Below are 60,948 nucleotides of genomic sequence, written 5' to 3' on the forward strand. Positions count from 1 at the left end.
TTGTTAATGTGATGTTAGTTACGTTGTTATTGTAAAAGTAAAGCCTGAATGTTAAGGATCCTTTCATTTTTCAATGTACTACACTTGCAGTAGGCAGATCTCATACCATCAGCTTCACACTGCAGCTGACGAGCAGAGGGTTCAGCTTTTTTCCTTCTGCGGTCTGTGCAAGGGATGCTTCCTTTTGTTTGTTGGTTTTTCAGATAAATTATTGAGCATTTGCTCATTCTGCTTATGTAGTTTGTGGGACTTGCTGGCCAGCTTCTCCGCATACTATCTCCAGAAATTTAGCTTGTGAAACAGATATTTTGAGCTTGGAAGCTACAGCTACAGTCAAAATCAGGTAGTCTCCTTTGTCCAGTTGGGACAAAATTATAATAATAAATATTATTTCTAATTTATTATTATTACTATTATTGTTACCATCATCACCATTATCCTAAATAAAACACAACTTCAAACATGAAGGCTTAAAAGTCAAGTAATGTTCAGTTTTGATTAGTTAATGGTTAATATTCTTCATATATTATGCGGAATGTACTGACTGTTTGCTCACTGCTGGAGGCAGAACGCGGAATAAAAGCACAAGAGGTACAACTGTAATTAGGAGGCTGTGATTAAATGGCCAGTGTTATCAGCACCCTTTCCTTTATTTCCCAATAGAACGGAACTTTGCCTTCACTGCTTCCTGAGGCTACCCTGCGCCTTAATTCAGGAGCAGCCTGAATCAACACTAAACACAGATCTCCATACCTCAGCACCGTGGCGTCCTTTTCCCTCGGGACTGTCGCACGCTCTGTCTTCCCTGTAGCTGAAAGCATGCAGAGGAGCCTGTGTTCTGAAACAAAACTCCCACACCTGCAGGAGAACTCCTTACTGTCATTAAACAGATCGAGAGCAGCCAAGCGCATCTAATGATAGGGGGCAGAGTGGATCACTTTACCCTGCCCAGAGAAAAGCTCTGATGGAGAGGAAAAAGTCTGATGAAATTAAGAAACGGTGAAAAGGGGAGCCGTCACTTCAACCTGCCACAGTGGTGACAGTGGTGATAAGAGTGTTGAGGTGCCTGGTCAGATCGTGCCAAAACGTGCAATTACTAGCCCACCTGATTCAAAGAATTCATTTAGGGGTCATGGCCAAAGGGTTTCATTCAGCAAATTTCTGAAGTTTGTTTAGCCTGACAAAAAAATTAAAAAAAAAAAACATGAAATTGACCTGTAAATCGCAGTCCATTTCTTTTTTACTTAACCTTCCTCAAATGACCTTCAAAGTAAACCCAGGGACATGTTAGAAAGGCTTTCAGAAAAAAAGGAAATGCTGATAATTTAGAAAGAGCACCCTCTAGTGGAAAAACAGGGAAAAACATCTTCAAAATTTACCATCTTATTTCAATGTGATTATTACGTTATATATATTTGTGACAGTAAATAAAGTAAATACTATCCTGACCAGTCCTACTCTCATTTTACATTACTGCATACTGATTTTCTGTTCCCTTAATCCATTTTTACTTTTGAGGGGCAACATCAGAATGAGACGGAGGGAGTATAAACACAATAAACCCATTTTATCACCCTTCCGACTTCGCTGCCATCACAGCGGTAATAATGATAAACATCTGTACACATCTGTGCATGTTTTTCCTCCTCCCAACGAATGAAAGCCCTCAAGCAAACAAAATCCTGTTTCTATGGATTAGCATCCGCATATGCGAAGACAGGCGTGCACAAAACAAACAAAGCATTAAGGGCCAATTTTCGAACATGACAAAATCTGCTGCGCACATTTGATTTTCACTGAGGCTCAAAAGCTGTGCAGATAAGGCTTCAGTATGTGGAGCTCCTCTGGCGACATGCCTCTTCATATATGTACGTCTCCACATTGTCTTGTATGAAATCAGCATCATTAATATTTAACAGAACCATCCTTCGCAGAGACCAAATTAACAGAGATGTATCCACTTTCCAAAATTATATTATGCTCATTTTATACTTTTTTTTCCAAGTGTACTTTCAAAACCATACCTCACACAGCTCCTCCTTCGCAGTTATGCACAGTGCTATCTCCCTGTCCAGTCCCTAACCTTTGGGAGTGGTTGTGACACACCTGGATAGTACAGCGTAAATTCTTTCCAATTCTTTAACTCTTAACTTAAAGAAAAAAAGAGACAACATATTTTCAATTTCATTATTTTATTAGTACTTTATATCAGTTGAAATTTGCATGTTTCAAGAGCAGACATAATTTTTTTTTTTGTACTTTCTGCCACACAATTTCAATGGATGCAAAAGCACTAAACCTCTAAGTGTTTTAGAAAAATAAAACAATTTAATGTAATAGTACTGACTCAACATCAATTAGTTTTATGCTGCGATAATATTCAAACATATCAATCTCCTAAAGACTAAAAGGTTTCCAGAACGGTGTGCTCCTTTTTCAGTCCACCTCACGCTGGAGGTCTCCCCCATGTGACCACGTCTGCTCCAATCATGGCAGACCGCGAAACAAGTCCCCTGGATATATATACCATCACAATGCAAGTACCACACAGAAGAATGAATTAAATGTATGTGACTGTTAAGGGTGAAAATGAGGGACTCTCAAGAACAGGTTCATGCAAATGTTTTAAAGTCACTTAGACCCCTTACCGATAATCACCCACGCACACAAATAGATGATGAAATAAGCTCTGCTCAGAACCCAGGCTAAGAATACGTGTATATATAGCGCGTTCGTATTTAAGCAGAGCCGAGCTACAAAGGGAGAAGTTAATTACTGTGAAAGGCTGGAGCCACACTCCCCTGCTTTCCGCACATTAAAATACTGAGGAATAAGAAGTATAGTTTCTGGGATTCCGCAAGTGCTTCATCTTTGGCTTTACAGTTAATACAACTATAAATACATCTGGTGTTCTCGAATTAATCACCTTATCAGTTGAAGGCAATGGGGAAGTCTTCACTCGCGCCACTGCATTTGATCCCAATACTCTGCCAGTACGGTTTAGATTAAAATGACAGGATTAGTACCCAATTATGGTAGTGCATGTATGGTAGAGCCTGAGCCCTACCAACAGTCAAACCAATACTATTCATCTGCAGAGAGTGGTCTTGTAAACCCCAATACCTACCCTGGGACAAGTGAGGTTTCCACTCCAAAAAACATGCTCTGGACTAATCCTGCAGGAATGAGGAGTGTCACATCCCGCAATATGTATTTTCTGGCTCCTGTGGTAAACCCTTTTACTGGGGGGTGAAGAACAGGTTAAATGAACTTAGCATGAAATAGAATGCAGAGGTTGTTGCCTGGATCGTTTCTACAGAGTAGCAGAGGTGGTTATTTAAAAAAAGGAAAATAAAAAAAGATTGACAGTATTATAGCAGTGTGAGCTACACACAAAGTGGGGTGGGGGTGAGGGTGGGGGCTGTGAACATATACCATTCCGGATTCCGGTCAACACACCACAGATCACCACAGAGAAGTACTGTTAACATACAACTCAAGTGAAATGTTCGCCTGGTTCAGGCAAGTTTCCTTGGATAATGACTAATGAGCCCTTAGACTTTGAGCTACCGGTATGTTTCTGGCCTCTTGTCACCCTGAATGAATCTACGAAGATTTTTTTTCCCCATTGTTATTAATTCATGTTAATTAAACAAATCAAAACAACAAAAAAGTAACACTCAGCAACTCTGGTACAGTCTCTCAAAGATCACAAGGCGGAAGGTGGGGGCCAGGCAGTAGCCAATGGCGTCCTCTGTCTCCTGCACGCGGCGAAGGAACCGGCAGCGGTCGCGGGCAAACTCCTCCCACGGGCCCCGCCGGTCTTCGTCACTGCTGGCATAGAACTCCTCTACCTCCTCCACAAACCTCACCTGTCGGAGGAACAGAAAACACAGAACAACAGGTCACTTACGAGCTTCAAAGCCCAGTTTAAGTTTCAGTTCCACACGCCCATGCATCACACACTACAGCTACAATCGCACACATCTGAAAAGTGAGGAATGGCACATGCTTTGGTACTGGATAGCATAATTCAGCTTGTGACGTGAGGATGACTTATGCACCTTTCTTCAGGTAAACACAGTGGCTAATTAACTGCTTCTGTTATAATCGAGGTTATTTGGCAGCATTACAGGGACTGGGCCACTAGGTGTCCATCCTGCTTGCAGTGCCAAATGCCTCCCACCCTTCCTGTCATCTGGGGACACATGCAGAACAGCGTGAACTTAATGCGATGTCACATTCTGACTGGAATGCCGTTCGCGCAAAAAACAGGGTTTGATTTCCTCAATTTCCGAAAGATACAATTACAGCTTTACATCCAGATTTATTAGAGAACAGGGAAAAGGGACATATATCCCCGTGTAACAAAGCAAAAGAATTTATCGTCGGGTATTAATACTGGATGTGGGGTTACACAAACCTCTAAAAAGTCTTTGAAATAAATATCCATTCCCTGAAGCATATTTTCAATAACCTTACTTAGAATTGGGGGAAAAAAGCATTAAAATAGGTAGCGTAAAGGGACAGTCTAATTGATTGGAATAGCTGATGTGGAACGGCTTAAATTGGAGCAAATTGAAACGTACAGCGGGGACTGATGCTCGGATGTTCTTATTGAAGATGAAAGCGAAGCTGAGCTCCAGATAACTGCGGATGCAGGGGGAGGGCATAATGACCTAGTGCTGTGAGCAAAAAGGACAGCGGAGCACAAGATTGGAATTCTTCCAGTTTCTCCCGCTGTTGCCAAGTAACATCTTAGATCTCCGCTAATAATCCGTGAATAATGCAATGGGGGGGGCAAAAAAAAAAAAAAAAAGAACTAGACGGAACTGTTAAAATAAGTCGTGGGCATACGGATGGCTTCTCTCAGTTCCTGGAATGTGAACAGCCAGTCACGTTCGCAGCCAGACTAATGACTAACCAAGGAGGCATTAGGAAACGGAGCGATACTTCCACGTAGCCCCTGAACGTGATAATTAGTGGTTAGGAGTGCACGCATCTCCCTGGAGACCCTGGGGATGGAACCATTGCATCAGCTGATAACAAGTGATGGGAAATCATGTTGCATGGTTTTACATCACTTCTATAGTCTGCAGTTGCACTGAGTTACGAGTACTGGCATTGAGCGCATGCTCCCTGCCACACACACACGCACTAAAGCAAATCCTTTAAGTGCATCTCTGGGAACTTGGTGTCTGCGTTTTACAACAGGTGAAAGAACAGTGGCTCAATCCCCCGTCTTGGACCTATTTACAGCTGCCCTGTGGTTCAACCGTTCAACCATTTAACCATGTACTATCCGGAACAAAGAACTATGTTCCTTCAAAATGTATCACAAGCTGCTTGTTACATCACTGTAAATACATTTTTACTTCAGCACAGACAGAAATAACACTCAAAGGCTACCAAATGACATTACTAAGGTCTGTGTACTTGAGAGAACTATGGTAATTCTATTTCAACAAATAACCCCAGGAAATTAGTTGGATGTACCAAGTATGTACAAACCAGCCACATCAAGGCCTTCGACTTGTCATGTTCAACTACCAATTCCAGTGAACCTAAAACTAATGTCAAATGCCAGTGACATAAACCTCAAATACACAAGATTAAAAAGAATGTATTTTAAGCCATGTAGGGCATGGTCAATTCAGTGAAACTGAGTGAGAAGGCATATGACTGCACATTCAGTATCTGTAATACAGTACATCTTGACTCATAAAACTTTGAAACAGTGAAATACCATTTTTGCTTCAGACCATTTCTGACAATCTAGTGATCCAATGGTAATAATGTGATGGTTCCAAGACTGTTCAAATCACTATTTTCCACTAGGATTACACATGCTGTGCCCCTATCCATAGGAGGTAAAACCCGACTGACCTTTCTCAGCTTGGCACAGCTGGCGCCGATCTGGTCTGAGGTGGGGGCGGCCTCGGAGAAGCCGCTGTCGAGCCGCTCTTCTGCCTCCAGCCTCACGCGGCGGGACGAGGGGGGCGGCCTCCGACCGCAGCCTCTCGCTGCCTCTCGAGTCCTGAGGGGGGCCTGGAAGTTGAGGAGGCTGTAGGGGTCCGACGCGGAGCTGAAGGAGTTCCACAGCCTCAGGCTCTCTGCCTCGTCCGCTTCGCTGGCCTCCTCCCAGGACTCCTCTTCCAGCACGAGGGGCCTGGGGGAGGAGGACGGGGAGCTGAGGGGGGTGGAGGCGGGGGTGGAGGGGGTCTCCGCCCGGGCCCCGTCGCCCCGCTGCGGCTCCACGGCGGGAGCGCTCGGGCGGGGCGCCGTCTGGAGGGGGGCGGTGAAGTTGCGGGGGTTGTAGGGGTCCCTGCTTTGGCACAGCGAGTTCCACAGCCGCTCGACTTCGGCGTCTGCCTCCTCCGTGTCTGACTCCTTCCCCTCTTCTCCCTCCTCCTCCTCCTCCTCCTCCTCGTTCAGGTCCTCCGAGTCGGAGAAGTCGGACGAGCCCTCGCTGTCGAAGCCGTCGTCGTCCTCGCTGCCCCAGTCGCTGTCTTCCCCGGGCTCTGACTCGCTGTCTTCACTGCAGGGGCTGCCCATGATGTAGGCGATGACCTTGTTCTGGCACATGGGCGTCTGCAGGAAGGGCTGGGACGGGGTCTCCGGCTCCGCGTCCTCCTCAGAGTCCGAGAGGTCCGAGCTCTCCGATCCCTCTTCTTCTCCCACTTCTCTCCCGACGGAGCCGGTCTCCAGATCTGGGAGCTCCGCACCTGCCTCCTCGCTCTCGCTACCCTCTCCGGAACGCACTGGCTCCTCAGTCCCTTCTCTGGCCTCCGAACAGCCCGGCTCAGGACAGGGAGGCTCCACTATGTGCATCCTGGAGTTTGAGTGCTCTTCCTCCAAACTAGAGTAGCCATTGTCCTGGTCTGGGGTAAGAACCGCCACCTCACTGCAGGCGGTGGCAGCTCTTGCGCTGACAAGGTGGTGACAAATAGGCTGATAATCTAACAGAGGCTTTTCTGTGCTCGGAAGAGATTCTGGCCTGGCCCTTTGAGAGCTACTGCTATCTGGCTGTCCTTTGTGACAGGAGGGTCCAGCGTTTTCGACGTGCATTGACTGTCCATAGTCGCGCTGTTCAAACAGTTCGGTTGGCTTGGCAACGCCGGCCGCAGCACCAGTCTCTGCGTGCTGACAGTGGCTACCGCTGTCATTTTGTCCACAATGCTGAGCTGATGCCCCCGAACATGCTCTCCATGACAAATTTGACAGCCATCCTTGGGAACTGTCATCAGATCCCCAAATGCCACCCCACCACCAGTTGCTCTTTACTCGCGCAGCTACTGAGTCTGACGGCCAACCGTCCCTGCCTAAGCCTTGCCCGTGTTCTGCACTTCTTACATCCTGCACTGAAACTGCGTTCACCAAAACTTGACTAAGGAAATTTTTCACTGCTGCGAGATATCCCACTGGAGATGTTTGCTGTCTCATATTTACTTCCAAGTCGGCATTACTGTGAATTCCTAACTCTCGGAGAGAGTCAGCGCTCAGCCAACTGAGAGGCTCCGACGTCGAAGCGCCAAAACCAGCAGCAGCTTCATGCTGGTAGTGTAGGTAGGTAAGATGGTGTTCGGCAGCAGGCATAAAATCAAGCTGTTGTAAAAACGCATTTTCCCCGTTGAAGTTTCTTTTAATGTCTCCATTTACCCAGCCAGATACACCATCTGACGGAGGAGACGTCCGAGATCTTCCCGGTAAATACTTTTGCAAGAAAGAGATCGCAGGCCTAGAAACCACGGAGAGAATACCAATCCACGAGCTCTCCTGGTTACTATGTCTGAGGGAGGTCACGCTAAGGCCGGCTCGCGTAGCCGGCGAAGCGTCCTCTTTTGAATACAGTCCCTCTGAATTGATACCCCTAAACATCCTGACTTTTTAGATTCAACCCTAAGGAAACTGACAAAAGACCCAAGCAGTGGCTACAGTTGGTTTTAAAAAAATAGACCACATATGTTTCGCTGGCACGTGCATTCGGGATAAAAATGAGAAAATCAAGTTAGCTAGCTAGCTATCCCGCTAATCTTACTGGGGATAGCTAGCGTTACGAGTGCAAAAATAAAAAATATACAGATATCTAAATATGATATACTCCTTCTGAATTAGTTAAATAAAATAAATATTTCTTCCGTAGCTCCCTCGCTAACTTGATAGCTAACTAGCCCCCCACCTATCGAGATTTCACAACCTTGTGAAAATAATACTATGACAGCTCGCTAGCTAGCTACCTAAACATGCAGTTACAGCTAACCTGGTCCTCGGTTGCAGTTCAGACCATTGTCCGTAATTTGCACCCCACTCCTCGGTTTTTCAGCCACCAGAATGTCCATTTTCGTTTAGCAATCACCCAGGGTGACATACCGGCTAGCTCTCTTCGTAACCCAGTGCACATCATCATCCATGTTGTTCCCGGCGATCGCGGCGTTCATATTGGTGTCATTTCGCTGAGGGTGACCAGGCTTATTTTGAGTAGTATGCTTCGTTACGACGGATGCCACAGGGAGAGAAAGAAAGCAGAAACTAGACGAGGAGGACAAGCAGAAATAAGAAGTGGAATCCAGGTCAAACGATGAAATACAAGCCATTTTTCCTGTTTAACTCAAGATGTTCTGTGTAATTATTTTCGATCGGCTCCACAAGCGAAACGTAGGCGAGAAAACCCTGCGGAAGAAAGCCAGTGAGCAAGCTAACGTCAGCTAAGTTTGCTATAAAAGACCTTCGAGCTTCCCTCTAAGATAAACAATAAACCTCGATGTTCTTTGCGAGACGTGTAACATTAACGTAATTAGCTATCTACCTCTCATCGATTGTAACAATCGCTTAAGACTCTGCTTTTTGCTTGCCGCTTTATTTCCTTCTTTTCACGTTCGCCAGTTCCCTACCGAACTGCCTCGTTTTTCATAAGAAGATTTCATCAGAAATTTAAGGGCGCGTCGCAAAAGAGCTGACACTTTCATAAATGGTACGGGTTAGGGATAGTGGTACAATTACTAACTTACTCAGAGAGCTATGGCGTTTGCAGGGTCTTTTACATTATATAACGTGAAAAATGAGAATATTATTGACACGCTCGGAATGCCTTCAGCATATGTGAGATGTGTGTCCGTGTTTGATGAGGTATAAAGTAAACCTTTTAAGGCAAAGATAGAGATTACACCAAGTGCACTGTGAAAGCCTACAGCAAAACCAAGAAATTTTACAAGCAAGCCCAATTTTAGAGAAGTTATTTTCTGCTGCTTATGTATCATGATGATGATAATGTTGATGATGGTGCAGATGCAATGGATCACAAGTAAACTGTGAAATTTCTTTGTGAAATCTGGATCGAAAAAAAACAGCTTTGCTAGAGCAGTACAGTGCATTTCTTTCTTTATATTGCAGTGACACACATATGATTTATTATTGTTATTGTTATTATTATCAGCTTACATTCTACAATCTATTTAATTAGTGGTTACAACTGGATTTAGAACCAGAACATTGCCCTTTCATATCTTATTTGATGTACTGCAGCCCTGCTTTTGAGATACATACCTAATCTGAGCTGCTTCCATAAATAGCCGCCTTTACAGACTGATGATTTGCACATGCAAATCACCTGTATAAAGCCATTTGCTATGTAAATAATGTAAACTTGTGACATAGGAAGCCACTGCCCTCTTTCAATGCATTGCCGAATTCTAGCTAATCAGTGTGTTGCATTTGACATGGAAGGATGTTTCATTCATGCTGCAGCGTTCACCACCCCTTGTGCACTGTGGTGGAAGGTAATTGTTCTTCTCTTGAATTTTTAATGGTGCCATGCCTTCTATAGAAGACCCTCAAGAAGGCTTTATAAAGAATGCATTGTGCTCTCTTTTTCACAGAGCTTCTCTCCCATTAATGATGTATGTAAGCGTGATATACCTTCAGACTCAAGTTCATTTTGGCCTAAAATCCACGATCACCCTCATTCATTATCATTTGTTCAGCAGCTGTATAGCATATGCTTGCCTGTACTCTTCAAAGCAAAAGTCAGTGTAAGACGGTGACGTCTGATTTTCAAATTCCTTAACAGGTGAGCAATAACAATAACTACTACCCTGCAACACACACCAGTCTCACAACATGTAATCTGTCTGTCTGGTTTTACTTGTATATGAATAACAAACACATCTCCAGAAAGGCATGAGGTCCATTCCAGTCATATTTAAAATTCACTGCAAAGAGAGTGAAAGTGAAAGGAATGGTTAGTAAATGTAGACAAAACAACTCCCCTGTTTCAGTCTCTCTCATCACTGTATGCTCCCCTCACTGTACAGTCTGAACAACAATCACACATGGTTGTGAGGATAGACATGAATCAGAATAGGCCAAACAGCCCTCATGAAGGTGTAGGTAGAGTAAGAGGCTTAATTGTCTGGAGTTCAAGACACACTTATGGATGAAAGTGTTTTTTTTTTTCCCTCACACCTTTACAATCTTGTCTATTTCTTATGGAGTTAAAAACAAGACACGGGTAGCAAAGGATACACCTATGGTTTTCAGCTCCATCATATCAATGAACCATCATACTATGGCTAACTGGTAACCTATGTAGAGCAAGTCAACTTCAGCAGCACACATCAATGCCCTGATGAAGGCTCACCCTGCCAAAATGTGTAGGTGTTCTTATCTAGGCATGCAAATCTTATTTTTAGCCTTCCTCTAAAAATGTGAGCATAATAAAACTGTGTGAGAACAATAAAGGTATACAAAACTAATTTATTACGGGAGGGTTGGAGCTGCTTTTAATTTCCTTTCCCAGTTAACCAAACAGTGTTCAATGATGGACTTGTTTTTTTATCTCCCCAATAAACCTTTATTACTGGTGACAGCACCCCTTGACTTTTCTCACTTCCAGCCACGCAATGGCTTTCTTTCCCAGTGTCTCAGACTGGGGATGATATACAGCCCATCCTGATGTAATTGTTACCTCAGACTGGTTAGAAACAGTGGGTGTGGTGCACAGATCGCAATGGCCCAATCCTCACCACAGCACAGGAAAGAGGATTTGGTCATATAGAGATTATCAGATAAATATTTGCAATAACAGCTTGTCCTCACCGGATGCCACTGGTCTGGGCATCTTCTTTGTGTTCTTTTTAAGTTTTGCTGAGTCAATGTCTATGAAGACAGCTCTTTGTAAGCCAATGAGTTTTAAGACCATAAGCAAGCAATATGGTGCAATGTTCACAGTTAAGATGACATATATTGGGTGAGCACAAGCCTTACAAGTCTCTTAGAGCTTTAATCATAAGGAAACACACAATGCCAGCTGTCTTTGAAATTCAAGTTTATTTTGTCATCATTATTTAGTGCAAATAATACAAAACATGATCAAATAGAATCAAATAATAATGAACACAATACACTTTAAATCCATGGAATCTAAAATATAAAAAAACAGTGGGATGAAACTAATATGAATTTTAATAATAATAATCACAATCATGATATTCTCAGTATTTACAACACGCAAAGTCCTGTTCATTTTGAACTTACATTCTGTCCCATTCTCTCATCGTGTAGCAGAGTCTGAGCCACAGTGAACAGACCACACCCTTAGGACTGCTTCAGGAAGGCCATTGCCCAGAATTATTTCTTTTACCCAGAATTCCCCTCACTGATGTGGGCCTGTTAAATATTCCCAACACACTCCACTGCCCTCAACAGGGCACACGGCATACACAAACAATCTTGCCACTTGTGAAAACACACTGGAACTGCCATAACCTCCACTCACAACATACACTAAGGCCTCCATTAAATCTACCCCCGATGCCCTTTGACTTCTAAGGACAAGGAAATTTGCAATTATTAGACTTAATAGAGACAGAAGAAAGATGTGCCTGAAGATGCAGCCACCTGAACCCCCAGAATCACTCATTTTCCCATGAAAAAGGCAAAAAGTTAAAAATGACACTTCCCCATTAGAGCACTGCCTCTGGGTGTTAACATATTCAGCGTTTGACTCAAAGCAGCTGAACGTGTTAGGTTGGTTGTGAATCCAAGACTTCAAATGCTACATTTTTTTAACCTCTTACTGGGTTCACATCAGAACAACATACCAGCTTAATCACTTATGTCACACTCAGTGAGCATATTCCCAGAAACAGAGGCAGCAGTCCCCAGATTTAAAAATCCTAAGTGAAAAGACACAAGTCAGTCAGAATCAGCAGTAACTCATGTCTAAATGAGTTATGCTTTGGATGAGGCCTTAGGGAAGAGAAAATAACATAATACAAGCTTTACAAACACTAATGCTTCATCAGGAAACCATCTGTTTAAAATACCTTCATTTAAAACAACTATGAATTGTGCATTTCATTAACTACACTTCCATCTCCTGTAGGAGGACTAGTACTTCTTGCCATAATTAATATGGCCTTTTCAAAACTAGATTTCAGCTACTGTAGGGTCTAACAGAAGTAGCCACACACAGCTCATTTCATTTTCTGAACAAAACCTGGTTACAAAAACATAGCACCTTGAGAAATTAAGTCACTGAAACCTTGGCACCCAAGAGCCTTAAAATGTGGTCCAAACATTTTTGAACCCAGTAATCCTTCTACCTAATGGAAACTGAACAAATTGGAGTTTTAACCATTTAATTCCTCTGCAGATTCACGGCGAATCTAATTTCCCTCACTGAGCAACACATTAAACATTGATTCGGTGCAGATGTGCGTACGCATTGAAAGATAGATGATCCCTGTCACAGGAGAACAGAGGACTCTAGAGCTTTATAAGGATATAATGCCGTCTTGAGCTGTATGAGGCAAAGGGAACACAATCACTGCCAGGAGTTCCTCACATACTAAACCCGTGCATCATCAACTCCAAGTAATAATACAGAGTTATTACTAACTTGTGCTAGAGTTTATTTAGGACTTTAAGAATATACAACCCCGCTCATCCCAACTAAAATCCCACTTCTCTGTACCCACCGTTAGTGAAAGAATCAAAGCTAAAAGCAAGGAGGTGTTGCTCCATTTGTTTTCCTTACTTTATAGTTAATGTTATAAAATATTTCCCATCTATCTCTTAGAGAGGCATACGCAAATCAAATGTAAGTTCAAAACACTCAACAAGTAAGACAAAAAAGTGCAATAGTCAACCAGTAGTAAATTCCACTGCATGCAATTGAACTGTTATCTGAATAGTACTCTGGACATATGGACACTTGTGTGGGCAAGTGGGCACTTGTTTATAATCAGACATCACAGTTATGTTACTTGTGGCATTGACGACTTGTGGCTGCTTTTTTTCCCATTTTTAGTCATACACTTATTCAACATATAAACTACAAATAAGAGACAGCTGACGAGGAGGGAGGTCTACATAAAGTACAGTATAAACACACCAAAAAGTGAGCTGTGAGAGTCACTGACAGCCAGTTGGCCCGCAAAATGATGTCCATTGGTCGCCCAATCCATATTCTTCTGACCAGGCATTCCCAAATCATGGGCTTTTTTAAATTACAGTACAAAAGCATTCATTCCATCTCACTCTCTACTCTGAATGACTTGGACCATACAATATTCACATACAACAATCTATGTATAAATCTGGTACATATGCAAATCATACATACCGTATAACAACACACAGCTCAAATTGAGCTGCAATTACAGAAATGGTAGCATTTAAGAAGAAATAACTTAAGGTTCCCTTTGTGCTCCTCTCGTCCTTGTGGGGTTGGCCACGTTGAGTCAACCGGTGGCAGCTTGCGGCAGACTGCTCTGCGCTCTGAGGCATCGGTCCATCCTGGATTTGTGGAGCTCTGCCAGATACTTCTCTTCAGGGCTTAAATCTTCAGAGTGGACGGCAGCCGGCCTCGCATTATCCTCAGCGACTCATGTTTTGTCCGTGGGCCCCTGCCAGAAACCAGCGCCCCCACACAGGTCCAGCTCTGCTGCCCATGGTGAGCCTGCCAGTGAACCCCCACCTCTACAGTATCCAGTGACGACCCTCCGTCACTGAGTCTCAGCGTCTCCTGGGAAGAAGACTCCTCACAACACCCCCACTGGGGGGAATAACCCAGCTCCGAGCAGCTAGACCTCTCCGTCACTGACACACGCACACACATACACACACATACACACACACACACGCGCACGCACGCACACGCACACGCACGTGCACACACACACACACACACACACACACACACACACACACACACACACACACACACACACACACACACACTGTCCTCGCACTCCTCTCCGCCCCATCCCCCATCTTCTCCTAGCGTGCAGCATCCTGACCACCAGTGCCCAGCTGGTGCCAGTCGACCCAGCGGTGGCCGGGCGTCAGGGTCTTGAGCGGGATGAAGGCCTCTCCCAGCAGGGTGTTCTCCCAGAAGGACCCCTCGCTCAACACCCTCAGGTGGATCACCCTCTGCTGCAGGTCTCCCCGAGGGATGCCGTCGTACACCAGCTGCAGGGGGTGACAGGAGACAGCAGTAAGCCCACGACCACTCCAGCGCTATGCAAACCTGCGGACGGTGTCATCTCCATGTGCTCACAGTGGACAACGATGAAACACTGAGTCTGACGTGTGTCCTTCATACACAGCAAATCCAGACATTACATTAAATTACGTCATTTAGCAGATGCTCTTACCCAGAGCCACTTCCAAATAAGTGCATCACAATGCTAAGAGTAGTTATCGAAAAGTACTACAAGAGGTCAGTAAAATACTGACTTAAGTGCTAAACTAGTTTAGAGTGCTTTTTTTGAATAGAAAATAGGTATAGACAGGATAGACAGAGTGGAAGGTAGAGTAGAGATAAAGCTTGAAGAGATGGAGTTTTCAGCTTTCTCTTGAAGGCACCCAGGGAGTCCATTCTATGAATCTCAGCAGTCAGCTCATTCCACCAGTGTGCAGCAGACAATGTAGAAGTACAAATTGAAGTGGCATGTACAATGAAAGTTCTGCCTCTGCATTGTTGACAATTTCAGTCCTGAACTCTGGGTTTAACAATACAGACAGAAAACGTGGGTTCAATAACCTAGAAAATTTCTTGAGTTGAGAAATGGTAATGTTGACTCGGAATCTTTAACCAAGCCAGGAAAGAATGTCCCAGACTCCCCTGTGATAATTGTGAAACCGTTTCTCTGTTGACTTAATCCTCTAAAACCAAACTGTTTCTTACCATCTCGTTGTAGGTAGGGTTGCACGTGCGCCTTGCTGCCTTGGTCTTCCTCTTGCTGGTCTTTTGCGGATCTGGGAGGAGGTACAGTTTGACGTAGGGATCCGGGTCTGTTCCATCCTGCAGGGGTTGCTGGGAGAGAGTGGCAACAGGCAAGTTTGACAAGGCTCCTACATCACAGACACACATGTTAACATCACGACTATCAGAAACGAACTGTCACAGGCAAACCTGGGTTTTGGAGGCATGTAAACTGGCTGCTTTTCACCACAGCAGGCAGCAATAAGCCCCAAAAATGCGAACAGGGCTCTGGTGCCACATTTCTAAATGCTAGTTCTGGCCGGAGAACCACTGTTTATGCTGGTGTTCAGTCCAGCTGGGGTCTTAAATAATTAGGCTTAAAAAGCTGTTAATGGAAAAAGCTGTTAATACTGATCTGGATTTGAGACTTTGACAGTTGTCTCTTGAACCCTCTGTGAAATAAATGTTTAAGCTAATAAAAAGGAAAGGCCTTATTCCTGCTAATTTGAACCACTTGCGCAGGTCGATTCACTTCAATTTTATTTGCTGAGCACGTTTTACAAAGGGAACAAAACAGCGATGCCAATTAGTACCTTGCTTAATGAAGACCAATTGGCCGTTCAGCAGTTTAAATAGTTCGATCTTCAATGGCACTTTTGTTGGGAGTAATGAAAAGATGCCACCAGCTCAGCCTCTAGCCTGTCTCCCGCCTCTATGAGTGGGTGAGTGAGAGGCCAACACCAGCCATCAGTGCTCCTCAGTACTCTGCGTCCCCCTCGTCCTCATGACTCACCAGCCCTCGGATGTGCATGACCATGATGAACAGCTTATCGCTCTTGTAGGAGATGGAGAGCTTGACCTCGCCCACAACTCTTCCGGTGACGGGCACCCAGGACACCTCTGCCGGAGGGGGAAAGCGGGGGTTAAAGAGGAAAATGGGCATTCGGGCATTACAGATAATGATTCACTGCCATGCGCCGGGGAACACACAAATAATTTCAGCATCCAGGTAATCCAAGCGGCACAGGAATTCAAACAACTTTTGGGCCTTCAGTGTAGTGTCAATGCTTAACTGAATCCACGCACTTTGGGTAAAACACTTTAATCTTTGATGAACAGGGTGTGCCGCTTACAGGGAACTCGATACAGGAAGCAACCTTTCTTCCCCGCTGGCTGCCCCCATGGACTGTGACGTGCGTCATTGGAGAGTCAATCATGAGGCCTCACTGTATTATCCTTTTTACAGTATTATCTTTTTTTTGTTGACCATGTGACACGAGGTTCCCTTGTACTGCAACGCAGCTGTCATCAGGGACATTCTGTGTGATTTAGAACACACTGCACATGGCAGCGGATAAGGCCCCGGCCCCTGGTTGGCTTGGTTTATCAGGCTTGATTGTTGCCAAGGACACCGCCGGGCTGTTCTGCTGGCAGTGCAGATACAAGCTCATGCTGGACTCTGCCTCCGCCTCCGCTCATGTCTGTTTGCACGCGGAAAGCACTTTAGTCTCCGTGTTTGCGCTGGGCAAACAGGTTCAGCTTCCACAGGGACTGCTCATTAAGTAACTGGATCTCGCAAGGCAGACATCTGATCACCCGCCTTCAGTCATTACTCCGGTGTCCACCGCCGTCACTCAAACACCGGCCCTTTTTTTTGAAATACGGCCTGCTCTAAGCCTGCACTGTTATCAGCAGAGGGAATACGCTGCAAGCCTATGCTGCTGTCAGCCAGAACAACAGGATTTCATCATGGAGTTGATGGGGGGGTGGGGGGTGGGGGGTGGGTGCAGATATTCAGACTAAGTGAGGAAGCAGGGATGGGGGAGCGATGCACACATGCGCTCGTACCTGCTGTTTTGTTCTGGAGGGTGTTGACAACAGTCCCCGGCCTCTCGTCTCTCGGCAGGGGGTGGAAAAAGGTGTAAATCAGATCGCACTGGAAGAGAAGGGAGTGACAGCAGTCAATGATAGAGGCACACAAAGGGGATGCAGCCACTCCCTCCATTACACATTGACTGTCACTGTTAACAATACGCCTGAGTCACACTGCAGCGCTAAGGTCGGTGTGATGGTTTGCATGCAATTCCTCCAGTCAAAAGAGCAACTGTCCTTTGGGTTTTCGTTGTGAGCCCTTCAGAACAAAAGGCCTGCTTAGGGCTAACCTGCTGTGCTTCCTGTGCTGCACGTCACTGATAAAAATGGGAAGGGGCTGGAAGTGAAAGTAGCGTGTAGCGTGCCAGGACTGAAGGCACCCGTCTCTCCCCGCCTCCAGCCCAGCTCTGCCACAGACAGCTGATAGAGGCCTGCAGCGTACTGCAAACGCACAGGGCAGGGTTGCCACTCCCCTGCACATGTCTGCTTCGCGGAAACAAGCGACTGAATTCCAAGAAAGCGTCTGTGTCAAACTGAAACCGCTCGTGATCACACCCCTTTATTTCTCCTACTTTATGCCTCCTTTTATAGCAGGAAAGGAGTTATATTTACTGCTGATGCTTGTGGCTAAAATGAGGGGTATAAACAGATCATAAAACACTGAGTGGACACAATTCAAACCATAAAAAAAGATGACATAACACAGACGGGTTACTGCATCTCTTTCTGCATAGCAGATACAACTTTCAGTTCTTACATTTTAACACAGAAGTCACCTGGTTAGACACTGAAAAAACGCAGTTAACTACGTTTCTCTGCAATGGAAGCAGTATACCTCCTGAAAATGAAAAATGAAAATGAAACCTGCAGCCTTCAAGTCGAGTTTCACATCCATTTTTCTACCACCACCATTGGTGGTACAATGTTACCTTGGTAGAGTTCATAAAGTATAATGAGCACTAGAAACAGTCCATCAATACACTGTAAGAGCGCACCGTCTCCTTGATAGCATATCTTGCGCAAATATTTGCCTTGGTGCTGAGCTTGAAATAGTTTAGTTCTGGCTGTAAAAAGAGCGCCAGGGGGGTGCATGTTATGCCAAAGGTCAAAGTTCGGAGGTTACCTGTGCAACCTCGGGTGCGGCGTGGACCAGATGCCACACGTATCCATTCAGCTCGTCCTTCCTCCGGTCTGCCATGGCCTCCCCTCGCGACCGGCCAATCACAAATCGGCTGGGGAAGCTGGTGCAGGGGCAGATTAGAGTTGTTTCAGTGCTACAACTGCTCCTGTCGTGTTTCTCTAAATAACACGTCTCACCACCCTGAGTCTGTCAGCAGCTTGAGCCAGTGTCACCATTTGTGAAACCGTCAATCTATTCATCAGGTGTTTTTAAGTCACAGCTACAATAATGGGAAATATTGATGAAAGCAGTTTTAATCTTATGTATGTAAATATGGGTAACATGGACCTCTTGGAAAAGGTGAAAAGGGATGACCTGTAAAACTAAACAGACTCAGAGCTGACAGAATAAAGGGACTCTCATACAGGGAATGACGGAGAGCGGCAGTCACCTGGGAAGTTTGGAAGAGGGGAAGATGAGGCGCAGTTTGCTGTGCAGCTCGTGGAACTCCTCAAAGCTCCTTTGGACCAGCGTCGCCCCCTGCTGGCCATCACGCTCCACCTTCACCACATAGGTCTGAGAAAAACAAGACGGAATCGCTTGGGTCTTGTCGTGTGGTGTTGACAGCAAGCTCCAGTTGCCCTTCTCCGCAGATTACATAACTATCCTATCTATTTAGGGACTGTATTCGTTTCATCCATAGCTATGAGTCTAAATTAGTTGCCTGTTTAAAGCTACAGTATCCCTGGAACCAAACCCATTCTGGGCTTTGAGAGACCGCACTGTCAACCCCAGTTTTAAGAGCTGTTCACACTCCAGTAGTTTCCTGACATTTCAAGCTCAGTGTCTTTTAACACCTAGATTCACTTTTACCAACACTGCTTTAGCTAAAGGATGGATTTCAATATAACACTTTCATCAAATGACACTTATCTAAGTGACAAGCAATTTTTGAGTGTATTTTTGATTTTTTGAGTAGCAAATTAACTACACCCCATGACTGTCAGGTTCTTTGTCATCACCAGCACTTCCAGATTTGACTTGACTTGTAATCATGATAGTATTAATTCCATTACCAAAGGAATATACTTGTGACCTTTTTTGGTAAACTGCCTTGGTTGTTAACTTTTTCAAAACCCACTCTTCTTTTTCCATTTGACAAATCTGAGTCTATTCTGAACACTCCTGAACACTTTCAGAAACTTTCAGTTGATGTGCAGTGAATCATAACAGATGTACGGAAGTAAACAAAAACCCTAGGGGGTTTCCCCAAGATGCACTGAAAAACAGCAGGTAAAAAGCTCTGGTGAAAAAATGGAGGTAACCTCAGGTAAATTTCCTGACTGGCCGATTCACACCAATTGCTTCTACCAACACGGACAAAAACTTTCACCATGCCGCCATACCCCAGGAAAAAAGTCCCATGGGGAGAAAAACTAAATGAAACTCAGACGCAGGAACCAGCCTGTTGGAGCTTTTAATACTGACAAGCTGACTTCTCACAGCAGGTTAGCACGTATGAACTAATCATGTTTCTCGCTGCACTGCATTACAATGCATTATTTATATGTCTGCAAAATGCTCCTATCCAGGGTGACAGTTTTGCATGTTATCCATTTATACGGCTGAATATTTACTGAGGCAATTCAGGCTAAGTGCCCTGCTCAAGAGTGCAAAAAGCAGTGCCCTAACCTTGCTGTTCCAAACCATCTGATGACACCACGGCGCAACACTGCAAGCGCACAGATGTCAATATTGTAATGGTCAACACAAACTAATATGGACGAATGACAAATCAGCTGCACTTTGACTCTCCAACCTTCATCCATACTATTGACTGGAGACACTCAGGAAAAGAACGGCCTGCTCTCTGACTGTTCGATGACCGTACGCGGGTCTGACTCACATATCCCTTATTGGGGCTGTAGGTCTTGATGTGGCGCAACACGAAGAGGCTACGGATGGGCCCGTCGCTCTTGAGGGTGTGGATGCGCGGGGCGAAGGACAGCACGGGGCGCTCCTCCGAGGAGGCGAACTTCATCTGCGCCAGGTTGTGGATGAAGAAGTTGAGCTTGGTGGCCACGCTGCCGAGACTCGACTCAATGAGCCTGTGGGAGGGGCAGCCATGTTAGAAGGTGGGGTTTGCTTACTACAGAGCGGACATGACATTACCAACGGACGCTAACGACTTCGATTCAGACGAGGCTACGAAAGCCCAGAGGAAACTTCCCACAAAGGACCTTATAACCAGCAGTGGGAGGTGGGTCGAAGTGACAGAAGAACACAGGAAATATTCGGCTGTGTTAAAACCTTACTAAACATCAGCTGCAGACTGCTGAGCTTTAGAGCGTTAGCCACTCTCCTCTTCTTCCTCACCTGGTGAAGTACATGGTGGCGTCCGCCTCAGACTCGTGTGGTCGTAGGGCGTCGTAGACGTACTTCAGGTCCTGCAGGTCAGAGAGCTCCGGAATGCCACAGGACAGCATCTGCACGTCGAAGCATCAAATTACACCCAGAAACACCTTACTGCATGGAAAAAGACAGCTGTCCTGACCAGTAATACTAAATTACCAAACCGGCTGAAAGGTCTGTTAGATCTGAATGTGTCTGTGTCTGTGTGTGCAGGTGAGGGTCGTACCAGCCCCAGCAGGTTGAGGAAGAGGTGGGCGTGTTTGCGGATGAGGTTGTAGGCCTCACAGCACAGGTCCACAAAGTCATGAAAGCGACTGGATGGCTTGTCACCCCCATTGATGACGTACGCCATGTCTGAGGTGAAGACGAAGGGCGCCCGGTCCCTGTAAAGCAATTCCCCCAACAACACATAAACTTTAACATTTCTTTAAGCCAATTACATGTATGGGGTGGCAGTCAGACTCCTTTTCAATCATTTTAGTTCTGCTATATGCAAGGGGGTACACTTAACTCAACAGAAAGTGGTTGTATTCCATGGTTGGTACCATAGTTTCTACCTTGCCCTTTTTGCAAACATGTTTATTTCCATAGAGCGGTGATACACATGTAGATGGCAATGCTGGTTCATGTTCAGGGTAAACGCTTGTGAAGCATAAGGCAAAATGAATATTTCACTCAACATGAAGATAATTACTTCAATTCATGCCATCGGCATCAAATCAAGGTAATTTCACAATAATGTAATTGGTTTGACAAAAATTCACACCCGTTTAACATGAAATAGCCCAAAGCTAAACACATACTGTAACACACATCCTCTTTTCTCTGCGTGCAAATAGGCGTTAAGTGGGCCGTGCTTCAGCGAAGAATAGATTAAAAGAGCCACCTTTTTTCTCTGACACAATACAAGTTACCATGAATAAATTACATGCACATGAATATATTACTGTACAAAGTCTGTTGATGGACAAGGAGAAAAACAGCCTAACCACAAAGTTAAAAGTTAAACAGGGCACATCAAAAAACACACATACACACACAACAGTTCACTGGTTCACTGAACTGTTAGCACAGCCTCAAATCTTTCTGCACGTGACCATCAAAGTTTAAACGTAGTGTTCCACAGTGAATTGTACTGTTACCCTGACCCCTCCCCAGCTTACCGTTTGATGTTGCCAAACATTTGTGCGTGGCCCAGGAACTTGCCGAAGTCGATGTGGAACATGTGGCCGCTGGTCTTGAGCATGATGTTGTCATTGTGCCGGTCGCAGATGCCCAGGATGTAGGTGGCCACGCAGCATCCTGCGCACGAGTAGATGAAGTTCTCCACGGCCTGGGAACAATGGGCAGAGGGGGATGGGGTCACAAACACACGTACATGCAACCCCACTGCATTCTGGGAGTGACATAAATAAGCTAAATGGGCACTCTATAAAACTATAATCACTGTGTGTCATGACAGATAACTGTTACCTTGGTGGATACCTGCCAAGCACATTTACACTCATGTTTTTAAAGTTTATAATGTTACCTAATATTTTTCAAACAAAGGACCCGCTCATCAGATGAACTCTAAAGGACAGGAAGGGGAACACAAAGACCTGCAGGTTCAGCACACTCCTGTAACTCCCACCTTTTCGTACTCGTCCTCGGTGGGGTTGTGTTTCTGCAGCCAGTCAGCGAGTGGGCGGTCCTTGAAGGAACCCGTGACCCCATGCTCCACCTGTATCTTCCGCAGGGTCTCTGCATTGGGGATCATCTCCACCATGCCTGTAAAGGGGGGGGGGGGGTGTAGCGTCCATAAAGTAGCTCAGTCAGGACTCCCTCGACCCCACCCCTGTGTCTCACATTCACAAGGGGAATCTGGTGTTGTTTTTAGTCCCCTCAAGAGCACATCAGTTTATATATAACTATACTTAAAAATAGCATGTATATGGTGTTCAGGCATTTTGCTCCTTTTGGGCTATGTCCACTATTACTTCTTTGGCTAAAATGAAATGCGATCTGACCCTTGGACAGCCACTCTCACCTCGCCCCCGGCCCGTGGAGAAGCAGCGGAAGATGACCATCCGCATGTCCAGCCCCTCCTGGATCCAGATCTTGTTCATGATGCGGATGATCTGCAGGGTCAGCATGTCCTGCCGCAGGTCGTCCCCTGACTGGATGCAAGCAGTGATGGGAGAGTGAGCGAGGCTTTGCAAAGCCCTTAACGGCTGCAGCTACTGTGTCTGCTTGATGTTTTAAATGAATCAAAATCCTGTGCTCTCCACAGCAAGCAAACATCCTGATTAGCTCAAATCAATCAACTCGCTGAAGAAATATGATAGCTACACCAATTTTTTTCCATTCTTTTTTCCTCAGCACAGCGATCAGCCTGCAGTCAGAGCTAATGAGCTCTTTGACTTTATTAGCATCAAACACGCGGCATCACTGCAGGAGGGTCTGGAATGAGACCGCTGTGAAGACTGTACTGGTGAGCTTGTGGCATTACCTTGAAGATGACGTTGATGTTGTCCCCCAAGGGGTCCAGGTTCTGGAAGGAGAGCTTGAGTGGGACGGCATTTGAATTGAAGTAGGAGCAGGACTGCAGGGAGCACAGAGAGAGGGTGGTGATGGTGCTGCCCTTCCTCATGCCTCGCTTGGGAGGAGAGGGACAGCAAGCTCACACTGCACAACTGACAACTAATGTAAAGGACTGCTGCCTACACTGAGGGCCAGCAGAAGGACTGCAGAGAGGTTTTATAGTGCAGTCACACTCAGACACAACACACACACAGGCAACAACACACACGGTGAGAGAAACACCAAGTCTCTCTCTCTCACTCACTCACTCACTCACTCACACAATCCCACACAAACACTCACACACACACTCACACACAGACACAGACACAGGCAACAACACACACGGTGAGAGAAATACCAAGTCTCTCTCACTCACTCACTCACTCACACAATCCCACACAAACACTCACACACACACTCACACACAGACACAGACACAGGCAACAACACACACGGTGAGAGAAATACCAAGTCTCTCTCTCTCTCTCACTCACTCACTCACTCACTCACTCACTCACTCACTCACACAAACACTCACACAGACCTGGATGTTGATGCCTTGCACCAGCAGGCCCGGGTTCAGGGGGAGTCGGCAGCTGCTGCTGATGGAGAAAAACTGATGCACCTCCTCCAGCCCCTCCCGCAAGATGGCCTGGGAACGCAGCACCAGGGAGACGCAGTGAGTAACGCACTAACACATACCACAGCTCAATACTCATACACTACGCCCAGCTACACCCAGCCCAAAAAAACCCACACTGTAAGCACTGTCTGTATTCAGCCACAATGCTGTCATAACCACTGATGCTGGACAGTCAGACTCACCCTTTACAATTTGTCTGACAAGAGCAATCACATTTCACACAGACACAAAACATGACAACAGGAATGACCCCAACCAATAATCATGAGACAACAATCCAAAAAATCCAGAAAACAGAACATGCATTGTGCAATGTGCTAATCCTGAGGCCTATTTTGCTGGTTTCAGTTTTCATTTTTAACCAGGGAAATTGTATGCAGGTCCACAGAAACCTTTCTGGTAGCACTGCACATTTAATACCCCTGCACTAATGCATGTGCCATCTATATTTATAGACCCATTTCAGTGGTTTTGCACCTATAAAATATGCATACGCATCCACTGCCGCAGTGGCAATCTCTGCCGGTGAGTGCAAGTGCACTGCAGGAGGTAAAGAAGCTCAGAAAGAGCGACAGAAGCCAGGGGAGCAGCACGGGGGGCTTGTGTGAGGGCTTCCTGGGGGGCGGGGTCCCAGACCCTGACCTGTCTGGAAGAGGGGGAGGCGTCCCGCACACGCTGGGCCACCTTGGCCAGAATGGTGACCAGCCAGCACTGCCGGTCGAACTCCTCCCGCAGCCCGCGGCCCGAGCAGCACAGCAGCGCCGCCAGCAGGTACTGATAGCGCACGCTGAACTGGGAGTCCTGGAGGGCGTCCTTCAGCAGCCTGAGGGAGAGACACAGGGCGGTCAGGCACTGCGCACCCAGGGAGAGGAGGGGGTTAAGTACTGTACACACATGCAGAGGGAGGACGGGTGAGGTACTGTACACACGTACAGAGACAGGAGCGGGCAGATACTGTACACACGCACAGAGACAGGAGCGGGCAGATACTGTACACACGCACAGAGACAGGAGCGGGCAGATACTGTACACACGCACAGAGACAGGAGCGGGCAGATACTGTACACACGCATACATCTGCGCATACAGACAGAATGTGTGTCAGATGATGTGCATACAGAAAAAGTCAAGTACTGTATACATAAAGAGAGAGAGATACTGTAAACACAGATGGAGAGGGAGAGAGAGAGGGTAAGGGCACTGTTTAGAGAGAATGCAAGAGAAAGAGAAAGAGAAAGAGAGCAAGAGAATCGAAAGCTGAATGCCAAACGACAGAAACCTGAAACCCTGAGTGTTCTTCAAAGAGAGAGAGAGATGTAGAGAGATATACACTGTACAGAGCAGAGAGAGGACACACATTTACTGTACTGATAGGAGAGAAATGGAGAGAGTCACAGAGAGATACATGCACTGTGTAATGTGTCCTGTTCACTGTACTTCATAATAATTCAGAGCACCTTAAGAAGAGATCTATTTTTTAAACTTGGCTTACACCATTAAACAACGTTGAGCGTACAAGCATCAACTCAGAGCAGAGAAAAGAGAGAAAGGTAGGGAAAGAGTGGAGTAGGAACAGCACTGATGTTGGAAGAACAAGGTAGACAAGGTGCTGTAATCAGTATACCAGCCAGTGTCACTGACACTCAAAGCCCCCACATCCTGTGTGTTTCATTGAGTGTTCACTGGGGTCAGTGTGCGTGTGGGAGGGTAAAGGTGCGCACCAGAAAAGGTAGTGTGCGATTCGCAGGTCTCCCATGGCTCTCCGCAGCAGGAAGCGCACCAGGGGGCTGTCCAGGTAGCACTCGTACTTCAGGGCCTGGTCGCGGAAAACAAGACGCCCGTTAGACCCCGTCCAACCATCGCAACACGCTGCACCGTCCGGGAGGAGCCACTAGGGGGCGCCCCAGCATACCTGCACCAGCTGAGGCAGGAAGTCCAGCAGCTCGGGATCCGAGATGGAGTCCATCCACTGGACAGCTGTGCGTCTCAGCTCCTGATCTGGGAACCTGAGTAATGCAGATAAGTGCGAGGGAGGGTGAGGGCCATGTGAACAGTGCATGTCTTTCCACGACAACACCCTGCAAGGCGTGGCTCCCTTTTCGCGGTTTGCCGAGACACCTCTAAATGATCTCCTTTGTTGAGCTCCATGAACACAAACTTTGTCAGCTCAACCTGCTGCCCATTACGACCCACCGCCTTCCCAATACATGTGATGTCATGCTCTAGAGCACTGGATGTGGGTGATGCAATGGAGGTGAAAGCCGTGCAAGTGCGCGTCTGGGCATTTGGCTGTCAGCTCGAAACACTACAGATGAATTTGTCACACTGTGTTGTCAGGCCTGTCCACATCGCTGGAATCGACATCAATGCCCCGCTTACATAACAGGCACCTGGTGCAATAAGAAAACTGGCTGGACAAACCAAATCAACATCACATCACGTAAAGACTGCAGTGTTGACTTGGCTTGTGCTCAGTGCTTTCAACTATACACTTTCCCCGGGGTCTGCATACAAATATTTATTGACTTAAAATATTTATCATGCTTTTTATATTCTTGTTAAGAGATTGTGTCAAAGTAAACTACTCCAACCGTTATACCCCAAAGGAAGGCCTCAGTTGCCCTTTAAAATGTCAGACATGTCAATTGTATTCGCTAATCCCCGGTGCTCACAAACAACTTAGCTAATGTTTCCACACGACAATCTGAGCGTGTGAATGGACAGAGCGCAGCCATGGTAACGGTTGCCGTGGACACAACCGTGGGCCACCGTTTTGACCCAAAAACATCCGGAGCGAGGGAGGGGAGGAGAGGGGAGGGGAGGGGGGGCAGCTCTTACGTGGAGTGCAGCAGGCCCAGTGCATCCAGGTGGTTCATGCAGGCCCACTGCCGCAGCAGGGCGTAGATGTCGGGCAGGCAGGCCCACTCCCAGCTGGGGGCGCTGGCGAGCACCAGGGGCAGCCCGCTGCTCTCCGAGTGGCAGAAGTAGCGCTTCTCCCATAGCAGCCGCTTGTCCTCCTGGGTCAGCCTGGAGCGTGCGAGAGGTGGAGATATCACTGACACAAAGACCTGCAGGGTCATGGCAGAGATGCTATGGTTTTATTCATAAGCTACACACAAACCACTGTCGGAGGCGTGTTTTAGCTGTTGTTTGCGTTGTTGTTTTTAGCTTCCGATCAGATCTCATCAGCCCAGTCCTTTTAGAGCCCTAATCTGGGCATAATGCTGCTGTCCTGCGAAGCCTGAACTCTCAGAACTTTCAAAACCAGAGCACTGGAATTTTCTGTTTTTGGAATACGGAATCACCAATTCATTCGATGCTGCCATTCAGCTCCACACTGAAGGTTCTCGAGGTCCGCATTCAGACAGCGAGGTTTCAGCCACAAGGGGGCAGTGTGGTCTCTATTTAGAGCACACCAGGCAGCAGAAGGCCAAAGGAAAAGGGTGGCTCACTGCCCTGAATTCTATCACTAATGGAGATTAGGGACTCCCAGAGCACCAATAACCTTTGAATCGCTCGCAGCAACGCAGCTATTAATACACTGCTCAGCTGCAAGCGACAGTGTACCAGAGCGTGGCCGTGACGAAGACATTCAGCCGAGATCGACGCCTACGAGGGACGCAGTTTACGGCAAAGTTTGCTTAAGCACCGACAGTCAGAAATTAGGAGTCGCCTCGGGCAGGGTCCCTGATTTAATCATCTGGGCTGTGGCTGGTTTTGCACTTAAACGCTCCGCTGGAGCGATGCTGTTTGGGTTGGCAGTGCGGCTCCTATCTCCTTCCTGCTCTGCCTCTGGTTCGCCTCCGTCACTCCGGCTTCCACATCCTCCGATACGGGTTCCGCAGCGCGCCCAGGGAGGCTCTGCCTGAGCTGGACCTTCGCCATAGCAGAACAGCCAAATGCCAGCACCGTAACATAGCTTCAACAGCACCTTGACTCAACAGCGGCTTACCGTTAGCATTTAGCATGCACGTTTGTAGCTTGATTCGCTGTAAGCTTTAAGAATTACCATGTCAGCGTGTATTTTAAAATGAATCCTAGGGGAAAGAGGTCAAACACACCCATCGTCAGCAGCCTTCAAAAAGGTAGGTTTTGTAGAAAATACTTATTACTTTAATACATCCAGCAAAACACTTTTCTTGGATTTTATTCCTCAAAGAACATCTGTGGGTTCTATTTAAGCATGTTGTGCATGTTATGAGAAATCCTGACACTCCACTGACTCTCTGAGATTAAAAAAGTTATATTAACTGTCATCTCAAGAGGCTTGTAGTAGCACAGACATTTGTCATATACATTTTCAGCTCTTCGTCATAAAGTATTCAATTCCACAACCAGTGAATAGTCCAAAAGTTCTGGTGAAAAGCACACAGCATCTCAGAACTACAGTTCTCAAGCACACTTCCTCTCTCTTTAATGCAGAGTCCAGCTGCACTGGAAGGAGCCTCTGCCTTGGAGGTACAAACCAAAATAGACCCCCTGCGAGAGGGTTCATTTTCAGAACATCTCTATTTAGGAACAAGATGTCAAAACAAACATGCAGAACATATAAATGATTGCAGTGCCACACCATTGAGAAATGTAAAATTCCAAAGAGTATCCCATGAAAACTCCTCAAACCACCTACCGACACACGTACACACGCGCACGCACGCGCGCGCGCACACACAGACACACACATACACACAAACAGACCGAGCTGCCCCCTTATCTTCTTCCTGAGTGTGTCTGGGAGGGTCCATGGCAGGCTGCTGCTCCCTGATTGGCCGGCCGATCCACCACAGGTACGACAGGGGCACCGTCTGTGTCAGAACGGGGGGGAGGATACAGGAGTCGGCCTTTGGAGCCAGTCCCTGTTGTCACGACTCCCACCGTGGCGTCATGGGCCCCAAGTCCCCCGGACCGGGTCGTGTGTCCGACAGCTTGGCAGTTTCAGGACGTTGGGGACAGAATCTGATCCAGCCAACGGACGCTCTGCCGACCCCTCTCCCCCTCCCTTTCTTTTACCCTCTCTCTCTTTCTCCCTCTCTCGATTCCTCTCTCTAAGCACACGTGTTTCGGTGCCCCTGGGGACGACAGCCGCACGACCCAGCCCTGGATCAAATAACCCCCTCGCGCCGGGGGCTGTTTGCGAAAGTAAGACCCTCAGCCCTGACGACACAGAGGAAGAGGACTGAATCTCCACACAAACCGGCCCCAACGTTTCCCTTTCCTTAATGACAGTCGAAATCAATGACTTGATATGATTTTGGAAATATATGGCCATGTATGAGGTCATTTCTTGTGTGGCGGAAAAACAACCCGGGCTGTGGGTCTGCGGTCGGCACGCATCCCCTGCCGAGGTCAATGGACCGCTGGCGCCCAGCACGCTGCTGGATGTCGATTTTTTTCTTCTGTCCGACAGAGAATGTGATAGTGATCTGTCCCATTACCGCACTCACTGCATATTCAAACAATCAAAGGCCTTCATGGAACGCAAAGGAATGACTTCGTACAAATCCATGCATTTTCCAACCAAGAAAAAATCATATTAAGCTCTGGATTAATAGACCAGAGACCAGAGCTCTTCTTTGAAGCTGCGTGTTGAAGGTAATGAGGATGATGCACATCTCACATAACTGTAAAATTCACACGTTCATCTAGGTTAACTGACGCAGCTTACACTGCATGAGCTACCCACTTAAACAGCTGAACTTTTTTTTTCCACTGAAACCCTGAAGCAGTTAGGTTAGACATTCTGCCAGGGTACAACAGTAGTGTCCAATCTGCACATGCCTTCCAGGTTACAGCCCCCACACTCCACACTGCTGCAGACATCCTCACGGCACAGGTCTGGGGCGGCTGATGAAGTCGGCCTGGCAGCACTGCCACTTAAAAGGCGAATGAGAGCAATGGAAACTAAAGTGATCAGCTGACTGCACTCAATCCACAAACTCAACATGCAGCCAGCTCCACCACCAAGCCAATTACTTTTAACAAACGTGCCAGTTACAGTGGGGAACCGTAATAAGATAATCAATGGCCATTTCGCCCGCCCCAAAAAACGCATCAGTCAGTTCCGTGGCCCTCCCCCACCCTGTTACAACTTCCCATGCATTGCAAAATCCAAGGAGGAGTGTGTTACTGTGGCTTTACACACTGTCATGTCTCAGATAAAGAAAGTGTACACACAGCACGCTCAGGGCCAACCTTTGATCCCATATGGGAGTGGATTTATAATGCGAGTGGCTTGCATATTTCCACCATGACACTTTCTCCACCCTGTATATTGTGCTGCTATAAACGTTTCAGCGCTCTGATAGATTTGACTGAAACCAGAGGAAAATCTGGGCTTGCGAGCCCAACTGCCGACAGCTGCAGAGATACTGGCACATATGGGATGCAGAAATAAGTAATAAAGCATGTATTGTACGGCGTCCATCTGGACAACGGTGTCTACTAAGTGTATAAATGTTAGTAATCCTTTATAATCAATAATCATGATTAATATCTTGGCGATGCAATCTATGAGCGGACGCCTAAATCTTAAACATAGTGTGTGAAGTCCGCTTGCTCCATTCTCAGTCAATTTTCATTCTCTGCCTTCTCAGATTTCAAGAGTGACACTCTCTCTCTCTCTCTCTCTCTCTCTCTCTCTCTCTCTCTCTCTCTCTCTCTCTCCCTCTCTCTCCCTCTCTCTCTCTCTCTCTCTCTCTCTCTCTCCATAAACTCCCCCACCTGCCCCCTCACTCCATTTCTGCTCCTCTAATTTTATTTAGCGCTCCCCAGCTGGGCGCGTCGTCCGTTTCGGCGGGGCCTGCGGTGCCCACGGAGCCGGATTTTTCAGCGGATTCCGCCGCCAGCGGAGGCGACCCACAATCCTCCACTCCTCTCACATCAAGAATTCACAGGGACGGGAAAAAAAAGGGCCCTCTCTGAATGGGCGATTGTTCCGGGGCCCTGGGTTGCACTCCATCCCTGCGCTCCCGGGCCCCGCGTGCTCTCATTTGCATTCTGACCCCTTCGCCACGCCTCCGAATGTGACTTTTGGCTGGCGCTGGCATGAAAGAAAGGAGGCCGGCAGACAGCGGAAAAACGCATGGAGCCGTGCATGGGGGGGGACAAAAGATGAGGCGGGGGGTGGGGCGGGGGGGTCCTCTCGCTATGAGACGCAAAGTATCCGTCTGCCGTGTGACGATTCACCACCAGCTGCCACGGAGGCCTCGCCCACTGCTTTCACTTCCTATTTTTGGACCCCACAGGGGATGAAAATAACCCCCGCATCATCACCATCAGGTCGCGGAGAGTTGTTCTTGAGTGCACTGTATCTCTTGCAAGGACACAGGTCATAGCTTCATCCGAAGCCTCTGAGCTCGCTGTCCCATGTGTGCAATGGTGAGGCCCGGTGTAAGGCCCTTTGACTGTACTACTGACTTTAGACAGTGCCACATGTAGTTCAGGCATACCGGCTGGTAGGCAGAAATAATTGCTGATCTCAGTACAGTCCTCTAGTCTAATGAACTCCTCCTGTTCTTCGTGAAAGTTCATTCTGTCAGTCACGGAAAATATGACCCATTTGAATTTGGTTCACAGATCCTTTGGTAATAAGAAGCAGAGCAGGACCCAGCATTAGACTCACATTTTAGCATGGCAGAGCGAACCTATATAATCACTCAGGAAGCTCCTCAGTTTGTCCTTAGTTCTGACTTACATTTTAAAGCAAGCTTTACTATTTTTTTATTTGGTACTTGCACAACATTTTTGCTTCAGCACTCAGAGGGATTCAAGAAAATCCTTGTGCAAATCACAAGAAAAATAATACTCGCTGAAATATGTTCGGCAAAGCTGAGTACCAACTGCAAACAGGGAGGGTCTGAATACCCAGCCACTTTTCAGGCTGCTGGGAGGATTTGTGTGTCAGCCTGATGAATATGTGCGCTCCAGAAGGATCTGAAGGCACAGCATTCCAGCAGGGTAGCCTACAGCAAAGCTAACTTCCAGGAGCGCTGCGGGCTCCGCATTCCATCTCTGCCCCCTTCCTGATGAAAGCGCTGTGCGTTTTCACGGAAAGCGGCGCGGCGACACGGCGTCTCACCAGAAGAGGGACTTCTTGTGCAGGACGTCCTGCAGCTGTCGCTGGCTGCTCTGGTCCAGGCGGGAGAACTCGTACTGGGGGCTGAATTCGGCAGGCGGGGGTGTGGTGAAGCGTACCTCGAAGGAGGAAGTGGGGAAGTCCACCTGCGGGCAAGAAGGACGCAGATCAAAATTGTCCTCCAGCTTCACCGCCGAAGCCAAGAAACCAGCCAGAAACCACACAAAACTCAATTGCTCAAGGAACGCGCTTACCTGGTTACAGACAACCACACATTCAAACTATTATTTCCCACCAATCAGCACAAGTTAAGAAGTGTGAGACCTGTACCAGCAGAGTGGGGAAGGGGAAAGTCTTTAACCCAGATGTCAAGGGCAACATTTCACAGGTGTGTAAATAAAGGGTGTTTGGCTTGTGACTGTTGCCCTTACAGGGTTAAAGCACCAAGCAATGGAGCGGCTCCATCTCTGCTTACATTTCCATCCCTGCCAAAGCAAACACACCAACATGGGGCCCCGATGCCTGAGAGAAATGTTATTAAAAATAAAGAGGGATTCTCTGAGGGGTTAGCGAGAAAGAGAGAGAGAGAAGAGGGAGAGACGGAGAGGCACACAAAGACAGTAGCCGACAGTAAGAGACAAGGAGAGAGGGAGGGAGAGGGAGAGAGGGAAAGAAAGAGAGAATTGAGAGAAAAGCCACATCATCAAATGGCAAGAATAAAGAGCAATGGTGAAAAAAACATAGAAGATCAAGGGAATAAAATGCATGGGGTACACCGAAGAATAGAAAAATAGTTTTGAAAGTAAGAAAGAAATTAGATAAGGGAACAAAAGTAAGGAATATGGAAAAAAATGGGTCAAAAAAGAGAAAGAGAAGAGCCCAAATGGAGCGAAGGTGCTGCAGGGGCAGTAACAAGCACCAGATGTGCGAATGGCCCCAGATGTGCGCCTACTGTAGGGAGGGGGCGGGGGTGAGACTTGGAGACGTCTCACAAAGAGGGGGGGGGGGGGAATACGCGCAGATCACAGAAGTAAGTAATCGCAGCTAGTTGTCCACAAAGGCAGATGAAAGAGTTGCTCATGAAGTGAGTGCAGTAGGATAACCGCACAATCAATTTAAATGACACAGGCCGCTGCCCGTACACAAAGGTATGCTGTACGCAAACAGAAAGGGATCTGGTGCGGCAGCGGCCTGGCCCAGCAGCCTCTGCAGCGGTGTGCTGGAGGAGGTTCAGAGGACACACTGCCAGCTTCTGCCGCTTCGAAAGGAAGTGGCTTGCTTTGTGCGTTAGCATGCGTGTGTTCAATGGTACCAGGCACTTCTAGAGGGAGCCGATTGGCGGGAGTTGGGGGAAGAGTGCGACAAGCTCAGTGAGTTTCTACCCTCCTCTCATTAGAGGTGGAGTATGAGTTCTGTTAAAGTGTGTGACTCTGCCAGGCAGCTGGAAGGGAACAGTGTCATCTGGGGAGAGCTGGAAAACTGTAATTTCCAGTGTATTACATATTTCTGTGTGTGTGCGTGTGTGTGTTTGTCAGAGGAAGGAGGAGCAGAGGGCAAGTGAGGGAAAGAGAGAACAGGAAAAGGAGACAGCAAGAGTGAGAAATAGAGAGACAGAGAAGTGTTGCACTGTGTGAAACTGAGGGCAAGTTTAAAATGATGTGATATATTTTTTTTTTTGCTGTTTTTCCCCTGTCAGCCAGTGCAGCCCATCTGACCTACTTTTGGGTCTCTTCTGCAGCAGCCCTGACAATCCGCTCCCAGCCAATCACCCGGCGGCTCAGCTGCTGAACACTCAGGAAATGAGTTTGACCGGACTCTGCCGCTACTGTAGTGAAATAAACGTGCAGGCCCGCGGTGCGAGAACACACCCATCCACCGGGAGTCTTCAGGACCGCTCTGAGCTTATCGCTAACACCATCCCAGGTTGAGGGCACACTGAGAAAGCTTAAGCTGGCAGCGGACAGATGAATCTTTCATGCGGAGTCCATCCGGAGCCGAGAGCTTTGAGTGTGTATTATTTACCATGCCTTTTAAAAGCATTTTTTTCCCTGTTTGACACAGGGGGAGCTTTAATTGAACGGGACAACTGATCAACAAGGCGCCAAGATTGGCAATAACATCCACTACCATATTCAGTATATGCAACTGCCACTAAACATACACAGACAAACCGGGGGAGGAGGGAGTGGAGACGGAGGCTGATGAGGGTGTGATAGAGGTGGAGGAGGGGAGGTGGGAGAGAGAGGGAACACACTAATGCAGGGGAATGCAGAGGGAGTCCACAGTCTGAACATGATGCAGTCAGAGAGAGACTGACCAACAACGGAGGAGGTGGTGGAGGAGGGACGTCTGGGTGTGTGGAATTGGTGCAAATGCGTGTGTAAAGGGGGATGGGGGGGGCGGTGTTAATTACCTGCAGGATGACACTGTCTGGCTGGCTGAAGTTGGGGGTGCTGGAACGTGCATTTCCACTTCCTGGGGTCGAAGGCCACAGCCCAAGCAACTTCCTGCCACATGTAAGGACGCTACAGGGACAACAGAGCAGACAGAAGGGCGGAGAGGTCACGCGGGGTCATTGCCCAACAATCTTTGCTCTGAAACCTGCAGAAACTGAACACGTTATCAGCAACAAAAAGCACACAATGCCAATTTTGACAGCAGGGTGGTGTGGCTGTTACAGCATTGGACTCTGAACCCTTCTCAGTTGCTATGCTATAAAATACAGCTCCTGAAATGGGTTATAGGCTATTAAGTATGTAAATCCGACAGCACTGCAGGTCTCCCCAGACAAGGGAAAAAGATCCTTACACTAAAAAAAAAATGAGTAGGATTGACTGGCTCAAACAACGCTCTGTGTTTCTAAATGCTTCTAAATGAATGGACTTCAGACTCGCTCCTGCTATGATCCTACCAGCCAGCTGAAGGGAATTACAGCCGATCAAGCTGCAAAACAACAGGGCCATGCAGCAGTAAGCCAGGCCCTCCCGGACTCCCCCGCTCGGCCCGGAGGATCCCTGTCAGGATGGAGAGCGCGCATCCCTCCTGCTTAATCCCTGACAGCTGTTTGGCTGCTGACTCAGCACATCTGCGCTTTGTTCGGCTTCCCCTTATCGCTCTGCCCCGGCCCAGCTCCCCTCCTCTCCTCTCCGCGGGCCACGTCTCTCGCTGCGAGACGGCCCAATTCGCCGGGAAGGGGAAAAGGAGGCCCCTGAGGAGCCGGAGGGACGAAACGGAGGGCGCCCTGCAGCAGCACACCGGCCCTGACACGTGCGACCCCCCCCCCCCCGGCCAGCCAGAACACCCCCCCCCCCCTCCAGAGGCCGGGCCTGACGACTCTGACGACTGCTGGTGAAGCAGAGGGATGGAATAAATATCAGCGTGTAGCTGTGGGGCTGCAGCCTCTTCATGTTTCCAGCCTCTGTGGAGGGACGCACTGACAACTCCAGCTCCATGCAGACAATCGAAATAATTTACTGGCTGCGGGGAGCAGATGCCACAGAAAGGAAAACAGCAATCTCCTTTCCTCGCGGGGAAGTGCGGACTCTTCGACTGTTCTGCAAACTTGGGTTGTTTTTGGAAATAAATAAACCCCAGGAAAGGCTTTGGTTAGACACACAGAGGAATCATCAGTCAGTTTGTTAGGGCGATCCATCTGCTGTGTGTTTCATGCGTGCCGCTAAAAACTCTACCCGAGGCTTTGTCAAACAGTGATGGAAGTCTCTATTAAATACAGGTGTTAAATGAGGAGGGCTAATTTCAAAGAACTCCCGGAGTTCTTGAATGCATCAACAGCATGTCCTCGGCAGGGCACAATGGTACGGCGTCAGTTGCGGCTGAGAGCGGTCCGAAAGAAAGCGAGTCGGTTGGTAGTGTGTCATGTGACTATGTCTTTGACCCCCCCCCCCAAAACTCACTGTCTGAAGTTGAAGAGGGGCATGGTGACCCAGCCCAGCGGCTCCATGCTGCGCCGCTGCTTGCTCTTATCCTCGGCACCTCCTGGTGGCGGCAACAACGTGGCGTAGAGGGTCACCGTCAGCTGCGTCTCTCGCGGCAATTGGTTGATCTGCACCGGGAAACAGATCCTGTGCAGAGAGGGGTAGAGACAGAGACAGGGAAATGGGGAGGGGGGAGAGGTAGAGTTTTAGAGATGGAAACTCCAGCTGTGATAAACCCTCCAGCCCTCCCTCTGCAGTTAAAACTGACCAGATGGCACTGGATTAATGCCCAGGTGACACATTGCTCTTGCACCCTTACACATACACTTTAACTGTTTCAGTTAAAACGGATAACCTTAGCATAAGCCAACAGGGTATCAGTTAAGCACACGATCAAAGTAGCAATGTATTGTACCAATCCACTACGTTCACCAAGGTCTGATTCCAAAGTGACCTGGGTATGGATCTATAAAACCGACAGCGCCAATTCGAGCCAGGGCTTGGCACAGGCCTGCAGCGCCGGGCATCTTCCACATCCTGTGTGCCCACGTCCCCCCCGCGCTCACAGGAAACGGCCCTGGTGCTACACTCCGGGGCAGAGGAACTAGGATGTCACACCGGGTGACAGTCAGGCAGGGCGGACGGGGCACATGCTCAGCACTTCCCAGCTCGACTCCCCGCGCCCCGTCTCTCTTCGCGTGCCTCTCTGTCGGAGAGAGAGGGAAGCTCTTTTTCCGACAGGCGCATCCTGGAGGCCGCCACTCCATCCCGGGGACTCAGGTGTTATGGGTGGAGTGTCACTCTCTGTTCCTGTCCCATGCTTCCCCAATGCCTGCCATTCAGATTCTTCTCATGATGCTAACCAAAACAACCACATAAACACACAACTATATCCATAAACCACACCTCAGGTCTGAAGCGTTTAGTGCTCCTCATGGGAGAGAGAAAGATTACAAAACCGGGGAATGGGGGGAGCTCATAATCTATTCACCCTCATTATATACTGCCCCCTCTCACAAGCCCTCTGTGATATCAACCAATTTTGCTTGGTTAGATGAAAGCGTACATATCAAAACGCTTCTCTTTGAAAAGACTTCAAAGGACCTTTACTGCAATTGAAATGCGTTGCCTAAAAATAGCACCCTAAGTTGCATACCATCAGATCCAGACCCCTCTGGTTTATCTATTTACTTTATGCTCGTGTAAAATGAAAATGCGTTTACTTAAGATGTTGGGAGGGATGCTCGAGCAGAACCATGAAAGGACGCGCAGCAACAGGCAGGCAAGACAGGTAGCTAACTCAGCATACACTAACATACTAAAATTAAACAGAACACTTTATTTAGGAATCCACAGTACAGCAGCCAAGTTATTCTGACAAAAATACTGGTATGCGTGCAGCAGCGCTCGTTCTGAGTTGGAAATAACAGCATCGAGTGGCATAGCTGGAACTTTAACATAAACATCCGAAGCTCAAGTGATAAATCAACGTTTCTAAGATGGCTATTTTTGTTGCTAATGGAACAGTCCCCTCACTTAACAGCCATAAAGCTGGAAGAAATGAAAACAGTGAATGGTAAGCTATAGAAGCCATTTGCTGACATATAGCTACCAACCCCTCCCCCAAAACATATTAATGCTCCAGGATACAGGACTAAAAATATCATAAACAATGGGTCTTCAAAAATATCTACAGACAATACATCACATGCAGCAGGCAGCAAACAGCAACACAAAGTAAAGGGACCATTAATACAGCAACAGGATGTTATCTGGTTGCTTCAAGACTTGTTTCAAAGACTGCACTCCTAACAATAGGTCCTTCACAATCTCTGACCACAACAATAACCTGACAAACAACCAAGGGCATCAGCTGAGCTCATACAAACAGGAAGACAGATACTAGGGATGGAGGGATGGGAATGAATGACATGGAATGAACAAATACCCAGCACCACTGCGATAAATGCAACTGCCTGTATTTCCTGCAAGCAAACCACGCCAAACTGTAGTCAATGCAGCCATTAAGCACTGTCGTCTTCACTTTGAGTAGTGACACTCATATCTTTGATATAGGCTTCTCAAGCAACATTTTTCATTACAAAACAACATATCTCAACTTAAACATTCCTCACTCAAAGGACAAACCGCACTGCATCCAGTGCCACTGGCGACACAAACGACCCACTTCACGTGTTCTATCTATGTCCCTAAGGTGCGCCAAAGGAAAACTACAAGCCTGAAGAACTACTGTTGTCACCTGTGTGAACATTCCTTTCCTACTCCAGCCCTATCAGCTCGTCCTGTATGACACGGCGTTTTATCAACCACATGGTCAAAGAGGTTTCTGTAGACAAATGTTATGTAGACAACTCTGTGCAAAGCGCTTTGTGAGAATCTGAATCAAGATGGCTGCTTTACAAAATCCGACTTTGCTGACAAGACGAATCGACTGATCAGCAGACTTACTCACCTCTGGTCCCACACCACCAGGTGGAAGAGGTACTTGCTGACAGACTGCTTGCTGGTGTGCTGGGGGGCGCAGAGCTCTGCACCTCCATGGGTCAAGGAACAGGACAGGAAGAAGCCCTCATAGCTGCAGGAGAGAGAGGGAAAACTCAACGTTGGACACCCCTTCCCAAAAAACGTCCCTCTAACATCACTCCTGCGGAGCCGGCATCTTTCTCAGACGAACATATTCCAGGATTGACTCGGGTGACTCGGGCTCGGTTCTCTGATCGCAATGGGATGTGTACACACAGAGCTGGAGAGAATCCAGGAGAACGAAGGAAGTCAAATGAAGGAAGGAACTGAGTTCAGCAGCAGTTACCACTATAGGGCACTGACAAATAAATCCATCGTTTTTTCTTCCTTTGAAATAATCGGTGTTTCTGACTAAGGATCTTTACCCATAGGGGGGAAAAATGAATGTGAGTCAGGGTGTTCATGAATGGATACAAAAATAAGTCTCCTGTTATATCCATTGGTATTTGGCTCAGCACATTATTATGGAAGTAACAGTCCAGGGGCTGCAAGCCATCTCCTGCTAGACATCTCCCTCACTCCAGATATTGCCAGCAATTCCCTTGCATTATTACTCCAAGCAGCAAAGCATGGACTGCATCTCAAAGGGAGACAAATGACACTGATTTTCTTAGCTAAGCTTCTCACTATATTTTTGCAGTACAGAAACAAGAAGTTAAATTTTCAAAGGAACTGCAGCTCTGGTGGAGGAGATGGCTTCACACAGAAACAAACACACACACACACACACACACACACACACAAACACACCACATACAGGGCGTCCATGAATGTTCACACGCACACTGCTCATGCACCCAGATTTGCATTGCTCTGCAGCGTTTTACATTCTTGCAGTCTGACGCACAAGGAAACCGAAACCTTGTGCAAACTGTAGCATTTCAGTCTCGCTCCCCTTTCTACATGATTTTCTCACAGCAGCATGTTTTGTTAAGCCCTGATTTCAAGGGTGACCTTTGTGCTGTTGATGGATAGACAATGGCACCTGGGCCTCCTGCCAGCTCTGTTGATTCAACACTTGTTTTCCTTCTATTCCTGTCATTATCTTCAGCCATGGCTCATCCTTCTTTTTGGGTCTTTCAGTCCACAATCTGTCTATTTCAGATGATGTTTCTCTGTATGGGTTGGTTACGTTTTGGACATCACACCTTGAAAATCGATGCTTTTCTTTCCTTGTGCAGTACCAAGATGCTTCAGTGATCTTCTCATGTACACATTCATGTGTTGTACTTAATGAATGTGTCTAAGACTTATGTTCAGCAGCACACACACCCACGGGCGCACAGAAATACATGCAGGCATGTTTCCACACTCACAGGCACACACACATCTTTAGATGATAGCTTTCCTCACCAACTCACCACCTAGGTGAATAACGCTAACAAGGCCTCTAAATGAACTGACGCAGGATGTGAGAGGGACAGTCCATCAGGGGCTCTGAGGGATATCGGATGTTGCGAGATCAATGAACTTGTCTGCACACCCCCCCCCCCCTCAGAGACCCCTGTCCTCTTACAGACAGATGGCATGCGACACCAGGGCTGCCCTCCAACACCACTGGGCAGGTGCCTAGCGACCAGCCAGCCGCTGTCCCAGCCTCCGAGGTCAAAGGGCGCATGGGGTTCCCAGGCTGCCTCCTTTGTCAGGGGGCCGACCCTCAGTAAGCATCCATTTCAGAGGGAGACAAAGGCCTGGGTCAGTGGGCTGGGCCAGCCCTGCCGGGGGAATGGGAGTGTGAGGAGGGGGAAGAGACCGTCGAAGCCTTTGGGGGGGGGGGGGGGGCGTAACAGAAGGGGGCTGGTGGAAGCAGGGGGGCGGTTCCATTTTACTACGGGCTGGTGGGAACCTGCTGGTCCATGTGCAGGACTGCGTGCAGCTGCCCGTGCTGCTGTGCCTTTGCAGGCAGTAGGGGGTGCTGCTGAGTGATGCTGGCTCATGTCTCAGGCGTGGCCTGTGCCGGATTCAACTCAGGAGTGCAGGGGACTCTGGTTCTCAGGGTTCTCATGTCCCGCTACATGCTGTAATCCATATGGATTATGCTCAGGGATATGCAGTGAAGACAGCTGGCAGGGTTTTTTTTTTTTTTTTTTTTATTTAAGCTTCCTGTCGCTCTACTTCTACTGCCAGGGAGCTACTACTGCTTTATCTTCCTGGCACTTCTGAAACCCTGGAAAGCTTTAGACCTAGTCTCTTTTCACAGATGCATTATCGATCTCACTGTCGTACACACCGGAGAACGACTCAGCAGCCCTAATGCACAGTCTGATTTTTCCTCGTGTTTGTGGAGCGGATTCCATGCGTTGTGCCCCAGACCAATGCAAAAACTAGAGCAATAAGGGAAATATGACTCCTGTGCCCGTCCCTTTGCAAAACCTGACGCAGATACAAACTGCTTTGATGTTGAAGGACGAGTATCAGTTTCAATTTCAATAAAAAACCTTGTACTTTCCCATACGGCAGCACAGTCCACTGAGACACCGTGACCTCATCACGCTGCATCTTAAAAAGACGTTCTATCCACGTCAAGTACAGCTCTATTATGCAGCGAGAGATGACATATGTAACTCCTTCTGCAACTGCCACTTAATGCGTTTTGACGCATTTGGAAAAAACACTGAAATTACATTTAATGGACTTTATCAACTGCCCAACATGCAGAAAAAAATCAGTGTAATATGGATTCCTTACCTGCTTTCAGGAGCTATTTTTTCAAGTGCAGAAGCTAAGACGCTGTTTGAACAACTTATGTTAGTTCACTTTCCGTAATTTTGACCAGCTGGAGCACAGAACCATAAGATTAGTTGAGCCCCTTGTTAAGCCCCCCCCCCCTCACCCAATGTGTGCTGATACAGATAAACCAAGAGAGAAGCATATGATGCAGTTGCTGAGATGCAATGCATTGTGTGCAATGAAAGTGTGTGTGTGTGTGTGTGTGTATGTGTGTATGCACAACCGTGTGCGCACATCTGTGCATGGGCGTGTGGTTGTGTGTGCGTATCTGTGTGTCTGAGTGTGTGTGCGTGTGGCTGTGTGTATGCATGCTCTGGAGTGTGTGCATGTGGCATTACCTGGCAGCCCAGGTGATTGGGATGCGGTGAGCGGCGTAGACATTGAAGGACAGGACGTTGGTGACCAGGCCAGCCTCCTGCGTGGGGGCTGTGGGCCGGCTGCTCTGGGGGGTGGTGTGGAAGTTGGCGTTGAAGGTGCTGCAGTACAACTCCACCAGGTCTAGGATGGAGGCTGTCAGCCTCTCCACCACTTTCTCTGCAAAAACACGCACAGCGACGCTGCCAAACGTCTCTCAACAAATGCATGTATCGAAATGCTTTGTAATCTTCATGATGGCTAGTGATTTTACTGCCTCTGACAAGCGCTTCTGGACATTTATGCTGACTCTGTATGGCTCATTGGTGTCTGCTGCGCTGCCAGACCCTCTGCTATTCTCATATTGAACCGCTCCAGCAGAGTAGCAGTCTGTGAGATTAAGCTGGACTGCAGGTGTTTCAGCGCGGCTGCCGTTTGTGTTTATGCCTCTGCCGGAGATGGAACAATGGAGAGAATTCGCTTTGAAACCTTTTCCATCTATTTCCCCCTTCTGTGGAAGTGACCCACATCCCGGAAAAGGTCTGTGTATCCTTCCTGTTTACCCCAGGCCCTCAGTTAAGAGACATCCTCTGAGCTCAGACGTCAAGGATCTTTCCACACAAACAGGCCCTCTTCAGCTCAGTCGGGACGACTGCCTTTCAGCAGAGGCCAACCGCCCCGCACCCAGCCCCCCTCTTCCCCGGGATGTCTCTGAGGCCTGTCCCGCTGTCAACAGGAAGTGAGAATGACAGGTTCCTTTACCTCTGTTCTCTCTCTTCGCCAGCACGGACACATCCTACGCGGAGACAGAGAGACAGAAGCGTGATCACTCGAGAGCGCGGTGAAACATGGAACTGATACCAGCGACAAAAAAAAAGAGTGCATCTGCAGAATGAAAGAGATGTTGCGGTTAGCGAATGCTGAGATCTGTTTCGGAATGTGAGGAACTCGCCAGAAATAGCCATGACCGCAGATCTGACCAATAATAACATCAAGGGACAGATATTCTGGCACACGTTTAAAGGCTGTTTTCCGGAACAAAGTTTACCTTATAAGTACTATTAAGCATACGCTGGTGCTCTACGCTTGAAATCCGTTTCAAGCTTTATGCCAAATGGCAGCAAGTAAAAATGAAACCCAGGGCAAGTGCTAGATCTATTAAGCAAACACCTGGTTAATGGCTTGTAAATATTTGATACAATCAAGCGCTTTTCTTGGCCTTTTATTTCTCATATATTCATAGCCTTAAATGCTAAGCATTAAGTGACGTAATGCGCTATGACAATGTCTGGGACATTTTAAATCTCCATGTCAGCTCTTAACTTAAACTTTGATCATTTTAAGATGGCTCCTAAATCTTGGAGTAGTTGTTTGGCTACTGGAAGCTAGTCTCTGACCAAAGTCGCCAATGGATCAGATACATGTAAATGGGTGGGAGGACACTTAATTAAAACAGCAGGATTGTACTCTAGAGTAGCCACTACCTTCTGGACACGGGGCTGTAGGCGGCAAGGGCAGGCAGGCAGTTGGTTGAGGGCGGAGGTGATGTCAGGCGTCTCCACGGCAGCCAGCGAACTGCACAGTGCCTTGACAGACTGTACCAGTCTCTCCACACGCAGCGGAAGCTCCACCTGTAGTGGGAGCAAGAGAGTTGACGACAGTAACAATTGTAATTCTATAGTGGTATCGTCCTTTCCACGCACTTCAACATGCAGCAGAGAGGAGTATTAAATAAATGCACAGGACCCAACTGGGTGATGTACATATGAATTCTCTGCCAGAATGTTCACAACACATCATTTAAGGTAAAGGAGCACAGATTTATTTATCCTGCAACTAATGTTAACTAATGAGATCTTCAAGACTGCACTGTGAATTCTTATAGCATTGGAATTATTAACCAGAGTCCTAACTTTTGCAATTATTGCAGCATTTGTCTTTTACTGAATGCTGATTTTAACTGCTCTTCTATTTTAATGATGCTTTCATTGGATTCTCTTTCACAGTTTTCCAAAGGTTTTCCAGGAGGACTGCTTTTTCTGGGCTCAGGGAATAATTTTCCACTTTTGCTGAAATGGCTTTGGGTTTTTTTTCCCCCAGTAGTTTCAATTCCCTCTTGAAAATCTACTCTGCCCAGCACCCCGTCATAATGCAACTGTGAAAATGAATTATGTCAAATTTAAATAGTCATATTTTCACTGACTGAACGGTGTGTGCAGTAATGGTACCTCTGACAGAAGGAAGGACTCTGCCTCGTTGTGGAAGGTGTCCAGGAGAAGGGTGAGAGCTTCCCTGTGGAACGCAGACACACGGGTCAGCCACACATCTGCCAACCAACTGCCCTGACACACACACACAAGGCCTCGGTCCTGACCCTTTTTGGACCCGCCCTTTTACCTTGTGACGGTCTGCTTGATTGGCCGCTCCTGCAGGAGGATGCTCTGGTTCATCGTGGAAGGAGTCTCATCATCCTCCTCCTGTCCATCAATAAGAGAGAGAGAGACAGAGACGTCATGGGACATGGGCTACATCACCAAAGACCACATCTGAATGGCCTGCCTGCTTAGAAGACATTGAGATCTCAGTCCTGCCAGTTTGGAGCAAATAAGCAAAGATGGCTAATTCTCTAAGGGGCTCACAATGACGGGTAATCTAGAGCCATCGATCCAGTTCCTGAAATCTGAGAGCTGGACCTCTCCACTTTTTTTGTTTGAAAATTGTTGACAACGAAGAGGCTGAAACTGGTCAGGTCAGCGGAACTGGTGTCCCTCATTCTGTCTCCACCCCCTGCCTTCATCCTCACCGTGCGGGCCAGCTCCCGGTTCACAGACTCCCGCTTCGTCAGGAAGAGACGGATCTCCCAGTCAAACTTGAGACACTGCTGAATGTACTCCAGGCTAGCCAGGGTCTGATTGCTGAGAGAGAGGGGAGAGAGGTCAGCATGTCCAGCGGATCACACATCCACAACCACACACAGTGAGGGTCAGAACAGTCGCTCTCTCTGCATGGTCCTGGTTCAGCTGCCATTAAAATCCCCACTTTCAAAAGCATCTCAAGTTTACCATGTAATGAGTCTCCACTTAAAGTCATCTAATGGTGGCTCTGTGAGAAAATAAGACTCAGGGAAGGTGTTTGCCTACATGTATCAAATGAACCACATATTGGTCATTTCCTTGGTGTGTGCTTGGTATTTCCAATTCATTTTCAAATACATGTTTACTGTTTCCAGAAATGATCAAATAAATTCAACCTCCAACTGTACACACATCAAACAGAAAGAGTCCTTTAAAAACAAGGGTCGGCCCCAGCAGGTTTCCCTGCAAGTGTGGAGTGGCTGTTGCCAGGTTACACTGGGAAAACCCCCCAATGAAGTATAAACATGGCACACTATTGTCTGATCATGCGACTACGAGAAAACACGGCTAAAATCCAATGCACCACTGTTCTCAGTTAGCGCTGGCACCCGCCGAACAATGGCATCATTAAACACAGGAAGTCCCTCCCTCTTTCTACCGTGCCGGGTTATCACAGCGCACCCACACTTCCTCCTGCCCAGCTGCACTTGACAAGTGACAGAAACTGCCAAAACACACACATATACACGCAGACCCAGATACACAGATGTCTACATACAGCTGTCCTCCTCAGAATGTGTGTCCACTTCAAATTCAAGGAAATACTGGTCTGTCGTTTCTTCAGGAGACCTCACTCGTATGAAAACTACAAACATGAGTGAGGTTACACAGCTTATAGTCAGGGTGAAAAACTAAACACAGAAATGAATTCCTGATGCCAAGCAGGGATATAACTGAAGGGGGGCTTGTTCAAGTGGGAGGGGGTTCAGTGTGGTTAGTCTGTCCCACAGAAACAAGCCTGGCTTGTTTAGTGTACCGCAGACAGGGTTATAACTGGGGCCTTGGTTTGTGGGTAGAGGGTCACTGTAAGGCTTCCACCGTGTGCTGCATCCCAAAACCACCAATGGGGGGTGGGGCTTCAGGCTATGGGCGCGGCTCATGTTAGAAGCAGATGCCAGAATGACGCAAAACAGGTGGAGTTTTCTTACCGTGTCATGATGCATTCACCCCCCCCCCCCCCCCCCCCACCTCCCCACACACACCTCCTGTACTGCACTGTGGGGGCTTTTATTTTCCGCTCCGGGTGAGCTGCAGGCAGGCTGCCCACTGGACCAATCCGCAGTCAGAGTGGGCGGCCTGCCCAGAGAGGCGAATCAGGACCCTGGAGTCGCTGCGCCACAGACACGCGTCTGCGAGGGGGATTTGCCTTGTGGGTAACCGCAGCGTTCTGCTGTGGCGGCTAGGCCCGTGTTTATTACAATGAAGTCTATGATTTTGCATGTTCTTTTGAGGGGGGGAAAGTCCCACAATTAGGGGATTATCATAGGTTTCCAACATCAATACTCCTCTCAAATACTTAGCCGCACCACAATTCTTTGCTTGTTTACTTTAAGCGTTTTATCTAAAGCTGTTTTACTGAGATGGAGAGCATGGATCAGGAAACCACCGCAGAGCCACAGAGAATGACTGGCAGCTGGTAGAGCCGCCAGATGATTCACATCCTTTCAACGGCGCAAGCAGGTGGAAAGAGGTCAACAACGTCAGCCAGGAATGAGGCAGAGAGACGACGGCCAGCTTCGCTTACTTCTTCAGGAACTCGGCCTGGCCGCACACCTTCAGCAGGTAGTCCTCCACGTCGATCAGGTCCAGGTCGTCGTGGGCGTAGCATAGCGTCTGGTAGATAAGCAGGTCCACTGTGGACGAGCCTGAGGGGGAGACAGAGAGGATTCCATTGTTGCTCACTGCACTGGCATTATCACATTACTACCATTTAAGAGACACTCTTATCCAGAGCGACTTCCATATGTTACGGTTTTTACTTGTCATGCATTTACACAGCTGGATATTTACTCTGGCAATTGTGGGTTAAGTACCTTGCCCAAAGGTACAGCAGCAGTGCCCTAGTGGGGAACTGAACCGGCAACCTTCCGGTGACAGAGCCCTGCTCTTATCCACTATACTACACTGCTGCCTACAATACACTTTTATACCATGCTGACAGAGTAAGTCATAATTGGACCAAGGAAGAAATCAAGGGTGCACATAAGGATTCTGCCTCCACATGCTGACCCAGGATCAGTTCAAACCTTTTTCACGTAACAGGTTCAGTGCAACAGTTGTTGTGGGCAGAAGACATCAAAAGTATGAAAGTCTGGAAAGGGAGCACCCAAATGCTTCTCCCTTATCGGCTTCTTTGATGTCCATTCCCAGTACAATACTTGAGAAGACGCGTTTGTAGAGATACAGGGGAAGCCCACAATCAGCTCAGTAAGCAGTCCCTCCCTCTGTGCATGAAAACAGAAGGAAATCATCCCGCTCAGCCAGGTATTGCTGCTTCCAAGGAGCCTTATTCATAAGCACCCAGAGGCTTGCTGGTAATAGGCATGGCCTGTTTGTCTCTGTGCCATTTATCTCTGACTGGCTCTCTTTCCTAGAATTGACTCCTTCATGGTGCCTGGCAGTGTTCAGAGAAGCTGTTTTCTTCATGGGAAGTTAGGAGTGTCGTAAATATGAAGGAGAGAATAATGCAGCTAGAGGAAAACATGTATGACTATGCAGGACGGTGCCCTTTTCTTGAAAGGATGTTTTCTGAAGTGAAAAAATGAACGTACAAAAACAAAACTAGCATAAAAGAGCAAGTACTTTGAAAGTTCACAGCCCAGCTCCTGTTTCTCTTGACTTTGGTAAACATGCTCTAGGTTCATGAATCCTCACTCCTGCATAATCAGCAAAGGCGATTTAACTCAACTGCTCCAATAATAACGCAAGAGCAACAAAGTTTGTACAGATGGTGAACAGCATGTTGTCAAATCGCTGAGTTGCCATGGATAAGCAGTATCCTTATCTAAAGAAATAAGTCAGTGAACTCAAATGCAAAAGAGGCCCTATGTCCATCTGAGCAGCCGTCTCATAATCCATGCCACAAGTGCTGTGATCTTTCTATCCCTTCCCTCATCTTTGCTTATTTGATTTGCTCCCAGTCCAATTCATCAAATGCTGTTTCTTTTAACTGAGCCAACAAAACAGATGGCCAACAGGGTATGGCTTTCAATGTGATTCCATTAAGAGAATCCCACAGCAAAAGCTGCAATTCAGTTAATGGGCTTGTCTGCACCAGTCCTAAATCCTGCCCAGACCGACCCTCTGAAATAAAGGTCCCTGGATACCACTGAGAGCACACAGCTCCTAGATGCAGCAGGCACGTGTAGCCTACCAGAGATTGTGGAAGTCTGTGAAAAGGAACATCCTGGAATTTTGCCGGCGTGCTCAGGAGCCGGGGCTCCCTCGGGGTCTTACCGTCGCAGGTGAAGGTGAGCGGCTCTCTGAAGTGGTCGCTGATGACGGTCACCTTGACGCTGACGCCAAGGCCCTGCTGCAGCTCGTCCTGTGCCACGCAGGGGCTCCACACGAACCCCGCATTCTTGGAAAGGTCGCTGCACGGGTAGGCCGACCGCAACCTGCTGGCGCAAGCACGGGGAAGCTCAAAACAGCTCTGGCAAAAAAATTCAGAACACAATCTCCCTACAGTCTGACTCGTCACTCCACAAGGCAGCCTATCTCCTCAGAGAGGTGCTACACCCCTATAATGCTGGCCGAGGCATTTTTCCCCCCTTTTTATTCAAATTCAAGTTCAGACTGGACCTCATTCTGCAATGCTTGTTCACTCTCGAGCAGACTTGGTCAAAAACAAAACCACATTCAAAACGGTTTTCAATTCAAAACCCCCATGGGTGACTGGCCAAAATCTATTCAGCCTCAAGGACTGGGCTTTTCTCTGACGAGCGTTCAAAACAATGTCAAATGTTAAAGTAACGTCAAAGTGAAATCAAAAGGCAAAACGCAAGCGAAGCAGGTCTGACACGGCGCGAGAGACTCACACGTCCAGCATGTGGCAGAACGCCGCCACCTCCTCGTCCCTCTCCTCAGACACCTGAAAGAGCTCGTAGCCGAAGCCATTGAGCCGGGAGCCCAGGGAAACCTGTCGAACAGGAGGAACGACTTCGTCAGGCCGAGGCTGACATCACTGCCGTATGGTATCCTGCCACACACTCAAGACCCAACCCTCCCTACACGCTCAAGTGACAGGTAAGCATTCCACTTTTAAACTCTGCCCTACAAGCTGATTTAGAATTCCCAGTGAAACATGATGCCCATCTCCTGCAAACTTCAGGAGGGCTGTTACACCTTCCAGTATTAGATTTTTAAGTGAATCAGAGGCCTCTGTCAGAGCATGTAATTCGAGTTTGACGAGACGAGCCAAATCCCCTCGGGTATCTAAACATGGCATAACTAAACCTTCCTCGAAAGCAGAGGCGATCTCGCAGCTTTCAGCGCCTTTCCAATCCATGTGAATTACTGATTATATTGAGCACTTGGCCGTTATCACATATAACCTAAATTACCCATTTAGGCATATTATTGACTTTATCAAGTGATTTGGATTATATCCAGCAGGAGTGCAGTGTGAGGCCAGGGATAGCCAAGCAAGTTCAGTTATACTGACAGCTATATTCAGCTATATTCACAGCTATAGTCTAGACTTGGGGTTGTATTGGAAATCTGTAAAGCCAAGTAAATCTGTTACCGGGTCGGCGGAAACTCTGCGCTGGTTCTTGTTGCTCTTCTGGATGGGCAGGTAGGTGCGGGGGGGCACCTGCGGGGGGAGGGTCTTGCTGCGAGCCACTGGCTTCCCCGATGTGTCTGCGTTGCCCCTGCGGCCCCTGGGGTGCGGCCAGTCCCCATTCAGCCTGGCCAGGGACTCGTTGAGGTTCTCGTAGTTCAGCGCCTCCCCGCCGGACAGTTTGGGCTGGTCCACGTCGGGGGTGAACAGGTTTACGTCTCGGGGTGCACAGCTCCGCCGGGATGGGAAGGGTTCGGCGGGGATGGGGTTGCGGGGCGGGACGGCGGGTGGCGGGTCGTCGGGCGGGTTGAAGTTTTTGGGCAGCAGCAAGGACGGGCCCTCGTAGTCACCCTTGACGGGACTGTCCAGGATGTAGAGGGGCTCCTTGCTGTAGCTCCGCGGCTCCAGGTTGGCCCGCGACGGGTTAGACACGCCCGGCTGGAGGTTGAGCGTGGGGTCGGAGCCCGACAGGCCTCTGAGGAGGTTCCTCCCCGGCGGGCTGAGGCTCGGCCTCGGGCCTGAGTGCTCGCCGCCGCCACCGGGGGGCGCCTTCCCCCCCTCACTGACACCACGGCCGGAGGGCGATTTCTCCTGCTTGAGACGGGACAGGGCGTCGTACTCCATCTGCAGGGCCTCCGCCAGCACCAGTTCCCGAGGGCTCAGGCCCAGAGACTCCAGGCAGCCCCACCGCTGCTCGCCGTCGCTCTGCGTCTGTGCCGCCGACATCCTCCTGCAGGGGGCTCCACAACCAGAGCAGGGGGAGAAACACTGAAAGGAAGAGCTACCAGGGCAAGGCAGGGGTTGCTATGGACACCACAGGTGATGCATGGGGCTGGGAATCTGTAGAGAGACCAAAGAAGAGAGAGGGCACATCAAGACCAAAATAAAGCTTATATTTCAGAGGCCAGAGACCTCTCATACACACCAACAAACTGGATATTTCATGGCAGTCAACCTGCTGCCAGGGAGCTGTGTAAATCTGCTTTAATAAAAGCCAATCCAAGCTGACAGTACACACAAAAAAAAATGAAAGGCTTTGATCTAATAAAAATGGCCTGAACATGTCAACATATCAACTTGACTTTTAATCCCCCCAGCTTTAGTAGAAAATCAGAGAAACTCCAATAAACCAGTCTGAGGTTTTAATTCGCCTGTCCTGTAGGACTGATAATTACCCTCTCCCAACAGAGTGACCAACACCGTGAGGCCTCTTGACATGTGAGAGACCTTGATTATGCTCAGAGGAAATTGATGTTTCATACAGGAAATCTCATCAACTCTGCACGGCTGAGGCTAAGGTCACTTTTAAACTTGTTTCCATTGTTGCTAGTGTGAAACACTCATTTGAATGAAGGCCTCTTAACTTTATGACTCTGTTTGGACCACCTTGAGTGCCTTGTTCCATGCTTTCCCAAAGCACACTATACAGCAGTACTCAGGGGTTCACCGCTTTTTGTTTTCGCTGTACATAAAAAGCCCTCTCTTTTTTCCCCTCACGAGCACTTTACTGCAAAACGTGCTACCATCAATAAACTGCAGAAAATTTCTCCATCTACTAGGAGATGAGGGAGCGCTGAGCTCACGTCATAAAGCATGACCATGTGATACCGCGCTGGGCTGATGGAGAGAACCTCGGCCGACGTTCTCACGGAGCTGTTGTTTAGAATGGCCCGGGGCCTGGGTAACCGGGCGTACAGGTCACATGACGCAAGTGCGATGCCCACCGCACAGATGGCACTCCCCCCCTCTTCCGTCACCGTGCGGACGTGACCCTGACCCCTCGCTCTCTGCCAGGACATGCTGCGTCAGCATCAACACCGGGCCAGGCAGACGCTCCCCAATACGGACGTCCTGCTGCGCGCGTGCACCTCTTTGTGACCCAAGGCCGTGTTTTCAGTTCTGCTTGAGGTGAAGGGCTGTCTACTCCAAATGTAATTTTACAGAGAAAATCAAGTCTCTCTCCAGGCACTGCTGAGGGTGAACCAGCAGGAAAAAAAGCTCCACTCCTTTTGCTGGTGTAGGCTCTACTATGGACACACACTGCAAACTCACAGCTGTGAATTGCATTAGGTCTGTTCTTCTGTGTTAATTACAAGTAGGGGTGGGAATCACAGAGTAACTCACGATACGATACTATCACGATACATTGCCCACGATAACAATGGTACCACGATTCTGCAATCCTCGATACATTGCAAGACAATCATCTACGATACATCAAGATATTTGTGTAACTGAAAAAGAAAAAATACCCATAAAAAAGCAAAAAGCAGAAATTGTGTATTTATTCACTGCATTGTGGTATCAGTTTCACAGAATTTGACAATTATCTAAACTTCGCAATTTCTGACTCCAGAAGGCACTGGAAAATGCAGCCGTTGTGTTACATATTTTGCGGCAATTAAAGTCATTCAAGTCATGAGTTCATTCTATATTTTACATTAGATGTTTTCTGTATGGCCTCCATGTGTATTGAAATACAGTGATTAGGCTAGGTGACAAGCTAGATCATGTAGCGCCAGTGTTTCTCAATCCTGCTCCTGGAGGCCCACTGTCCTGGACTTTTTCCATCTTTCCCTGCTCTACCTACCTGACTGAACTCATCGGTAGCACTTTTGATTAGCTGAGCACACCTGATTTAATCAAGAGCATGCTAATCATGCTAATCAGGTTTGTTTGGAGCAAGGATAGACAGAAGATATGCAGGACAGTGGGCCTCCAGGAGGAGGATTGAGAACACTGAGTAGCCTATTTCCCATTATCAGCTGGCTCCGTTATTTCTTGTAGGGACACGTTGATAACGAGCTCCTATGTGTCATGAACTACCTGGACTGGCTTGTAATGGTTACATCGATCAGTCTAATTTCCATATTAGAGCGCTACACAACCCCACACCATCAGCACGAAACTGTTTTTACTGAATACACCCTTTCTCCGGTCTCCACTGATGTGGTGATGGTCGTGAGCGTGAAGAGGCGTTTCCAAGGCCAAGCCGCAGTTCAAATTAGTTTTGAGGAGTTGGGAGGTTGGCTAACCGTAAGGGAAGACACAAACCACGGAAAGCCCTAAGCATTGCTGCTCATCCTTATACAGTGAAAAGTTAACAGCAAAATTCAATGTGACAACCACCGTATACAACAACCGATGTGTGTGGATACACTTTCAACTTCATTCTGGGAAATAGTACCAAGACATTGGATCACATTGTAAGAGGGAGTTAACGTTAGCTAGCACGCTAGCTGATGTGTTTTTAAACTAACTTTGGTAGAAAAAAAAAAGTGTGATGAGGGACCGGTTGGCCGACTTGACAGCCGTAAGTGAAGATATATTTTAAATTGCATAGCGTTACTACTTTGCCAGCTAAGAAATGTTAGCTAACTTATCTCAGTTAAGTCGATGCCCTGTTTTCAACAACCAATTATAGCTAGCCAACTAGCTGGCTAGTTAGTTGATCCTACAGTTGTTACATCTTTATGGCGGTCAGTTGTCCAATAATAACACAACTAAGTAGGTCATCAAATTAACCATAAAGCAAGTCATTAAAATGAACGGCTGCAAGTTTAAGGATTATGCAATGTAACGGTGTAAATTCGCGAGCTAGTCGTTAGTTAGCTAGTACCACCAGGGTGTTGGTCTGGAGCTACGTTCAGGGTGGTCAGGGAAAAGACTAGGTAATGTTAGTTAAGTAATTGCTAACGGGAACCAACGACAAGTTCAAGCTGAGACTGTGATGCTTTAACTACTTTCTGTTTTTTGGATAATGTTAGGTAGATAAGCTTTTGTTTAAATGCATCACACAGAATACTAGCGATATAATTGTAAAGTACCATTCAATGTAGACAATTTTGTAAGTAGGAGCTACCTAGCTAAGTTGGCTAACTACTCAACTGAAGCTAGATACTTATATAAAACAAAAGTCTCTACCATCCAAACCGTTTAGTCAGCGTTACTTTCTGAAATTGAGTTGGACAGGTCTCATTTCCAGGGAGGATTGAGAAAGAGAAGTTGTGCGCATTTTTTCACCGCAAGTTTACCCTCATTCATTTGATAAGTGCTACCACAAGGAGTCATGAAGTAGTGACTCTGGTAAGTCAAATTGGCGAGGGAATCTGTTTAGAGCACCTGCATGTTTTAATAAAAATATCGAAATTTGGTGCCAGTGTATCGATAACGTATCGCAAGAGGAAGTAATACAATATCTTCCTGTATGAATATTTTGTCCCACCCCTAATTACAAGTCATGGTAATGCTGTGCACTGCAAAATCAAACCTAATATTCTGAATACCTCCCCAAGGCTTATACAAAATACGTAATGCACAGGCCCGGCATGAGAATTAAGGACACCATTTTTCCCATGGAATAAATCATCTGTCTGATCCTCCATCTTCCCTTCAAGAGCGACAGGGTGCGCACGACCCCACCTGACCTCCTGTCACCGTGGAAACGGTGCCCTTGACTCCCACAGAGCAAAAGGCTCCTTTCCGCTCCCTGAGCCCTCTTTCTCCTCTCAGGAAGGTCTTGCTCAGATCAATTAAAACAAGCCACGCTGGTTGCCACCCGTGCCGAGAAACCTCAGAGAGAGAGAGACAGAGGGAGAGACTGTTCTCTGCTTCCTCTGTGAGAGCATGGGCTCTTCAGATTCTAAGCCTCCTGCTTTCCACTACTAAATTTATGGGAACAAGTGTCACTAAGCCTGTCAAGCTTTCTCCTCAGAGGGCTTATTGTTTAGAGGAATCCTGACGATAATGCCCACAAGTCGCTGTTTCCCACGAGGAGCCAGGGAGACAAGGTTACACCGATCCCATTGATTGGCGATGTCCCTTTTGGATTATTCATAAAGATTGGCTGCCCCGCGGCCGCCATTGTCTGGCACAGCTGTTTGTCTACGTCACACAGCAAAATGCCGTCGAACCCTAGAGCCGCGACACAAGGGCCATTCAGACAATGGGGCCGTCTCCAAAGGCAGAGCTGCGTCGCCGTCCGATGCATTTCAGCCTGAAAAAGGGGGTTTCCGAGGGATTTGTCGCGAGCATTAAGGCCACGAGGATTACTGAGTCAGTGACAGGGATGAACAGCCAAAACCAGACGTGTTTGTAAACAGACATTCTAGACGTGAACAGATGGATTTCTAGTTACACATGTTTGAGTTTTCTAGACGCTCTCATCGTTGGGATTCTCCCCTTGCAGGAAGAGTCCCCCACCCCACCCCCACCCTGTCTCCGTGCTCTTGCCAGGCCACGCAGGCAGGCTGGGACCTCGAGGCAGAAGGGAGCGCTAGCGGGAGGCGGGGACAGGGGCATTGTCCCCCAAGACCCTGGGCCCGGAGTACAGGCCCCCGGAATCAATCCCCCGTAGGGACTTAATCCCATTCAATTAGGGTGGCTCCCAGATTGGCCAAACAAAGGACTGGGGTGGGGGGGTGGGGGGGGGCGCACAGTCACGTGAGGCGGGGCAACTCAGATGGTCACACAGCCTGCTCCTCGGAGGGGGGGGGGAACAAAGGGACCGCTGTGATCACCGTCCCACCCCCACCCCATCAACACACACATGCACACACACCCACACAAACACACACACACTCTCTCTACACATACAGAGAAAAGGTCCCCCTGCACACAATCAACTCCCATAATGCCCCCCAGAACAACAGACACATGCTTCCAGGCCAGCTGATCCTCCGATCGCGGCTGACATCGGCACATTATGTGACACGTTCCGCGCCCCCCTCCCCGCTCTCCCCCACTCCCCCTCCCCGCTGAACGCTCAGCCCCTGGGCGCTGGAGCATGTTCCCCAGCCTGCCAGTTCCCACCCACCACGGAGTGTTTGGCAGTCACCGCACAACGTCGTACGGCCTGCCATCAGCTCACCGCTCCACATAGCCAATCCCAGCGTTCGCTCCCCGACCGCGGGCAAGAGCTCAGCGAGACGCAGCGGCTAGGCAAACCGGTGCAGCGCCCCGCGGAACCTTCAAACAGGAACCTGGTGCGCTGTGGCAGGCGAGCAGGCGTACGCCAAGCTCCACGTCAACGTTCTGAGTGCACACGGGGCGCAGGCTCGTGCAACTAAACACAGAGCAGCGAGAGAGAGAAAGAGAGAACACTGCAGTCCCCTGCCATTGGCACCTTCCACCGACACACTGAACACAAGATAGCAGCCAAGACTTTTCCACACAAACCCCCGCGGCCCTCTCACCTGTCCACTTGTCTAAATATTCCCATCAGTGTGGCATGCTGCAGTCCAGACCATGGCAGCCGTCACACAGCACACTAATACAGAGCATAACAGGGGCGGGCGGGGGGGCAGAAAATAACAAAAATTAACCAAATTAGCCTTTTACCTTAACCAAATGCACCAAAGATAGGCGGCACACTCTGGGCCTGTAGTGACAGGGTTAATCGGGGAAGCGAGACAGACGCTGAGGTCTGGGCATTGGTTCCGGGCACTCGGACCAAGACGGGACACGCACCGTCGGCCCTGAAACTGAACGAGCAGCGAGGGAGAGGTGGTGACCGAGTGCAATCCCGACAGACTGCGACAGTGTCAGCCTGCACCGGCCCCCCAGTTACCGGGGATTGGGAGAGATGGGGGAGAGAGAGGTGCTTCTGGTGCCCACGCACACACAAACACAAGGCAAAAAAAACGCCACAGTATGGACCTCCACACAGAACAAAAGCCACAAAAGCCAGGCTCGCAGCAGAGATACCAACAAAAAACATGTTTGTGTTTTTTCCCCTCTCAAGAATCGCGCATTCAAAGAGCCTGACGCTGTTGAACTCAAACTCAGACAATTAGCCTACGCTGGAAACGGTGCCATTCCAGACTGCACCAGCATTTTCCACTGACATGAAAATCCAGTCTCCAACGCAGAAGCATCCAAGCTGTTTGCACACCCATAAAAAAGCTAATTATACACACTTTTATCCATATCAAGCAGATCTCACCTGCTGAACTAGCCAATTTTGTTTTGTTGTGTGTGTACTTTTCTTTGAATTTTTTGCTATAATGTATGAAATTAAATATTTGAAACAGGTGACTGAAACAGGCATGAATCCAATGCTGTTCTGCCTGAAGGATTCAGCCTAGTTAAAACCAAAGACCAACATTCTAACACAAAAACTAACCTGTGCAATGGAATAAAACTGGGCAGTTAATGAAAAAATACCTTCTTTCCAGATTACTCTTTCCTATTTCCCAGTATAATATGACTATATCTAACTTGGAAAACTAATATAACCACTGCAAATAAAATAATAATCTTTATCTTTTGCTGATTCTTTGTTATCTTTTTTTTAAAATCCCACTAATGCAGAATATCTTCCTTAACACTGCTACATACATGTATAGTAACTATACACCATGGGAGAAGACCATCAAACACAAAGATCAGAACCTAATTACTGTCAGTTCAGAAAGTTCAAGGTTGTCATTTGCCATAAATTGTATTACTCTGGCTAAGACCAGCAGACAGCTAAAATGTGCCTGATAATTAATTGAATGAATCTGCTTAAATAATTTATATCAAAGCTTAATGTACCTCATTAAGATCTGTATTAAAGGACGGCTATGAATAATCTCACTGGTATTACTGTTAGAGGCACTACTTTGTACTTTGCACAGATAAACAGTATGGACACCCATTTTCAATGTTACAATCTTCTGTACTTGTAGAACTACAGTGCCCATAAACACTATTTGATCATTTACACAATCAAGGAAAATATTCATAATCCTTGCAGTCCTTTTGGTGCTGTATCAGACAGTGTTCTTGAAGTGAAAAGCAACTGTCTTCATTTTGCCTGGCTTTGTGAGTGAAGGCAGAAATTTCCTCACAGGTGCTGACATTTCTTTACTTTAAGAAAAAAAGAAAACATAGACAACCATGGAGGCGATGCTTTATCAGCCCATGCTTGTGAAACTGAGACGTTTCCTGACACCTGAAGATCACCAAACATCCATACTTCTGTCAGTTCAGATCTGATGATGGCTGACTTATCAGATCGGGTGGTGTCTTGTCTGCACAGCAACACACCACAGCCACACCACAAAACAACAAGCTGCAAAGATGTTAATTATTAACTCCTAATGCAATAAGTCTTCAAGTAAGCACTGCTCCGAATGCCTACGTCCATATACGCCTTTAATCGCATAACTGTGAACTGCAATTTTGTGAATTGCAAATTAGGAGTTAACTTATAACCCAGTTGTGCAGTAGCCTGGTATAAAAATGAGTACCAACTTGGAGAGTCGCTGAAAAGGAGACTGTCTCCTTTTTGTGACTGCAACGATACAATAAATGCCAACAGATACTGTGGACATAAACTACAATGTCTTGTTTGGTACAGCTCACATGTACGAAACGCTTCGTTAAAGAAATATATTCCGAACAGAGTCAGCCGCATGTCTGTAGCCACAATAACTATATATCACGACAGAATTCACTAGAACTACCAGCCAGGCCCTTTTATAAGTGGACTGCGCCTATAGATTACTGATGGCTACACCAGCTAGTGATATTTCAGTTAAAACTGTGGTGAAGGCAAATGGGTGATGCGGCTAATGAGCCCCAAAATGTATCCATTACAGTGGTTAGCTAAATTAGTTCTTTTTTAAACGTTGCTATTCGCTGAAATGCATCTGTTTTCAATTAAGCATTGTTTACCTTTTAGAAACGTGCCCTGGCTGATGACAGATGTGGTTTAGCAGGCTAACGTTACAGTGCTCTCCGACCATGGCCCTTTTCCAACACGCCACCTGCTCACAATGCATGTTCCCTTGCTAGGAAGCTAACTTACGCGTAAATTCTTGACTTTGCAGACAATATTTCAAAAAACCCGATAAATTACATGTGGTACACAATTCTCAAATAACAAAATTAACTATATATAGTTAATGCCCGAATATAACGAGCAACCTATCTTATCAACACAGCATCTTCACAGCTATTTCGCCTGCAAAATCAAAAACAAACTTGCCCGATAGAGCATCATCACTGCCATAAAACCGTTACGCCTCGCTAACAGTGGCTTCGAGGCCAACTGACTTTGTTAATAAGTTTGAGCATCGTTGCCTAGCTTCTGTGCGGCAAGAAACACGCAGCAATCACATCGCAGCCTATAGCTAACGCTAGCCGGCTAGTGCGTAAACATTGCATTGTATTGTTCGCGACATCAGTTTCGGACGATATGATATTGCAGATCAATTTTCTAGTTGCAAAAATGCCAATTCGTATCGAAAAAAGAATCTGTTCGTTTTAACTAGCTGCATTACTCCACAACTGCCTCTATGCCAGACACAACCGGCTCCAGTAAATTATATTTTTTGTTCTACTAGAGTAAAGCTAGCTATCTAGCAACTAGCCAAACAACGAAATTCACCGTGCTGCAATAACGTTATCGTTAGCTAGCTCCACTTGCCCTTGCTGCGGCTGGAAATAACTAGCTAGATGATATCATAGCATGTTCAGTTACGTTTGGCCTTGAATGATACAATCAAAGTAGAGAAGATTAAACGTCTTACCCGCTCTATGACCACGGCAACACCGGCACCATAATAAACGCTGTAATTCTCCTTCAGGTTTACTGATTCCCGATTGCGTTGATTCCTTGATTTGTGGCTAGCGATCCTCGCTAACTAAGCATCGGTTTCCGGCTGATGCTGTATCTCTACTGTATCCTTCACTGCATTTATCACGGCACAGTTCTCCCCTCTATCCCAGTTCTGCGTACCAATCGGGGAACCAAAGGCTGCCGCGTCTCTTCTCTCTTTAACCCGGTTATTTTGCTGCCGAGTTGCTGAGTTTTCCAGTCCTGCTGCTCAGTTGCACATCGCCCTTTCACTGAAGTGTGCGAACAGAAGGGGGAGCGTACTGGAATCGGTAAATACGGAACGACCTCTAGTGGACAGTCCCGGCAAGTTGCATCCCCAGCGCGTGTTCTGTGGGAAAGATGGGGGTGCCCTGTTCTCACAAGTGCACAGAATGGACCGCGGAATCTGAACATTTCAGATTGTGAACGAGCCTGTTTTCATGAATAAGATTATTATGGTCAGACTTTCCCTATCTATATTGTAACATACTCAGAACAAAACACAGTTAATTTATTTGTAAAACATAAAGTACTTAGGCAATTGGGAAGGTATAGGCTCCTTCTGCGGTATTCGGCATTTCAACAGTTTTCCTCATGGCTGTTTACACCATCAAGTTATAGTTAACTTCCATAGCGTTAATAGGATGGCAGTCTTTAAGCGAGTAAAAAAAAGGAATAAAGCCGAGCTCTCTCGCGTCACAGCTGTTCAATGTTTACAAGGGGCTGGGCAGGGTGTGTGCGGAGGACAGGCATCCTGTTACAGTTCTGTACCACCGCTCGTCCCTTCGGCAAGACCGATTCATTCACGTTATCCTCCGCGCACCTGGGTGCCTGCCAGCGCGCAGCCGCCTACTGCGCATAAAGGTGACGTTAGTAAGTCACCGTCTTAGCTGAGGTGCTAACGTCCGATCCATTAGCTCGTTAACAGTCTGAGGGCCTTGTACAGTGAGGAATTGTACAGTGGCAAGTCCTTGTAATTATTGCAGTGCACAGTTTACTGGGATCAAGAAGAAACATGAATAAATTTAAAGCTAAACAACAGTCTTTTTCTAAAACGTATATATCTAGCGAACAGCACTACAATAGCTTTAGATGGTAGACTTTTATCCATCTCCTTTTTTAGATGGTAGTTGCTTGACATTAAAACGCCGCCTTTGTTTATAGGCTAGTTTGCAAATGTAATATTTAAATGTGCCCAAAAGGGTATGTGCAATACGATTTTTTTTGCTGTTATTTTCATTTGTATCTTTCCAAATTAATAACATGAAGCAGAATGTAATGAAAAAAACTGTTGAATGAAATGTGGTGCTTCTCTTACATCGGGAAAATTTTTAATGTTCCATCCAGGGTTAAGCAGAAACAAAACGTTAAAGGGTGTTGAAACAATAAAGAAGCATTAGGCTACAGACTATTAATTTCTATCTTAATGAAGGGAGGAACATTAGGATACTTCAATCTACATTGTAGTGGGAAGTTTGATCCAATATCGGGACATTTGTCACCAGAAAAACTGACGAAGCTGAAACAATTTTTAAGCCTTGCTATAACCTGCATTACAATATTCTGAATTTGCCACATACAAACCATCCAAACATGTGCTGAGAGTGTGAGAGGGTGTTCATTTGTGATGCAAACTGCAACACAGAGCTGTAATGCTTAGTTCTACTGTGGTGACACCCAGTCTCAGACACACAGGCTCTAGAGAAAATATATGGGTTGTCTTAAGATTATTTTGATGCATGTGGATGTCACTAATTTTAAACGAAAGAGACAATGCCAAAGACATGTCATAATATAGCAGCCTTGCCAGTACTATGAGTGAACCACTCTTATATGGTAAGTTGACCACTGAAGAACAGACTTATTTATGTTGAATTTAATAGTATTTACAAAAAAGCAAGCCTACCATTTGCACTCTGCTCATTTGACATCCTGAGTCAGTGAGGCAAGAGCACGCCATGTAGGGCAACACTGTAGGTGCTGCTTTCCCTCTATGGAGACCAGCAGTCATTATGATGCCCTCTGCTGGACTGTTTTCAATACTAGACACTAAAATGCTACTGTTCTGTGCTAATGCTCTCCATTAGAGTAAACCAGCCATCATGAGCAGTCACACACACACACACACAAATGTTCTAGCCAAGACCACCACCAACACACATACACATGTTCCTACATTCAGTACTTTGACACACAGCTATGATGCTTCCATT

General features: G+C 47.4%; 2 protein-coding genes across 2 annotated transcripts; both read right to left on the minus strand.

Moving 5' to 3' along the window:
• Positions 1 to 2,330: 2,330 nt before the first annotated feature.
• Positions 2,331 to 8,903, minus strand: LOC118779717 (protein phosphatase 1 regulatory subunit 15B). Its single transcript, XM_036531927.1, has 2 exons — positions 5,887 to 8,903; positions 2,331 to 3,872 (listed from the first exon to the last, which is right to left on the minus strand). Exons 1-2 carry the CDS (start codon positions 7,876 to 7,878, stop codon positions 3,681 to 3,683), a joined length of 2,184 nt encoding a protein of 727 aa, XP_036387820.1. The 5' UTR covers positions 7,879 to 8,903; the 3' UTR covers positions 2,331 to 3,680.
• Positions 8,904 to 14,212: 5,309 nt separating this feature from the next.
• Positions 14,213 to 58,981, minus strand: pik3c2b (phosphatidylinositol-4-phosphate 3-kinase, catalytic subunit type 2 beta). The gene is made up of 33 exons (XM_036531194.1): positions 58,668 to 58,981; positions 49,114 to 49,989; positions 48,407 to 48,507; positions 47,826 to 47,986; positions 46,114 to 46,234; positions 44,258 to 44,369; positions 43,852 to 43,931; positions 43,683 to 43,746; positions 42,939 to 43,085; positions 42,217 to 42,250; positions 41,439 to 41,634; positions 38,300 to 38,422; positions 35,806 to 35,973; positions 34,305 to 34,416; positions 31,895 to 32,037; positions 26,659 to 26,847; positions 25,733 to 25,826; positions 25,542 to 25,636; positions 24,463 to 24,643; positions 23,722 to 23,829; positions 23,104 to 23,196; positions 22,642 to 22,771; positions 22,246 to 22,382; positions 21,776 to 21,945; positions 20,839 to 20,995; positions 20,577 to 20,686; positions 20,107 to 20,308; positions 18,652 to 18,776; positions 18,204 to 18,321; positions 17,057 to 17,144; positions 16,002 to 16,108; positions 15,191 to 15,319; positions 14,213 to 14,472 (listed from the first exon to the last, which is right to left on the minus strand). The coding sequence occupies exons 2-33, from the start codon at positions 49,873 to 49,875 to the stop codon at positions 14,281 to 14,283; spliced, it is 4,749 nt and encodes a 1,582-aa protein (XP_036387087.1). The 5' UTR covers positions 49,876 to 49,989; positions 58,668 to 58,981; the 3' UTR covers positions 14,213 to 14,280.
• Positions 58,982 to 60,948: the final 1,967 nt, after the last annotated feature.

This window comes from Megalops cyprinoides, chromosome 6 (assembly GCF_013368585.1).
Source record: "Megalops cyprinoides isolate fMegCyp1 chromosome 6, fMegCyp1.pri, whole genome shotgun sequence".
Classification (NCBI taxonomy): Eukaryota; Metazoa; Chordata; class Actinopteri; order Elopiformes; family Megalopidae; genus Megalops; species Megalops cyprinoides.

Bases quoted from the DNA above. Each gene is read 5' to 3' on its own strand.
- LOC118779717 (XM_036531927.1), bottom strand. From the start codon at position 7,878: ATGTTTAGGGGTATCAATTCAGAGGGACTGTATTCAAAAGAGGACGCT. The intron at 3,873-5,886 runs GTCAGTCGGGTT...TTCCTCCGACAG, and splicing joins GCTGTGCCAAGCTGAGAAAG to GTGAGGTTTGTGGAGGAGGT.
- pik3c2b (XM_036531194.1), bottom strand. From the start codon at position 49,875: ATGTCGGCGGCACAGACGCAGAGCGACGGCGAGCAGCGGTGGGGCTGC. The intron at 25,637-25,732 runs GTATGCTGGGGC...TTCCGCGACCAG, and splicing joins TCCTGCCTCAGCTGGTGCAG to GCCCTGAAGTACGAGTGCTA. The intron at 22,383-22,641 runs GTGAGAGTGGCT...CCCCCTTTACAG, and splicing joins CTCCACGGGCCGGGGGCGAG to GCATGGTGGAGATGATCCCC.